The sequence below is a fragment of the Lepisosteus platostomus genome, chromosome 1 (genome assembly GCF_059453375.1).
Source record: "Lepisosteus platostomus isolate fLepPlt1 chromosome 1, fLepPlt1.hap1, whole genome shotgun sequence".
Lineage (NCBI taxonomy): Eukaryota > Metazoa > Chordata > Actinopteri > Semionotiformes > Lepisosteidae > Lepisosteus > Lepisosteus platostomus.
Window position 1 is genome coordinate 79,601,396 of NC_142611.1, and position 72,089 is coordinate 79,673,484.

Sequence of the window (72,089 nt, forward strand, 5' to 3'; positions counted from 1 at the left end):
CCCAGCCCTGTTTGGATGGAGACAAAACCAGAACACCACTGTCACGGACACTGAAGTTCAGACACGGATTTCCAAGCAGTGCCGGCGCCAAGAAAAAAACAGCAGTGAAGGCGATTGGAGAATCTCTTCTCAAGAACACTGCAAGTGCATCAAGGACACTGAGTCAACAACAGTCTGCTGTCTCTCTAAAACTGAGGTGTTTAATATTGCCCAAGGAATAAACAGGCTGGCTCATGAACGCAAGAAGGAACTTGGCATAAACAGCACACAATTCATAAAACAAAAACTCTGAAAAAGACCCTGGATACAAAACAAGGATTGATTTCCAAGGATCCTGCCTCTACAACGTCATGTAAGGATGGACAACCAGAAATGAAAATCCATCAACACATAACATGGCTGAGGATATGGCATGGTGAGAATATCTTCAACCTTCTCGGCCACTGGGATCCCTTGTGTGGCAAATGACATCTGTAGAGACATGGTGGAACACATCTGAATGAACTGAGTACCAGTCAGTATGGGCAAGGATTTATACAACATCAGAACACATGAGCAGTAAAAAATGAGAAGAACCCATTTGACCCATGGAAAGATGGAAGTGGTGGAGATACTGTATAGGAGTGCATATTAAAAATAGCATGTAGGCATGGGAATATAATCTGGATGAATTCGGCAGCTCAAACTAATTTTGAATAATCTGATGCAGGACTAATGCAGGACTGCACTACTCTGTCAAACTGCTAGATGACACAGTGAATCCTTAAAGCGCTGATTTAAATTAGAAAAAAATGTGCAATGTGGCTTTAAAAAAGTTGTGTATTTAAAAACAAATGAACACACAAAAAAACAAAAAAGAGTCAGATTAAAATAAATTATTGAGTAGTCACTAGATTGACCTTCTCACACGCTGTGATTCCATTGTAGATGCTACAAGTCTGCACTATATTTAGATCAATATCTGAATAGTTAATAATACAATTTGTCATTATATTGTCGAAGCATGCATCCTTCGAAATATTTCACTATCATTTTAATAATAATGCTCGGTTTGAGAGAGATTGATTGAGTTTCTAGGGACAATCCAAGGGAGAGTTTAAAAAAAACAGGCACATTTTTCTGGACATGGTCAAAATAGACAGGGTTGATGCACAGCGAGAGAGTCGACAAAATACAGTAGAAATCCCAAAGCCGAAGTGGAACAACAAATCAGAATCGAGAACCGGGAAATCTTTGGAAGTAAACATGGACATCGAGTCTAGAGAGCAAATCCCAATGACCAAACGAAGATGCAGTGTGAACACAGGTCTCAAATGCCTAAAGGAATCACGGTATGTGTTGGCTTAAATGCATGTAGGTGGTATCAATAATTGCCCATTTCTCATCATTTCTCATAATTTCTCACAGCTTCAGATGAATTACCAGACGGAGTGGAGACTCAGCCTGTTGCCGCGGAGATATGGGGACTCAAGCCGGCATTAGCATGGATATTGCAATGATAACACAGTTTCATATATATAGGAAAAGCACTTTGTGCAGCTTAATGGATTGGAGTGGAGTCCCCATTATTTGTAAAGTGCTTTGAGTGGAGTGTCCAGAAAAACTCTGCCACAGTTATTCTCATGTCAGCTTCTGAAAATAAACCATAAAACATGAATCTAGATGACCCAGTTTTCCACCGTCCACCCAAACAACACTTCCCATAAATCCATGGTTCTGCTTCTTTGGGTTCTGCAGGTACCGCCCGGCCCTGGTGGTTTATAGGTACAGTTCTTATATAACTTAGGTTTGTTCAATCATATGTTGTTCATTGAACCTTGCAAGTGTTCATGGGTAATGTAGTTAAAATGAGCATGTTAAAACTTTCCAAAAATAACGACAGCAGGTGACTGAGTTTAAGAATGTGATCATATAAAATAATTATGAAGAAGGTGGAATATTGTTTTGTACCTTACTTTTTATTTTCAGCTACAAATACCAGCTATACAAATATGTTATACTCAAATCCATAAATTAATATTGTTAATAATGCTTGTAAATGTTATTGTATTTCAGCTGTTTATATTTTCAGCAACCAAAATTCCTCTTTTGTTACATGATTCCATATTAAGTGGATTTAAAGAAGCAGGTTTCTAGCACACAAATGTTACAGTACTGTATTTCAAAGTAGAACAATGTTCTTCACAGTGGTCTAATGCAAGAGCTTTTATTCTAATGGTCCAGACTCCCTTCATGGCAGAGACATGTACGTTTGTTCTCTTACTTCTGTCTTTTTGGTGATTTAGTTTCAATATTTTTTATTTATTTTATCAGAAGGAGCACAGTCCATGTGTTGAATTATTATATGTTTTATCTTTAATTGAAACTGTACCTGTTCATAAAGTTCTTCATCCCTTCTTATGTTTTCCTTAATTTCCAAATGCTATTATCTCTAAAGGGATAATAACTTTATGAACAGGTACAGTTTCAGTTAAAGTACTGGGAATAAAAGGATATCAGAAAGGCCTAGCAAAAGATGGAATAATATCACTATAGAGATTAAAATAAATTACTCTTTTAAGTACTACAAAAACAATTGAACAGTAAAAGATTAAGTCAAGTGAGAAAACAATTTAGAAAGTGAAAGGGAAATTCAATGAGTATTTCACTTTAGGTATCCATTAGGATCAAGGAATTTAATATAGATAGATAACTCTTTATTGATCCCGAAGGGAAATTGATGAAAATTTATGTTTCAGCTTATAATTTTGTTTTGGAAAAAACACGAAAATATCATTCTTCATTTATTCTTTACAAGATCTGTATTTTCAAATGCGTCTTTATATTATTTTTCTCTCTTTACCCTTAACCGTCATTTCTTCACAAAAGGGCAGAAATTGGTCAAATGTAGATTTTTCTTCACAATTGTAAAGTACATTATTCCAGATGAGCAGGACTGTTGTTGTAAAGTAATGATTTATCTAAACTAAAACAATTTTGTCAATGAACTATTCACACACCTTCAAAACATTTTTCCAATCACAAAAGCCTGTGGGCTCAGACCACATCTTCTGTAGCTTAAAGATTCTGAATGTGAGTCATGAAAAAGGCGATCGGGGTCAAAAGGAGATTTACAGTAGCTTTAAGTGAAATAAAATGAACTCTCCACTCTCCACTAAAACCCTCGAACAACCATGGGATGAGGACCAGACAGTTCACCTAGACTCACGCTGACAGAGCCATCCAGTTTTAGTTCATACTGCAACCCCCTGGCATCCCCAGTGCATGAATGAGTGATTCAGGACTCCGTGAAACTTCTGCAAGGTCACAGATACTGTACTTTGCAAGTTGCAAAGGCCTGTGCAGAGCAGTAATTAAAAGTTATCAACTCAAAATTTAAGAAAAATAGACAGGTTACAAACAAAAAGAGGCCTTTTGGCCAGTCTAGCAGTCTTGGTAGTTATTACAGTAGCTAACATCCTGATGGAAGCCAGGTATTCTGCTTCAAAAACATGGCTGCTAACTTGTTCTAAAGTCCCACAATTCTTTAGGTAAACAAGTGCTGTTCTTGGTTTTACAAATGAACAGTGAAATAATTTATGTTCTTATATTCTAATATTGCAATGAAATAAAACTGGTTTCATGCTACGTCTTTTTATGCTTCTTTGAACAGCAGCCTGAGTAAAGTTGTATATGCATTGATCTTCAATTTATCTTGAGAAAGGCTCAGCAATGGAGCACATCGTTTTTCATATTTTTTAGAAACCAGAATGTTTTGCTTCGTTTGTGCTCTCAACTAGCAATGGACTGAATCAGCCTTTGTTTTAAATTGCTTTTTTGTCATTAATGTTCTAGAGTGCTCAACCATGAAAAAATAAAAACAGCCTAATTAAGTAAACCCACCTTCCCTGTACTGTCAGTCGAAGCATAACTGCTGTGGGCTCAGTGTGCTTGAGGCCAACAGTAAGACTAACTTGTAAACTAATAAATACTAGATATTGTGGGAGATACTGATCTTAAAGTACTAATAAAAATGACTAGATTATTTACATCTTCTAGACTACATGGAATGTTGTCTAAAAATGGAAAGTAGAATGTAAGGGTGTATAGTGGAGAGTAAAATATAATTAGGAGATATACTTCTGCAATGAAAACCAGCAGGTGTGGATCTACTCCTGACTTCGAGGTCATGTTCTGGTGTAGATGAAGGTCACTGGGGTGACTTTCTCAGTGACTCTGAAGATTTTGTGTTCTTGGATCATGTACCTCTCTCATTGTTTTCTGTTTGAGACCAAAAACGTTCAATTCTTTCACGCTGTCAGTTTAAGACATTGTTTTAAGCACCTAAATATATCAGGTTGATTGATATTCTATGCAATGATTGAAGAGGAGCAATATCTTTTATTATAACTAATAATATACAGTATACTGTATATATTTTGGTAACAAAGAATGATCCAGTAAATGCCCTGCTGAATAAATGTACAGTATCTCCAGGTTCAGTAAGCTAATTTTCTCTCAGTTGACTTACCACATAAAATAAAGTAATAGAAAAATTGCATTGCTTGATGCTATATAATTGCAATCATACAGTAGTAAGCATTATGTCTCATACAGCACTGTATATACACTTTCGCATTACACTGAACAGAAAAACTGCATATTTATGCATGAATAAGAAACATTAATAAGAAACCTGTCATATTATTTCCAAAATATACAGTATCTGGTTCACAAGCCTTCCATCCTTTAAAAAATGAAAATTAAACCAATCCCCAATGTTTCAACGCAAAAATCAATTATGATGAATTACATTTCAATATGAAATAGTTAATTTACATTTAAATTTGATACAATGACCTAACCCTGAATTAAATTAAAAATTGCAGTCAACCAACATTTTCATTTTTAAACTACTTAACCATCTACGATGATAAATTGTGTTTATTAAAAAATGGAAAGGAAATATTCTCAGGGTAAGTATAGCTAAATAACTATTTATTTATTTCAATAATAAATTACATGTGCAATTAACTACATTATTTTAAGCTCGCAGAGAAACATAATTTATACATTCTCATACTAAAATATAAAATATCTCTTTTTCACAACATGGAAAAAAATATTTTCTAACCCACTTCTATCAGCATTATTTGGTCTCAAAGAGTAACCAAGTTTTAAGTATTAACTGTACTTTGAGAAGCTACTTTTAAAAGCGCTATATAAAGTTGTTGTTATTATTATTATTATTATTATTATTATTATTATTATTATTATTATTATATTAACTGGGATAAAGTTTGAGATATTATTTCTTCATCCTCTAAAATGCAGAAATAGTTTTTTTAATATAAATCTCTCTTCATACATTTATGTATATTTTTACTTTCTGCCCTTAGACTTTCTGTCTTATTCTTCTATAATTGTAGTACTGAATTTAATTAGTCAACTTCTCAACTCATATACAGTAGCATTATAGAATTCACTAAGCAATAAAATTGACAACTCTTCCTCAAGCAATCCCAGTGGGCAGTGATTCGTCAAATATACGTATATATCACGGCGAAAATACGGCTATACGTATATATACGTCGCCGCAACGTACAGTATAATCAAAGTCAAATTGCAACCGTAAAATCGACGACATTAATAAACTCATGTATAACGTCGAAAACACATCTAACACAGTGCCTGAGGCTTCTTACCGTATATACCGTGTGTGCTGCAACTAGGGGTATACGGCAATCTGCATAGTGTACGAAGTAAATTATTTTCGCAGTAATTACTTTATTTACATATAATAAATACAGTAAATATATTAATAAATATAGAAAATAAATGAATTACTACAAAAATAATTTACTTCGTACACTATGCAGATTGCCGTATACTCCTAGTATATTCGTTTATATATTACGAATCGCCGAATATTCGACGAATCACTGCTCACTGGGACAGCTTTGCATACAGGGGTTTAGCGGAGGTTTTTCTTGCCACCTGCCTGAAAAAAAAACAGTAAAATGTTTGAGTGCCAATAGAGTTTCTATTTTTAGTTTGTTGAGAAAAGTTGATACCATTTCCTGGACACCCCGTCCCCCATCAGTGCGCGGTGCCCGGGGATGCCCAAATGAAATCTCGCAGCTATGCCATTGATTAGTGCTTCATGATAGAAGATAACGACTAGCGATCTGGTATTTGCGATGAAGTTCAGTATCACATTTTTCGTCACTCTTGCGGTTTGTATTGCCTGGAGCGAAAAGTACCACAAGCGTTAATTTTTGCAGCTACATTGACAGAGGTTCTGAATCGTTAAGAAAAAATAGTTGTAAAACCAACAGAAAGCACAGACTGCTATAACTGGTCCTAGTTATATAACGATTTTAAGTATAAGGATAAACTACTGCAAGGAATCGGTCCACCTGAGCAAACAGGATCGTAATGTCGACACTCACTAACGACACTGATATGTGCTGTTCCTGGACGGATAGCCCTTCTGCACTCAAACAGTCCGAGTGACTGTTAGTGTCAATTAGTGTTGTCTGACCATTGACAACCTACAACTATTTTTTTTAGGGTGCAAGTTAAGTTAAGTAAATAGTTTTGCTCAAAACTGAAGGGGCGACACTCCTCCCTCCCCCCGTGACGCCAGGCCTGTCCCCATCCTATTCCATAATGTCATTATACTGTATATAATACCATACAACAGTGACCGATCCTTACTAACTGCATGAGTTAAAATTGCACATCAGCACATAGAAGGGGGCACATAGCCGCGATGTATTATCTATGTAAAATTTCAACCATAATATCGACAACATTAATAAACGCATATGTTGAGAAAATATCTAACCCAGCATATTTTCCGGTTATATACCACAATGCATTGCTAGTATTTGTTGGTCACCATTTTGGACACGTTTTTAAATCGTAGAAGATTGAAGTATTTATCCTTAAATATCTCAGCAATCCTCTTTTGATGAGTAAGTATAAATAATAATAATACTATCTGAATACATACAGATCTTACTTAACATTATTTTGATTAAAATAGTACGTGAATAAGCAAAAAATGGCACATAAAAATAGTGTGAATGGGGAAGATGACACAAAATCGTTTTGCCGTTTCTCTAATTATTCTTAATCTATGTTGTACTTTCAAACTTTGGGTACTCTTTAATTAGGACAGACTTTATTGCTCAACTGCTATGATGCAAGCCAAATTTTATACGTTTATTTCAGCTTTGAGCTTTGTAAACCTTAATAGTCTATTTTTGAGATTATACTATTAATCATCATTTATTTGGGTAGTAATATTATAGAATTTTCTCCTAGCTGCGGTGCTGAAGTCCCACCCTACATCGACAGAAAAAGAAATAAAGGAGCACGCAATGCATTACTTGAAGAATGCATATGCAAGGCAGGGGGCCAGGAGATCTGGACACTGAAAATAATAGCTTTCTGGTTCTAACTGTTAGGACAATTAGACAGGGTTTGCAAATGGTGGACAAAAATCATCTTAACTTCCATTGTAATATTTTTTTTCATGGAAATATAGAAGTTGTACATTTTAAAATTTATATTTGAATCAAAATGTGTTTTTGAGTTAGTGTGTTAATGTAATTAGTTTGTATTTGTCATTACTATACTGTATATTGCCATGTTACCAGAATTTGTAGCTTTAGTTTAAGACTAGTTGTGTTTTTTATGATTATTGCCCATACTGTATGTTGATTGTTGATTGATTGTATACAATGTATAATTTGAAATACATTTTTTTCAGGTGTGAATGTGTATTTTCAGAATATATTTCTAAACCAAATCATTGGCTTGATTTACTAGTTTCTACACCTGTAAAACCTATCTTTGATGTATAATAGACCTCTAACCATATATTGTATGTATAATAAACCTCTAAAGTTATCCGTATATTAGACCTCTAACCATATACGTATAATAGTCCTCTAAAGTTATCCGGAACTCCAACCATACAGTATATGTATAATAGTCCTCTAAATTTATCCGTATAATAGAACTCCAACCATTTATGTATAATGAACATCTAATCATAGACGTATAACTGACGTATAACAATAGACATATATTAGAATTTCATTCTAGACGAATTGCGGACCACATTTATACGTCTAAGGTATGCGTTTAATAGACGTATATTATACGTCTTTTGCCCACTGGGATAGTTCCTTAACTCCATTAGTGCTATAACTCCAGTGACACACTTTCACATCCTTCAGTAAACTTTCTCACCAATTCTTTTCCTTAACAAAAATAGGTCTCATCTTAAAACTCCTTCCAAAAGTGCTGCCTCCTGACCTTGACAATACAGTACCTGCAGGAAAACCATCTGCTGCCAGAGATTTGTACAGGTGTCTTCAACTAATGTGATTCTTCAAGCTATCTTCCACAGTCATTCGGATTCTGAAGTTTTATTGCTCTTAAAATATTGCTGCAGTCAAGAGATGTTTAAAATCAAAGACATTTCATTTGTAGCACACCTTACTCCTTGTTCATAAAAATAACTGGCACTCTTCCCTTTGGACCAGACTTGCCAAACAAATATCCCAAAAAACGTGCTGAACAAAGATGGAGATCAGCTGAACTCATGCTTAGTACAGTGCTGAGGGCTCAGCGATGCTGTTGTAATTAGCACAAACTGAAGGAGCTCTGAATGGGAGCATTTTAGTCAATCTGATCAGTAAGTTAATATGTAGGCCATAAGTGTTAGTATATAACTGCATGTTCCTGGCAATTGAATCTTATTTTTAATTTAAGATCGGCATTTATGTTAAAATATATCAGATAAGGGTATGTAATTGCAATTAGTAATGAAACAGACGAGAACAACAGCTATGGGTTTTAGTTTGAACATGTATTGTATTATGGACGTTTTCATTTCCATTGATAAATTATATAGATTCATACAAAGATCTTTCAGATGAATAAACAAACACATTGCTATTTCGGTTTTATGTACTGTATAAGATACATCTGTTTCTGCAATAGTATAAATGCAAGTGTAATACAATTTCGGGGACTACATTTGTTGGACTTCATCTACAGTAAAAGCTTTTTTTTTTCATTTATGTTTGTGGATTTTCTCCATTTGAGTAAACGAGAGACAAGTAAGTTATAGGACTGTTGACAGACGACTGACAAAGGCATGTACTGCATATTCCTTACAGCGGAGTTACCAAAACATCCAGCTAATAGAGTTAAAAGTAATATTTCCTAAACAGAATGAACATGAATAAAAGGTACTAATTGTACTAAAACAAATTAGATTTGCAGCTCTAAAAATTCTTAATTCAGGCAACTTCTGTAACAGGTAACAGATCTTTTCAGTTCATTGCTGTTCCTTTGACCTACACAGCCTTGCTCTCGACTGGATGAGCCTCCTGTTCTGACTCCAAAACTTTACAGCCCTTTCTGCACCATAATTACAGCCACAGATAAGACAAGGGACACTGTTATGAAGAACTGTCTTAAATAATCACTTTTAAAAAGATGGCAATAAGAGTACCCTTACATTTGCCAAAACAACTAATTTTCCACACCCCTAAATCCCCACTATCCCTGATTGTCCCCTGAAAAACACAAAAAATACTACAAAACGATTCAATTAACACAGAAATGTGACAGAACACAATTAAAACTAATTTTAAATCTATATTTCCTTAATTTCAGTTGTCTTCACTCCGTCGAATATCTGAAAATTAAAGCTGCATGTATTAGCTGTAATACAGCTACTAATAAAAATAGACATTACACTTGCTGTATTTACATTAATTATTAATACATTACACTTTTATTTATAAGCACATGTACAGGTATGAATAAAATTCATTATGAATAATTGTGGAAAGCAGTTTTAGTTAAGTATTACAATAATTTTCAAGCACCCGATGCATACATTAGTCTGCTCTCCTCCCCATTGAGATCTGATGTGTGGGGAGCGTTCTGGCGCACTATGGCTGCCGTCGCATCATCCAGGTGGTGGTGGAAAGCGCTTTGAGTGAAGTGTCCAGAAAAACGCTATATAAGCAATGTAAGCAATTATTATTATTATTATTATTTATTACTAAGTGACAGTATTACTGCCATGTTCTAATGAGTTCCAGTGTTCTGCTTAGCTCTCCACTAAGTTCATCAACCTACTGTATGTGAATTGGTTTAAGTTAGTCCCCTACTTCAGTAACATCTATAGAGCAGAAGCCATTACTTTGGGTTTGTTGCAATTGAGAATTCGAGAACATGTTTATCATGGAGGTGTTACTGTAAGCTGATGTACAAGTCTAGCACAGAGCTGGTTGAATTCCAGTTCGTACTGTATGCTGCTTTCAATTTGGTGCAATTGACCCGAACAGATTCTCATACTAGTAAGCAGGTGGCAACTGCTCTTCAGAGGTGGATGAAGTGTGTCCCCTCCTCTATTTAATAATAATAATAATAATAATAATAATAATAATAATAATAATAATAATAATAATAATAATAATAATAATAATTTTAAGTAATTGATTAGGATTTATTTTTCATTCAGCAGAATGGAAGGATTGTGTTCTGACCTCTCTAGTCTAGTGATCGAAAGACCTCATACTGTATATTAGTTACCCTGTATCATGTCTGTGATGAGTTTATAATAAGCATTTGTTTAGTAAGTGTATTTTTCTTTAAGGAGGGACCAGCTAGAAACAGAAAGGAACAAAAAAAAATAAGAATAGCAATAATAATAGAAAATAAAACAAATCCTGTTTTCTGCTTGTATAATTGGTAAAAATGGTCGACACATTCAGCTGTTACCTGAACATTGCTGGTTAAAGACACTACCTCTCCTCTCAGATGACTGCTTTAAGGAATGATTTCTACATTTTAACATGTAATGAAACATACTGTGTATGTCAGGCTAATCAATAGTTCATTGATAAGTCCAGTGTTGATGGAAAAAAGACATGGTGGGTGAAGAGAGGATAAACTGTTTTTGTGTTATCAATCATGTGTGAGACACTGCAGTGATCTGAGACCAGGATTTCCTCTTTAAGATGCATGTGTCTTAACCACTTAACCCAGTGATTTTCAGTGCTCGTCTGTAGGGACCACTGTATCTGCTGTTTTTCATTTAAATTCGGCCCTTATAGCTAATTGATGCTGATAAGTGATCTGCTTTTTCATGTAGACTTTTTATTCTCTACTCAACCCTTTGTTTCAAAATTGCCCTAACTAAAGTAACTAAAGTAATTTCTTTTTCATACAAAATTCTCTCCTCAACATATTTTTTTTTCCATTAAGCTTTTGATAGGTGACAAATTTATGATGTACAGAAACAGGTGGGAATGAGGCTGTATGAAACTCTCTCACAAAATTGTTTTCCTTCCGCTTTCTTTCAGTTGGTCACGTATCAGCTAACACACCTAACTGAAAGCCTTTCTGAAACTCACGAATTAAGAAAGGGTTGAAAGCATGGAAAGCATTTTCAAACACCTCAAGTTGAAAATGTGAATCATCAAGTTTGCTGATGACACGACAGTGGTGGGCTCATTAGCCAGTGGACACGACTCATTAGTAACAACGATGAGGCACCATACAGAGAGGAGGTGGAGCAACTAAACAACAATCTGTCTCTGAATGTCGATTAGACAAAAGAGATGATAATTGACTTCAGGAGGGCCCGCGCTGATCACTCCCCACTGCACATCAACGACTCCCTTGTGGAGAAAGCTAGAAGTACTAGGTTTTTCAGTGTGCATATCACAGACAACCTCACTTGGACCATCAACACCACCTCCCCAGCTAAAAAAGCACAACAACATCTCTACTTCCTGCGGCGACTGAGAAGGGCAAACCCCCCCCATACTATCCAGATTCTATAGAGGCTCCATCGAGAGCATCTTGACAAACTCTGTCATTGTTTGGTTTGGGAATTGTAAGGTCTTAGACCGCAAGTCCCTGTAACGAATTGTCAATACAGCAGAAAACATCATTGGAGCCTCCCTTCTGTCCATTCAGGACATACACCACACACGCTGCACACCTCCAGTATTGTGGACGATCCCTCCCTCCTTTCCTGCAACCTCTTCAACCTCCTCAACACCCTGGTGCCTACTGCACCTACTTGAAATCTGGAAACTTAGTTCTTTTTTGCCTAATGTCAGGCAAACTGTCTGATGTATTCTTTGCACAATCCTGTAAACTAAATGGCACTATGCACATTGCACTTTATGTACCCTGTATCCTGTCAGAAATGTCTACAGTATGTCTACACTGTCTATACCGTTGTCTTGTCAGTGTCTTGTCTGTATTCGCACCGTAGACCTGGAGAACGATTTCTCGCTCCTCTGTATACGTATACGTGGCTGGATTGACAAATAAACTTGAACGTGTTTTTTGTGGTTTCTTTCAGTGTTCAATTATATATACAGTAGACCTGTGTTAAAATTAAAAAAAAAATCCAAAAGAGAGAATCAGTTTATTTCCACTAAAAAACAGAAGATACAACTGCCATATGTATGTTGGTGATTCTGCAGTTTGAATACATACAAATGTCAATAAATTAACCTCCTTTGGTTTGTATGAAAACTAGACCCAAAGATAAAAATGTAATGAGATCTGAGATGAGATACCCCTATGTCACTGCATTCCACAGACACATATTTGTTATCCATGCCCTTGTATTTGTTAGGAAAAGCCTCCTCATGAGCTCTACGGTTAAAGTTCAGGAGAAGAAAATTGAAATTGAAAACACGTACAGTAGGTTTTAGGTTAATACGACTCTATGGAGTTGCTCTTTACAGTGACATTTTTTGCTCTTTGGAATTAATAAAAAATATATCTGAATACAAAACAAACATTTGCTGGAATTGACATGCAGTGGGTTTCAAATTGCTTAGTAGGAAGCAGGAAGGGCTTGAATTTTGTTTAGCAAAATAACAGATGCTGCAATGTATTTTTAAGGATGTCCCCATCTCATTGTGCCCCTTTTCCCTGTTGGTGCAGAATCAGCTGTTCTGGAAGTGTCTGTGTAGATCAACTTGACCCAATGATATGTATTAATTTAATCTCCAGTGGTAAGGGCAGGCATTTACTGGGCATTAAAATAGTACATTTGTAGAAACAAGTTATTGCATAATAACATCAGAAAGGTTAAAAATGAGACGAGGCCATCTAGCCTATCCAGTCTGCTTGGTAGTTAGTAGGTAAATGATCTGTGCATCTCATCCAGACATTTCTTGAAAGTAGCCAAGCTATCAGTTTCAATGACATGGTGGAAAGCTTAGGTAACCTTCACAACCTTCAGTAAAGTCATTCCCCCTGTTCTGGATTTCCAAAGCAGTTCCACAGAGTTTCCACAACAAGTGCATTAGAATCTGCGTGTTACAAATACCTTTTTAATAAAATGCATACAGTTGTGTACACAATTTGCATTTCTTGTGCATTTAACCTTCACCTGATTTTAGCTAGAGGAAAGAGTGCCACCTTTTGAGATATTATTGAATATTTCTTTAGTCTGTAGGATTTTCTCCTTATTCAGCCATTGAAAGTCTTGTCTGGTGAAGTTCTGTGCAGCCTTTGACTTTTGACTGACTTCAGAGTCCAGAGCGGCTTGACTGCAGGCAATAAAGCTGCTGTTTAGAGGAAACATATCCCAGAGCACTGAAATAAGATTGTCATCCTTTCTCTTTGTTTCCTTATCATGGTTTCTTCAGGCCATTTTACCATGCATTTACAACAGGTCTTGTGTCATCTAACCTCTTAGCTGTGGGTGTTTATTTAATGAAAAAATGTCCTGTGTTAAATCCACGTCTACGAATATATATAATAAACATAATAGTGTAATTGAATATATTAAAATGTAAGGTACATTTAAAAGAAAATATTTCAAAAGTATGTTTTATAGACAAATTGTTGCCTAAAAACCATTAATTAATAACCTAATAATTCACCTTTAATATGCAAATGAAGCAGACCTTCCAGTATGAAAATAATATACCTCTTAAAAGGAACACAGACCTTTCCACAAAGTTTGCCTTATTTAACTTGTATTGCTTGTATTGCCATTTGTTCTTTGGTACAATTCTGTAGGCTTGTTTAATTAAGGCATATTTTAATTTTGCAGATACAGGTAACGGTTGTTAAATAAATATTTTTCTTAATCTAGACAGATCTAAATTACATCCCAAAAATAATCAAAATGATTTATTAATTAATTAAATCGATACTGATAAACAATAAGGAAAACAAATGTTTATTTTCTGAAGTTAGTGCATTTTCATGTCACGTGCATGGATGGATTAGAATCTCTGACCCTTTTGTGCTACAAAGTGAAGGGTCATAAATATTGTTCTTTTGCAGTGAAATGAGAAAATATTTGTCTGCACAACATCGCTACTAATTCCTTTTCAGAAAACATTGTTATGAACGTTGTGCTTTGTTTGCACTTTTAGGCACATTGATGCATTTACATGGACATAATTTATGAACAAATTCTGTGCATTTAAAGGTTGTTTTATGTTTTGTTCTCGTAAGTTGAAAAATAATAACAAAAAGCATCAATATTCATTTTACTAATTCACTTTGTGTAATTCACGCATGACTGAAATAAGAAAACCAACACCACTACATACAGTATGTACAGTATACTGAATATGAGCCTCTCTGGGCATCGGATTTTGACATGTTCCCCAAATCAAAAGGTATGAGTGAGAAACAATCCTGACCTTTGATCAAAGCTCTTGCAATTGAATGAGATTCAATAATGCTTGGTGACAATTTTTGATACGACCGACTCAGTATCGGGGTACAATTACTACGTGGTTTACCGTGCCATCCAGGCCCCAGAAAACAAAACAAAATTCAGATAGGACAAAAAAACCACCCATCAAAAACCTGACTTTGAAACCAAAACAACGCTGATCTTAAAAATTGACTAAATACTGTGTGAATGCTAACCCTAATCCTACCTGGGGTGTCAACTGTGCATTTCCGCGATCTAGATCTGGGCCTCTCTGGGCATCGGATTTTGACATGTTTCTAAAGCCAAAAGGTGTGAGAGAGAAACAATCACGACCGTAGATCAAAGCTCTCGCAATTCAATGAGATTCAATAATGCTTGGTGACAACATTTAATCCGACCGACTCAGTTTTGGGATACAACTACAACACGATAGACTGTGCTATCCAGACCCCAGAGAGTTTCTGAAAAAGAAATTTTCAGATAGGACTAAAAAACCACCCGCCCTAAACCTGACTTGGTTCCCCAGAAACAACGTTGAGCTTCTAAATTGTCTAAGTAGTGTGTGTATGCTAACCCTAACCCTAACTGAGGTGTCAACTGAGCATTTCTGCTATCCGTGATCTACTTTATATCTGGGCCTCTCTGGGCATCGGATTTTGACATGTTCCCCAAACCAAAAAGTATCAGTGGAAAGAAATCAGGACCGCTGGTAAAAGCTCTTGCATTTGAATGAGATTCAGAAATTCCTGGTGACAACTTTTGATCTGACCAATTCAGTTTTGTGATACAATTACAGCACGATACACCCCGCCATCCAGACCTCAGAGAGTTTCTGAAAACAAACAATTAATATAGGACTAAAAAACCACCCGTCCTAAACTTGGGCTGCAAAATCCAGCGCTGAGCTTATAAATTGTCTACAGTTGGTATCCTAACAACTTCCCTAAGTGGCATTGCTGTACTAGAATCCTATACCATACAGTACATCTGAAAGCCCCCTTGCAGCAGTGCTTCTCAATGGACATTAATAATAATTATAATAATTGCTTACACTTATAGAGCACTTTTCTGGACACTCCACTCAAAGCGCTTTACAGGTAATGGGGATCCCCTCCACCACCACCAATGTGCAGCCCCACCTGGATGATGCAACGACAGCCATAGCATGCCAGAGCGCTCACCACACATCAGCTATCAGAGCAGATTCTTAGATCGGAATTTTTAAGAGGCCATGATTGGTAAGGACCAATGGGAAATTTGGCCAGGACGCCAGGGTTGCACCCCTACTCTTTTCGAGAAACGCCCTGGGATTTTTAATGACCACAGAGAGTCAGGACCTTGGTTTTACGTCTCATCCCAAGGACGGCGCCTTTTTACAGTATAGTGTCCCCGTCACTCTGCTGGGGCATTAGGACCCACATGGACCACAGGGTGAGCGCCCCCTGCTGGCTCCACTAACACCTCTTCCAGCAGCAACCTTAGTTTTTCCCAGGAGGTCTCCCATTCAGGTACTGACCAGGCTCACACCTGCTGAGCTTCAGTGGGTTGTCAGTTGTGAGTTGCAGAGTGTAATGGCTGCTGATTTACTTTACTATAGTAAACCACAATTATCCATAATATTTTAAATTATACCTTACTCTTGTTTTGTACAATTTTCACATAACATTCTTGGATTTTAATTATACATTTTGCCTCTATTATAGCCTTACATTTTGGGTGCCTTTTTATTTCTTCTATTTTTTATTCTTTTATTTCTGCTGGAGACAAGAAACGTCCTGACTAGAGAGCACTTCATCCTTCCCACCTACAGAACACAACTACATCTGCACCTGACTTTCAGGGACTGCAGCAATCGTGACTTCTATTGGTTGATAGTTTTGATTAATTTCTATAAGCAAGTTTTTTCATTTTTTAATTTGTTATAGAAAGTGCATAAAGACTAATCCAAACTTGTGCAGCAGAAAGCCTTTAGCCCCCGGCTAAGCAACTCAGCAATTCTTCCTGTAACTGCTGAGCATGCAGGTGTGTATCAAGGACAAGTTTGACTTAAATTAGGTAATAGAGAGAAAGTCTCTAATTGCTAAAGTTATGTACAGTATTAGAATTTCTCTTGCTTGGCTTGTAGAGCTGGAGTGCACCTCTAAGCACGTTGATGAACTTTCCCTGCACTTAGAGAAGAAATACAAACATGATATAAAGGGGATTAGTTGAGTTTACTTTAATACAGCAAACACTAATACCACTAATTGTATTGAATTTAATACAGATCACTTGTGTTAATAATAGGTATATACTGTACAGTATGTCTGGTATCCATTTGCAAATTCTTTCATTTCCCGGCGTCCTGGCTGAATTTCCCCCTGGTCTTTACCAATCATGGCCTCCTAATAAACCCCATCTATGAATTGGCTACATTACTCTGCTCTCCTCCCGACTGATAGCTGATGTGTGGTGAGCGTTCTGGTGCACTATGGCTGCCATCACATCATCCAGGTGGGGCTGCACACTGGTGGTGGTGGAGGGTAGTCCCCATTAAAATTAACCAGTTACATTCCAAGGCCTAAGAGAATGTCCCATACTGACAGGCTGAAGGAACTGAAATTCTTTAGTGTTCTGCAGAGAAGATTACAAAGGGACCTGATGCAATTATTCGGTATCCTCAAAAGCATTGTGAATGTCAACCCCGTGGATTTTTTCAGAATAAATAGTGAAACACAGACCAGAAAACATACAGTAAGTGGAAGCTACTGTACATGGAAGTGCATTTAAAACTGAGAACAGGAGCTTTTCTTTACTTAAGGGGTTGTTAGTGTGTGGAACAAGCTACTGTACCCAGTCATGTTGTTAAAGACAAAACAACATGGCTTCTTTCAAGAAACTGCTGGATGAGATCCCAGGATCAATTAACAACTAATTATCACACAGGATAAATGGCCTCCTTTGCTTTGTAACTGTTCTGATGTTATTAATTTATGTAAGGCCAGGCTGGAAACTGGTACTTCTGCACTGTGTTAATATGTGTAAAGAAACATATATACAACTGTAAATCTGAAATTAGAGCTTTAAAATCCATTTTATTATTTAAATTAGTATGTTAACAGCCTTTGACTGCATACAAATCATTCTAAGAATAATTTCTCTTCACAAGGAGCTATACAAAATAATATGGCACATGTTCATCCTGGAGATTAGCAAGAATTGTTGTGTGTTTATAAATAAACAAGGACAACTGCATGCTTCTGGTACCCTTGTCACACAGTACATAGTAAAACATGACTGTGAAATGAGACACATTTAGTAGGCATAATCAATTGCTTACAGTAGCAGTTTCTGAGTATGCATGCTTCAACTTATGAGTCCATGCATGCATAATCAATGACAGAAAATATGGGATAACTCAAACTCATTCAGAAGCAATGGCAGTTTTATGAAAGGTGGCAGATATGGTACAGTTATTTGGGTCCCCTATTCTTATTAATAAAATGAATATAATCAAATTTAGACTGCTTCAGACAAATGCACAAATGTACATGCATTGGGTTTCGAATCCAAAGCATATTCCATTCCACTGCGTACTGCACAACAGCACTACTCAAAAGCTTCTCTGTCACGACCCTCTTCCAACCCCTAGAGGGCGCTCCACCTTCCTGTCCAGTTCCTATCTCCCCTGTGCCTTTTCATGTGTTTCCGGTGCATCTGGTGGTGGTGTGCTGTTTATTTCCGGTCTCTCCTGTCTTCTCAGCTCAGCACTGGGATCAGATGTCACGAGGCCCACCTCACCAGGTTGCACCATGTCCGTGGCCTGACGGCTCTGGTCTCTTTCCCTGACTCCGCCTGATACCTTGAACCCCGGGGGTTGACTCCATTCCTACCACTTCGCATTGGGTCTTCTCGTTCCGCCGGACTCTCCACGGTTAGCGTCTGGCTTCCATGACATCTCTACTTCTTTGACATTTCTTCATTGTTTACACTATGCCATGGACCATATAACCAAATAGCATCTTCAAAACTTCTACAGCAGATCACGTACATACAATAATGCTTTAATTTAACATGTCTCATTACATATTACTGCATGTTCGGGTTCTATACCAATGGCAGACGAAATGGCTTTCGAGACCATTCAGGACCATTGGTTTTTGTGATGGATTTTGTGAGGCCTGCTGCGGTCATGGTGCTCTTTGTTCCCCTCCACCTCAACAATATGCTTTAATATGCACCTTTAAATTTAGATTGAGCTAAGCATTTCCCTAAAAAAGCAAACAGGGCCCAAGCCATGGTTTTCCGACTCGATGTTGACTTGGGCCACAACCTCATCAAATGAGGTTTTTGAGCTCACCAGCATCCCTGCAAGTATACTTGGACTTTTAGAGGGAGTAGTGGAGAGTAGCCAGAATGCTTCACTGTGACATTATGATGTATATAAAATATCTATGCTGCCTTACAGTATATAACTAGTGGATATGTTTTTATGTTGAAGCTCAAAGAAGAAACAGGGTCTCACTCTGCTGCACTGCTGCCATACTGCTCATGAGCTCATGAGTTTGATTGGGAAGAGTTAGATATTCAATGTCTTGCAAGGAAGTGAATGAGAAGCACATATGATGCAGGAGATGGAATGCAAATCAGCGGACAGATGGCAGTAAATCCACCAAACCGTAGCTCCCTTGAGATCGGGTTTTTCTGGTGCACAGTGGAAGATCTTTTGTAGCTGTGGTAACCAAGAAAGAGTAGCCTGCTGTGAACTGGCCTGATGGGGGAGCACATTATAAACTGATAGTGAGTTATCACTTGCTGAGGATACTAGAACTTGATGGCTGAGGGCAGTTCACAACAAGTGAACTACGGTATGTTACCTCTACGGTATACCTCTATGGTATGTTTACAGATGGGAAAGAGTTGAGGGGCCTACACTGCAACAGTTTGACACCAAAAAAGGGGGGTAAAAGAAGGAAATCACCATAGCAGCCAAGGTTGCAACCAGGGTGCCACCATTTTGTAATTACGATGTTTCAGGTCAGCTTGTCCTTAATGAAGATTTTTTTCTGGGAAGTCTTATCACAAAAATGGAGTCAGGTAGGGACAAATTAGGTATCTCGTGTATTAAAACGAGATGTACTAAATTAGTTTGCAGTCATAACGCTTAAAATTACACCATTGTTGAAAGCGTGACTTAAACGTTTAGCGCACCTTGAGAAAATCATCCAACTCTAATATTCGCTGCTAAATCCTCCAGCTCATTGTGAGCAGAATGAATACGTATGGGAAAAAGGAAACACATCTCATGTATTAACACACAGGGGGTATTGTTGAACAATAGTTTTTTTCTCTTTGCACATATCTTTTACTGAGTGTGGGAATTAATGAATAGCTGGCTTGCGCAGTTTGTGGTCGTTGTATTTAATCACAATGCATATGCATACAGTAGTTCACAGTGAAATGGTTACACATCTTGAATGAAGTGTGCAAAGTTTGAAGACATCCACCGTGCAAAGCAGGGGCTTCTGTTCTTTGTTTCTGCTTTAATGCATACAAAACCAAATAGTATGGAAATAACAAATCAAGACTTACTGTTCTGTTCTTCGGTATCTTCCTTCTAGCTCTCCTTACATATTTTAGGAGAATATTGAATGACCTTCAACACTTTTATAGAGGAATTCTCCACAACAAAACAACATCTGCAGCTCTTTTGCCGATGCTACTGAGGTAAGAGCTGATCTGGTACAACAGCAGGGGGTGAATTACCTTCTCAGCAGTTGGCACGCTTTTGAAATTAGTACGGCTATTATTCAGTGACAAACCACCGTATTATAACCCTCACGGGATGGACAATTTGTAACTGGTGTTGTTAGGCTCAGCTTTCACTAAGTTACAAGCGTGACCTCTTTTTATACACATCAACTCTCTACTTCTTCCAACTCCCTCGCACTTGTGCACCACAAATGGATTACTGACAAAAATATTTGTGTGATTTCATAACCTGGACAAAACACTGTATGCCTGCCTTTGCTCTTATTCAAAACATCTTCTTTCCTCACTTACTTCGTACTTTTTTTGATCCTTTATCTTACCATGATTCTACACCAGTTCCAGTGCTTTCCTTGGAAAGAAAGAAATAAGGAAATAATGAACAGACATATTAGAATACTCAATTAAATAAACAATTAAAATGCATCAACTCATAATCCAAAAGTCATACATTGCCAAGCATTGTGAATTATTGAAACTGTAAATGTAAAAAAAAAGTCTGAACAATGGAGTCTGAATATCCTCCTCATTTCCAACATGTTTGGCATGACAGGACATTATTCTCTATTGATCTGTTTTAGTCTATCCTGTAATTATTTTAAAAAGATGAGGACATCTTCCAATGTGCTGTAAAACTAACAGATTTGGAAGATAAATTTGCACTGAAGTTTCTTGACAGTAAAAGTAACTGAGTGAATGTTACTGTACAAAAGTCACTATTTTGAAAGTTGGGCGTTTTTGAAGCCAAGGGCATTTTGCCTCAAAACTGAAAGATTTTCGCAGTCAGTTATTTTAAGAAATGCATAATATCTTAGACCTTGCACCTTGAAAACACAAAGATCCTGCAGAATTTCTTTGCAATTATTAAAGTGATTTCAACACTGACAAGACCTCAGTTAAATAACACGCTTCCAACATCAAAATTTAGGGCATCAAATTAGGACAATCACAATTTAGGGCAGAGAGATCATGTGTTAGCAGAATTCTTCAATATATTGCACAAGAATATCCACTATATACTGTATACACTCAGAACAGTATGTCTATGAGAACACCAGTCATAATTATGTTGAATATAGCCTATACAGCAACCAGATAAACAGAAAGTGGAAAAAGGTTAAAGTTAACAGGCATGAATTATAAAAATTATGTCTATTATTAAACACTGTCATCCCCTGTTTAATTAAGAGTTCACTTTCTCGTCTGTGCCACTGCTACTCAATGGACACAGATGGAACTAACAGCTCTTTGCTCTGTTCTCCTTTCTTTTCTTTTAATCCCAGAGAGTTGAAGGTTTGTGATTCTAAGCATTCAACATGTCATATATGAAACGAACAGGGGATTATTAAATAAGGAATGGTGGAGTTGAAATTTTCATTTGGGATTAAAACTTGAGGATGTGTAGTGTTTACACAAGCTCATATTCTGCTTATATTGCATTCAAACAAACTTGAAGGAATAATCATATAACCACATGCATTATGTTGCATGAATGTTAACAATTCTTCATGTAGCACACAGTAAAATGCATTTTCCTTCATATCAGTAGTGTATCAAGATATGCTAAGTGCGAAGCACTAAAGACTATTGGACTGGAAATAATATTGGTCGAGAGATTGCTTTTCTTCACCTTTTATTGCACACATTCTCCTCACTTGGTAAACTGCACTCTGCAGTGTCCCGCGCTTATAAAGACATATGAGACCTATCTTTACAATGAAAGGGTCAGAGCATAGTATTTCAAGCTTGAAATAAAACGGTCCTCTTCATCAGGCATGTAGGAAATCCATACATTGGACCATCTGCAGTTGATTTGAAGCAGATCTGATCTCAGACGATTTCGAAGGACCGTGCAGATTCATTTTCTCAGCGTGCACTCTATTAAATACAGTTTTTTGGAAATCACTATTTATCATGAGACAAAACTACCTCAAGGCACAACTGCTTCCAAGACCTTTGACATAGTTCCCATTACAGGTTTCGAATGCTTCTTCACCACTTAAACTCCACTGGGCTTTCCATTGAAAGCCCCAAGGTAGAGCACTGATAAAGTCATGGTGATAGAGCTGGTTATTTTGTGTCAGGGGGCTCAAGAGTGAACAGTTAGTATGTTAGTATATATAATATATTGGTGATCTGGAGGAACTGTATAAAAAGCGAAAGAGATCTCTATGGCCACGAGTTCATCCTCAAGGAGGACGGTTTCATGAAACCCATCTTGCTTATGAACCTAAGACGTAACTCCAAATACGTGTTGTAGTTGGGATGTTGTAAAAAAATATAACGTGAATATTATATTACTGGGCCACCCACGTCAAAGATGTTTATTGCCCCCCAAAAATACTATCTTTTACTAATTATCTGCTACTCATCGATGGATTGCCTCTGGGTTAGCTGAAGAAGAGCAAATGAGGTGATTTTTGTATCCATGATAACTTTTCCTTTTGTTTCTCAGCTGTCATTCCTGATAGTTGTCTCAGTGATTTACTGTAATTACCTCAATGGTACCTGCGCCATGGAGTGGAAGACGCTTAAGATTAATGAGCCCGCGATAAAAATGTAACAAAACCTGTATTCCGTAATTAATCGCTCCCGAAATGAGGTTCCTCTTCATGTCAGAGCCTTCGCTCCCAGGGGATTTCATTACCAAAGGAAATAGATGAGCCTACTGCTGTGACGTGGTGAATTTTAAGTGGTGTAGCTGGGAGGTGGTAATTAACCGAATCGCTAGGAAAGTCTCACAGATGGCAAAGGAGCATGTTTGAGATACACTGTCTATACACAAAAAAAAGAAATCTTGTTAAGATTTTGCTGTCCCCTGCCAGGAACCCAACCCCTGTTAGCATGACCCTGGCCTAGAGACGCACAGAGCACAGATGGGAGATAAACTCCTCCACTGTACCACAAGCAAATTGCAAAAGGAAGATCTCACCCATCATTGTCTCAGTAAATAAAAAATAGCTCCCATGATAATTTTCCTTATGATTACTGACATTCAGCTGCATGTATATGTTTCAAACCATTTTTTTATCTTTGAGAAAGAATCAATATTTAATCTGTTTCCTGTGAAAGGTGAGGCAGGCAGAAGGGAGCAAATTCTCTACAGTATCTCATGAAAATTAGACAGTAGACAAAACAGCAGTAATCTCCAAAGGATTTTGATTAAACTATATTTTCTGTCTGCATTGCTTTGACTTTGTCTTAATTGACAGAAGCACGTTTTTTCTGTGTAAAAAATACAGAGCACACATTTCCCAGCTCTGGCCTTGGGAAAAAAATAACAAACTTTTAAAGTTTTATCTTAACATTTGTCAACTGCAAATGTGAAACTGAAAATGTATTCAATGAAAATAATTATGTATGTGCTCAATAGTTTTCTGTCAGATATTTTCATTCTTGAATTGTAGATTTGAATCCACACATTGTGTTTTTAGACAGCAGTTTTCAAATAAGCAATTTGGAATCCTTTTTAACCAAGACTGCATCGCTTTTTGACAGCACCCCTTCCAAGCCTAGCATTAAGACTGGAGACATAAGCAGAATGGTCATCAGTTACTTTTCAAGATAAACATGTAAATAGAGGTTTAATAAAGAAGTTAGGGACACAAAACTGCTTAAAAAATAAAAATAAATAATCAAATAAAAAATAAAACCTCACAGTGTCTCAGTTTTTTGAGCTGACCATCATCGATCTACAGTACTTGCTCTGCCTGTGAATAACATGCTGTGGATTCCTAGGTGACTAAGACAATCAAATACCTTCCTAAAGCAGAACACAGTGTAAGTTTCCTTCTCTTTTTCATGCCTCACAGCTCAAGAAGTCATATGGACTTATTCTCACTATACTAGTGGTGGTACAGTCACCATGAACTGTGGGGATTTATAGTTTTATTTCCCATCTCTGCTTTCAGTTCTGCACTGCTTTAAAGTCACATGTACTGTAAGAACATTCATAGAAATAATAATTAACTGCTCGGGTGGGTTAGCTGCATCAGCATGCACAGGCTGCAGAGGAACAAGTAATACTGTGGGTTTATTCCCTGCTGAAAAGAGAAGAAAGAAAACACAACGTTTCGGCTGTGGAGCCTTCTTCTGGTGTGATATAGTGTGGGAAAACACAAGCCAGGAGAGAGGAGGAGGCGGGAGCAGGGGAGAGCCAGAGTGGCCAATCAAGTAGTGCGAGGTCGAGAGAGGTGAGGAGAAACGAAACCTACAAATGAACAGAGGGAATTAGAAGAAAACAAGTCTGTCGTTGAGAGAAGGGGGAAGGTGTGAACCAAGTTTCAGGATCATTTTAGTTTCTGCTATAGGAGTTAGGAAACCCTACATTGAGAACGCAGACGGAGAGATCAATTTGATCATGGCCGTCAGAGGTGAAATGAGAAACTATGGGCTTGGAGAAATCTTTCATCTTCACAGCCCTGACATGTTCTCTGAAGCGGTCTCCGAGTCTCCTTCCTGTTTCCCCAGTGTAGATGGCTGGGCATTTACTGCAAGAGATACAGGAAATAAGATTGTTGGAGGTACAAAATGTCATCTGAGTGATCAGGAATTGTCCTGAGCAATAATTAATTCATTAATATGGCACTTTTCTAGCCACTCCACTGAAAGAGCTTCACAGGTAATGGTTACTCCCCTCCACCACCACCAGTGGATTTTTTGGAAGAGAATCAGCACCTTACATCTCATCCGAGAGACTGCACCTTTTTACGGTATAGCGTCCCCGTCACTATACTGGGACATTAGGACCCACCCAGACCACAGGATGAGCACCCCCTGCTGGCCCCAGTAACACCACTTCCAGTCCTTTAGTTTTTCCCCGGAGGTCTCCCATCCAGGTACTGGCAAGGCTCACACCTGCTGAGCTTCAGTGGGCTGCCAGTTGTGAGTTGAAGGGTGATATGGCTGCTGGCCATGTATGGTACATGCATGGTATGGTATGGTATATTAAGTACTTGCAAGTGAGAAAATCATTAGCCCATCTACCTCAGTTGCTAGCCAGTAGCTAATTGATCTGAGGATCTCATCCAACTATTATTTGAAAGAAGCCATTGTATTGACTTCATCAAAGACTGGCAACTCATTCCACACTCCCACAACCTTAAGGGTAAAATATAGAAGACCTATGTGAGCAAACTGTAGATACAGGTTTCTGCACAAGCATAAAAACAGAACAACTTGTTGTGTTTTAACGCGTAATCAGGCGTTCATTAGTTAATTGCGTGATATTGCCAAATGCTGACAGTGATTGTCTGTGCGTTTGTATAGTAGTAAATGAGATGTGATGTTAGCCCCTTCAAGAGAAGAAGAAGCACAGCTGTAGTGAACAAACCCAACAAGCTATTGAACACCTTTTGCTGCACTCTTTGGTGCACTTATACACAGCAGTTTAACAACTGACCCATTAAGAGGGTCACATTGAAATACGTCCTGAAGAAAAATCATGAGGTTGTACAGTACAGGGTTAAATTGTCACGGAAGTAATTTGAAGGTGTTTGAAAGGTATTGAAGAAATGACTTCAACGTTTTGAGCCTCAGGGGTGTGAGTTTGGTGCAAGGCTGCAGACAGCCAGAACATGAACGCCTCCCTGCATGTGTACAGTCTAACCTCCCGACTTAGTGGCATTAATTCTATATCTGGGATTCTCATTTTCACTGCCCTGACAGGAGGACAAAAACAAGACCCTTGTGAGAGACAGCTGGCCAATTTGCACTAAAAGCAGGCCTGTGTAATTTGATATGGGTTACTGCTCACCCAGTTTTGAAAAAGACAAACATTAAAGTTAAGGTTTATTTCATATTCCCTTAAATCTCATATACATCACAATCATGATTTCCCTTAGAGTTAAAGATAGTATGTCCTTCAATCTAAAATTTCCATCATAATATAAAGTCTCTGTTTACAGTTATAGTTGTTGAAATGAATAATGAATAAATAATACAATTATTATAGCTAACAAATGATTGTTATAAAACAACTGTTGCCTTTTCCAATACTAAATTTCACATTGAAGTCGAATGTGCTTCTGACAGTATATACATAAAAGTGAATTTTTCCAGGAGAAAATATTATTGTCCGCAAAATCAGATCTTGAATGGCAGAGCTTTAAATAAACACACTGGTGAATCTGTGTGAAGGATGAATTGCACTTTGACCAGTAGGTGGCTATCTTCTCTCTGGACAAGAGGCTCCAAAACCAATGCCCCAGTATGGTGACTCGGCACACAGTTGTTACATCCTGTAGATGACACAATAAACTGAGATCCAGGCTCCTTAGTCATTAAAGACCCCATGTCAATTTTTAAGTAGTAGAGGTGTTATCCCTGGTGTCAAGTTAATTCCATTCTGGGCTCATACAATATACCTTCTCTATAGTTAAGCATTAATTCAATTGGTGAGGTAATTTGTCACTCCTACACTCAATCTGCTGTGTAGTGGGACTTTGATGCAGACTGGCTGTCACAGGTCTACTAAATGGGGCTGTATTTCAGTGGTGAACAGTTTCACTTCCTATGTGTAAAGTGCTTAGCAATTAATTAGGATGAAAAGTATTATAACAATACATATTCTTATTGCATTGTTACAGCTAGATGGAGGTGATCAACTATCTATGTATTGACAACATTTACAGTTCTCGGGAGCTTCAAAACAAGAAAGGTTCAGTGGTGTTTACTAAGTTACAGTATATTGGTTGAGAGACACATTGGTCAAAGGAATCATCTGGTGTACCTTGGTTAATTACAGTATGTTCTTGATAAATCATTAAGAGCTCATCAACAGTCCAGGAACACAGGACAAAAAGGCAGGGGTGAAAGAGGAGAAGACAGAGGATAGAGAAAAACCTAAGGAGAGAGAAAATACAGTGCAAGGTGGGAGGTCCTTGTTACGATCAGCCTTTAAAACCAGATTTGTGCAATAAAAGTGAAAGATATGGTTATGTCCGCTTGATTAATGGTTTGCTGCTATCAGCATGATTAAAGGTGGCCTGTCCATAGAACATGGATGAGAAGTTTTGCCTCAACACTAAAACTAGTTCTGAGAAACCAGAAATAATGTATATTGAGCTCGAACAGTTTTTACCTTCTTGTCAACCAATCCAGAAGAGATGATTTTCCAGCAGTAGGACAATGCAAGACCACACAGTGCTGGGGTTACAATGGCATGACTTCAAGAAAACAATGATGAGATATTAACCATTGCCATCTTTCTCTTGACCTGACCTCAATGGAACATGAGGAAGGGCAACTCACCAACAATAGGAGACAACCAGGAGTGTCCAGCTCTTGCCAGCTCTGTGGAGCAGCACAGGAAGTGTGGTGGAACATCTATCCAACATTCTATCAGGTCTATGCTGCTAATATTGTGAAGAAAGATCATAACAGACACAAGCTTTGGTTTTCTGTATTGACCAAGTGTCACTGATAATGTATCATTCTTTGATCTGTGTTTTGTTCACATTGCTTAACATGGGTTTATACTATTTGACTAAAACCATTATAGCTGAATAGTGCGTTTCTGTTTTGCATCAGTGTAATGTTTGTACATCTCAGGCACATTCTTCCTCTGCACTGTAAATTGAATGGAAAAGCTTCAATGTTATATTTACAAAGCATTTAAAGGAGAGCAAAATACAGTCTGCCTTTTCTCAAAACAGCAATTATATATGCATCACTGCTTTGATTTCTCAAACATACTTTAGACCTGCAGATTTCCATACTGATGTACTGAACATTAAGGCTGACATACAATCTCAGGGCAGAGGATGTAAGGTCTGCAAAGTGATTCATCCCTGACAGCCTATCAGGCCTGACAAAGATGGTTGATCTTAGAAATGAAATTCTCTGAGATTGACAGTCACAAATATGCGAGCATGTGTCCAAACACATGAGGACAATCCCATTGATAATAATATCACTTTATTAACCCTTTACAATCTCTTGCATTAGGAATTATCTTTTCACATACCCCAGCTTGCTCTCCATGAGACACACAGACAGGGAGAGAAGCTGGGGTCAGAGTGCAGGGTCAGCCATTGTACAGCACCCCTGGAGCAGTTGAGGTTAAGGGCTTTACTCAGGGGTCCAACAGAGTAGGATTCCTCTGCCGACTGCGGGATTTGCACCAGCAATTTTCTAGCCACAGGCACAGATCCTTAGCCACAGAGCCACCGCTCCGCCCCAGGAGGATAGATAATGATCAGGAGGATAGATAATCTTTATTTTATATAGAACTTTTCCTAACACATCATCTCAATTTTTCATCTTTAAAAACACATTTTACTGTATGACAGAATTTAAGAGGGCTGACTGACTTGGAAGATCTAAAATAGGCTAGGAGATCATTCCACAATCCTGGAGCAGCAGAACAGAAAGCACTGGTCTCTTAGGGATCAGGACCACATATTGTGAACTGAAGAGAGGTCGGAGTCCGAGGAGCACAAATGATGTACAAGTGTATAGGGAGTTGAGAGTTCACTGATATAGCCAGGAGTCAAACTGTTCAAGCCCTTAAATGTGAGCAGCAGCAACATTCATATTTTAAATCCTATTCTGAAATAAACAGGGAGCCAGTGCAAGGAAGCTTAAACAAGAGAGTTATTTTTTCTTAACTAAACGGTGCTCAGAGTCATATAAATGGATCCGAAAAATTGACCAACACCTAATGATTCACCTTGCTTTTTTTCCCCAACACTATCAAACTAAATATTTTCAAAATAATTTTTTAGCTTATACAAAAGCCCCCACTGATCTACGAATTTGTTTACAAAATAATAGAAAACTGCCTTTCAAAACATGTTGCCAAAAAAGTGAATTTCAAGTAAGCAGTCAATTATAATCAATTTGTTATCCAGCAGAACAGGGAGGCAGCATACAGTAGCATAATGAGGTCCCTACTATGGACACTGTACTCACTACCTGTGACTGAGGTACAGTACTTTGTCTCAATTGCAGTCCACTCAACTAATGTACAGTAAGTGGGGACCAGAATTTCTGGGGTGTAATTTCTGGACTGGGTTAGTAGCCCCTCTGGTGGAGTCAGCCATGTACTCTCTAGTCCACCTAATGCTACAAATCATGAGCTCTGGAATGGACATTAACTGTTTGACAGGGGTACAGTATACTGTACCTAAAGGAGAAACCCAGAGCATAGTGGACATTGTGACAATGTTTTTACACCATGAATACAAGTAAACCTGGACTGTAGACTTGTACTGTGCTGTCAGAACACCTTGTTACTAAACCAAGGTATTTTTTGGATGCTCATGGAGCATTGCTGATACATTTTTCTCTTTCCCTGGAAGCATGAATGATTTTAACGACAGTCGTCATGACGTCAGGGGTGTAATGCGAAAGTGAAATTCAAAATGTTAAGTGCAGAAACATGTGGAAATGTTAGTGAACAAGAAAACATTTTGCATGGAAAACCAAAAAACACATAAACACCACCATCCATTACATTTCATGCCAAATACAAAATGAACATTTTTATCATCATGGCGGTGAGCCAAGCTTGCATGCTTGCTTTTATACCCCTGCACGTACTGTACAGTATGAGCCCTTACTTTCGGCTCTTTGCCAGTATTGAAGAACAGAGGCAACACCAGACATTAAAACAAATGATATCCCTATTGCCAGTGAGGCACTGATTCATGGCCTGTGTGTCTAATTGCAGTAAAAAGAACACATGTTTCAGTGGTATGATAATTAAAGGGGCAACTTTTGCCAAAGGATAACTTTAAACAGACTATAGACAGATGTTAGAGCTCAGGACATTAATTAATCTTAGCAGCTCAGAACAAACTCATTACCCTTCTTTTAATTTGTTTTCAGATTTCCTTTGTCCAGTCTCATCAGGTTTCGAAATATAGCTCTGCTGGAGAGTGATACGTTTCTCCTGACTTTCTACTCTAACTCAGGAGAGTGAAATGTAATGGAGCTGAAAAGAATATGATTGCAACAGTGGAACATTCTAACAGGTTAGGGAAATACTAATTTAATTTGACAAAATGAAAAAAACTGATGCTTACTAATGTTCAAAATCTTTTAGAGGATAAAGTTAAATTTGTGTTAATGGAATTGCATTGTTGCAGTATCCTTTTTGTGCAAACACAGCTCTTCAATACAGTAGGTTAAACAGGGAGTCCTGTGATAAATACTCAAACATATATTTGTCTTGAGGTTTTGGAGGATTAACATAGGAAAGGAAGGGAAAATGAGAATTGCTCATTGTGAAATGTATCCCATTAAGAATAATATATATGTTTTTAAACTGTTTTTGTAGAGATGTTTTGCAGAACCACCTGATGTAATGTACTGTCATTTGGATCCATAAGATACCAGCAAATAATCAACACAGCTGGAGATGGATCTTTTTGTTTAATCTTTTCACTATTTTATATTTTTGTTTTTGCAGTGTAATTCCTCTTTGTATTGCTACTTCAGTTCAATATCACGGAGCAGCATCATAAACAATGTGTATCACTCTGCACTGGCAGAAGGTAATGTTTAATATAAATTACAAATGTCAAATGGTTATTTCTTTGAATGGATATATAAGATGACATCCTGAAAGGCAAGAGAAAAATCATGGGGTGGGTTTCTCTAGAGTCACCGAATCCCCTTCTCTCATCCCCTACAGGAAACAATGGTATGCGTTCTCACTGACCCAGCCTCAAAGCCTAGGGGTTTTGCCTTAAGCCTGAAAAGACTCAAGTTGAATATGCTGTACAGAAGCTGTCCTTTACAGATTGCCTGGCAATGAAAAAACTAGAAATCAAAAGTTAAGACCATGTTAAGAGACCGGGATTCCCAAATCTTAGTTGGAAATAAATTATTATTTTTGTTAATCTACTGAAACCTTCAAAGTCAATTCAATTTGTTAGTGCAGTAGCTGTTAGATCCCAAGTTCATATTCAGTATCAACCACAGAGATGGAAGGCTACATAAAGGACATTTTCTTTATTGAGCATCAATGAAAGGATTGCCCCATGTCCATATATTTGGTGGTTAGAAAATGGTTTGATAAAGTGGTTAGAAAAAGTGGTTAGAAAATGGATTGATGAAAGGATTGTTTTACTGTGTAAATTATACTACTGATCTTATTTACTCTTTTTTTCACTGAGACATATGCTCATCATGATTTTTATCATATACTGATGTAATAAATATCCTGAAATGAGTAGACTCTTTCTTCCATTGTTGTTAATTGCTGTTGATTAGAAGAGCAACACCCATTGAGTGCCTGTGCATATATTCTAATTACATATACTTACCACTACCTGAATGGCAAATAATAAGTAGAATCTTCAGATGCCTTTCATTACACTAAAGAAAAACTGTGAATAAACTGTTTCATATCACAGCATGAGCTCATCTATACCCTTTCCCATTGTTTCATAGCTTAATGATTATCTGTCACCAAATCTAAAATGAACACGACTTTCATGTCCCTTGGGGCTGAAGGCAGATAGCTTTGGACTCATCAGTGCTGAATCATCTTTGCAATTCTTCAAGCAAGTGCTTGGACTCACCATCCATAACATTAGTTCCCTCTGTTTCTGAATTATCTGCTTACATGAAATAATAGCCTCCACAAACAAAATCACAAATGATCTTCCTTGGTGCACAGCATGGATAATAATGTTCTCCCTATGTAATCAAGAAACAATATCCTAATAGCAATTACATTTTCACTTATGCAAAAACAACAATTAAATCAACCACTGGTGTTTTTGTAAAAGTCTCTTGAGTTGTACTGAACACTTTTCGTAAGTTGTAAAGAGTGAAATTTGAGCCAACAATTTCAAAATGTGCAAAGAGCATTTGAACTGTGACCCTTTAATGGTATGTTACTAGACTACCTCTAACCCTTGTTATTTTTAATGATAAAATGATATAATAATAATAACATCATTTTATTAACCCTTTACAATTTCTTGCATTAGGAATGATCTTTTCACATACTGTACCCTAGCTTGCTCTCCATGAGACACACAGACAGGGAGAGAAGCTGGGGGTCAGAGCGCAGGGTCTGCCATTGTACGGCGCCCCTGGAGCAGTTGGGGTTAAGGGCCTTGCTCAGGGGCCCAACGGATTAGGATTCCTCTGCCAGCTGCAGGATTTGAACTGGCAACCTTCTAGCCACAGGGACAGATCCTTGGCCACCACTCCACCCCAGTATAGTTTTACCCTTTTTATCAACTACATACAGAATCAATTTCACAGAAGTTTCCCTGTGCTCAGTTTCTGAATGATTACATTAAAAAGCATACTGTATGTACAGTAGATATAACTACCCTAACCAAAGCAGAGGGAAATCACGCTGTGGACTTTAGAATACAATAGATGAACAAGGATATGATTAAGATTTTTAATCTTCTTCAGAGTTAGTGTGAAATAATTGTGGAAGTGCACTCTCACATACTGTACTGTACATTTAGCCATCTGTAGACTTCATATCAACTTCACTAGGGACAACAACATCCAAGGACTGAATGCTCTGTAAATGCTTGGAATAGATAGTGAGAAAAGTTTGGCTTTGGTTGAAATTTGTTTGGTTAAAGGAGAGTCTCCAGGCCACAGGACAAGGAGGCTTGAACCCCATTCAGACTGAGTGAACTAAGGGGCAGCTGCAACGTGGAGACGGGGTGGAGGAGGGATGCTGGAGATACATTCAAAAGGGAGGCATTTGAGTTGAGTACAGTATATGTTGCTAGTTTGGTGCTGGTGACTTGGTGCAGCTGTGTGAGATTGTCTTGTTGTTGCTATCCCTCCCAAACTGCAGTTCATAACTGAAGTTCCACATGTTGTATAGTTATTCAAGGCAATATCGAATTAAGAGACCTCCTAGAAAAAACAGACAGCTGGTGGCACTCAAGAATGTCCAAAAGAATGCCTCCGTATGTTGACTAGATACACTGCTGTAATAGCAGCCATCCTATGGGAAAGAAATTAAACTAACATGCTAACGTCTGAGTCATTACAGATCCCATGGCTCCGGTCATAAGAATAGGGGTGTTAACCCCAGTGTCTTGGCTAAACTCCACACTGGGCTTGCTCAGTCAGCCCACTTTTAAGCTCCCCCTTACTTCAATCTCCTACGCAGTGGGGCTATTGGTGCAGAATGACTGCTGCACCTCACCCAGGTGTGGGCTGCACTTCATTAATGGATAATGGATTGATTGGTCCCACATGTAGAACACTTTTCAATTCCGTTGGGAGTGCCATATACAGTACATGCAAGGAATTAATAATCAGCAGTAGTAGTCTTGAATTCTGAAAGCCTTTAACCATGCAATGGGATCGAAATTAACAGCGCTGTCAAGAAAATAAGATGTAGGAGTAATCAAAATTAACTGACAGTCAAATGCTTTTGTCAGAAGAATGTTCATTATTCTGCTGTGTATTTTTAATTGCTATGATTAATGAGCTGTTTGCTAAAGGTGTTGAGCTGACACATTGGGAGATGAATAGCCACCATTCATGGGTAAGTGTGGCCAAGTTCTCTGCCAAACCCCTCTTCACCCATCATCAAGAAATGTTTCAATATTTAGGAATCTAAGTAAACTAAGCCCAACATGACTGTCACAACTCTTTGACTTTCTGATCAGTGAAGAATATTGTACAAGTATGTCTGTGACAGATAGTGATGATATAGTATACCTTGTATCTGTACAGTACCTCTTGCATCAACTAATGCTCAATTATAAGCACTATAAAAAATAACTCAAAATGACCAAATCTGCAACTCTCTTTTGAATACATTTAATTATAATGGAGAAAATCACATTGATGTATTGTTGACTGATCCTGTGTGTTTTTCTATGTAATTTGTTAAAATAAAAACACAGTTTTATTTTCCTAGCCCTTAGGGTGTCTGGGAAGTCATCCTAATCGTAATCTAACTTTGAATGTGTATATTCTTGCTGGGTAATATGAATGAGCTAGAGAGAATTCATGTAAGGCTTACTGTTGCTAAAGCAAAAAGGAAGAAGATAGAAAACTCAGGAGGAAAGCTCAAGCCTTTGAATTGATACTTTAGTCAGCAAGACAGCTAACAGAATAATGTAAATCTCTGGTGATTTTCTTAAAAACCCATCTGAAGTAAAATCCTTTTTGTTCTAAATGGATTGTGAAACATGACTATATCCGTAACAGCATAAAATTGCTAGTTATCTTGGTAAAAGTATTCAACTCAATAATGTAGGAATCGTGGATCAAACACATACTGTAAATGTCCATACTTATTTTTTTCAAACCTTTCCGAAATTTAATTATCCAATATTCAGAAACAAACATTGATTGCATGTTGAAGTTTGGAGCATAAGTAGGAAATTAAACATTTACTCTCTATCCGCAAAAACACAAGTCTGCAAAGCTTTTAAAAAATACTAAGTAATCTGATTTCTTCTTTATGTTCACTTAAAACTACAGTATGTGTCTTTTTTGCTCTGCCATTTCAACAAAGAATAACATGGAACAGAATGGGTTTACAGGGCAAGTTAAGAAACCAGCTTTTGGCCAACTTCCACAAAAATATATGTCTTATTTTCAAAGTATAGCAATACAGGATTAATTTATAGTGTGAAAATGTTAGTCAATAACTATCAATGACAGTTCAGATGAGATGCTCATGTACTGAAGCATGTACAAGTATTTTCTCTGCTATTAATTGAGAATGCTTGTGGTTTTATTGTATTTAGCTATTAATTTATGTTTATACAGTAGATACAGTATCTATGTGCTCTAGCTCTGATTTACAAGTGCTTCTTATGATCTGCATTGGAGATCTCTAGACCTGTACAATACCATTGCACAATATTCATAGAGTGCTTCCACAATGTTTGTGTGCTTCCCTAACACTACTTTGTTTCACAGGGAGTAGAATATTAATGTCTTTTCAGGGGATGTACATTTGTAGCAGATATAACAAATCTCACATGATGCATCTGCTAAAGATATTTTTATCATAATTAAACTAGAAGAAAATAACTTTTCTTACATAGAATAATTTTAAAACTCTATATTATTTTACATATTTTCATCTTTTTGTAGGAATTCACAAAGAGAGGAAAGACACAAAAGCTGGTGAACACTAGAACTGATAGCCTCTGGGATCTCTTAAAAAATGCTATAAACATTCTTAGAAGTGCAGATTATCTAATTATTAATTACTAATTATTAATTATTAATAAACCTCTTCTCCAAAAGAATTCCAAGAAAATGCTTTTATATTTACTTTGGGAAAATGCTCTTCTTATTTTTGTAGCTGTTTTACAAAAATGAATCAAGCTGTACAGTACATTCGTTCCCAAAGTATTCCTATTCCACACTGCTGCTCTCTGCTCTAATACTTCTGCCTGTGTTGCTGATTGCCAGGTCACGGACTGTAAAAAAGCCATATTGCTTTAACCTTGAATCACAGGTGTTAAACATCTACAAATCAGCCTTAATTAGATGAGAGGATATATTGAATCTAGCAATAAAAGAGAAGTACTGTAGGGCATTGCACTAGATATTCAAAATACTACAATATAATGTTTAATAGTAATGGCTACACTTTCTGAGGTAATACTTTGGAATTAAAAAGTCACAGGGAACAGGCAACAATACTGTGGCATCATATAAACTTCACAAATTGTGTCTGGACAAAATATTGTGTTTATCTCATTGCAAATAAACATAATGGCTTTGTGACATTTGGAAAGTACTGTATAGTAATTTACAGCAGTTCACTCTATTTTCTTTGATTCATTTTCATAATGCTTTTTCAGGTGTAGTACTAATGTTTAATATATTAGAGGAAACATACAGTACAGACAATAAGCAACAAGATAAGCAATCTCAGCTTTTTTTTGTTCTCTTTCTTATATTACTTATATTATATTAAAACCTTCACAGCATTTCTCCCCAACACACTGAGAAATACCTTATATTTTTCTTTACAGAGAGTTACTTTTATGCATTTAAGGATGTTTTTATTTTGTTATTTTTCCAGACTAGGCAAGAATTCTTCCTGAAAATGACCATAACCAATGCTTGAGATGCATCTTATAATCTAATTTTAGAGTCAGAGAGACATTTTGTAACTTAAGCAAATATCACTGATTTCCCTTCTGCAATGTCACCCTGAACGTGTCAGATCTCAGAAGATAAGTGGAAAATCAGTTTTTTTTTTTTTTGTGGAGCAGTAGGTGGTGCTCTGTAGACCAGACTTTCCAAGCCATAATATTTCAAAGAGTAGGGTGTGAACCCAGGTGTCCTGTCTAAGTTTCACTCTAGGATTGCTCAATCTGAACACCCTGAAGTTCCTCCTTCTGGGCTGGTGGGAGCACTTTAGCAGTGGATGAAATAGTTCTTATATGTAAAGTGACTGGAATTCCTTGGCATGAAAAACATTATGTAAATGTACGTAATTATCATTCATATATCATTATATCGTTAGCAGGAACGTCAGAGACAGCAGGAAGACTTGGCAAATAATTTTGAATTGGGAAGGTTTGGACTATCAATATCAGAACATCGGTCACCTTTATACTGAATATCAAGACACATAGTGAAGATTTGATTATCACCGATTTTCGTTTCCTGTGCATTCTGTCCACTTAAAATTAATGCAATATCATTGCTCCCGCTAAGCATTATCATGTCAACCACTTGGTCCCAATAACTTAAAATATATTGTTGAAATGTATGATAGAATGGGCCACTTTCATTTTGAACTTTACAAAACTAAGGTAAGCTTCTTAAATCACTACCAAAATCTGTCCAGGTTTAACTGCTTTGTAAATGACTCACATTAATCATCTTGAGAAAGGATAAAGAACAGTTGGGGGATGCTTCAGAACATTTAAGGAATGTGCATTTGCCTTTTTTCTAAGCTCTGCGAAAACAGTTGTTAGACTGATAACCTGCTAGAGAGTTACTTCAAAAGGATATGAAGTTCAGAAATTAAAAAAGAGCTTACAAAATTTAATGTCTTCAAAATGTGGTTTGAGGGATCTAGGGTTTTAAAATAGTAGCAGTATTATTGCAAAACCAATTTCTCCAACATTTAATAAATCTTTACTGACAGAAAAAACTGTGTTGAGAACCCCAGTACATATATATATACAGTACAATCCTCCAAGGATAATGAAACTCTTGGGGTTTCAGACAAACAACAGAAAAAGTGATACATTTTGGAAACTTCATATCTTTGCACATTAGTCAGATTGTCATACCAAGTCACTGTTCCAGACCACCTTGTCCTGCTATGTAGAGAGACTGAAAATGCTAACTTAATTTGCTCAGTTAAGTCTTTAGAACCATATGATCTTTAAGACCACAGTGCTTTGTTAGGCTCATAACCTAAACATGTAAGGCAGAGTTTATGTTTAATAGATCACTGTAGCAGTGATGTTAGTAACATTCACCAGTAATAAGCTGCAGTGATCTCATTTACATACACACTTCACTTTGGCTTTTAAACAAATTAAAGGTCTCTTGTCAAGCTCATTTTTCATTGTGATAGGAATAACCATTTCCCCTGTCTGTGTTTAAATATGAAAATGTATCAACATGTGTACACTAGGATTGCTGGGCACAACTGCCAAAGGAAAAATAGGGATGTGCATGATGGATGCTTATGACCTGAATTTGGATAATGGCGGTATTTATATCACTGTCATTTGAATTTGTTTAATTTGTCTCCAGTTGCATATTCTATTCTACTGCCATTGACAAAAAAAAAACGATTTCTTTGTAAAATAAAGCTTCAGAAGTAAAAACAAAGGTCACATTTTTAAGATAATTAAGACATTTTCATCAAAACTAAAAGAGATGAGTAATTATATTAATACAGTGTACGCACAGCATGTACATACGTATATGTATAATTTCCAATAACAAGGCCCAAATACAAAATTTCTTTTTTTTGCCATTTTGTTTAAGCTAATATTTAATTGGGATTTTCTACTATAAAATTTAGCTTTATAACTTTATGAAAATGCAAAGAGGAACAAATTATATTAATGACACAAAACCTGACAGTGAGCCAATGAGATATGATTGATAAATGTGATGGGTCATCCACTACAGCACTTTATACTGGCAACTCTTTTATATTTTAATGAGTGAGTTTGACTTGTGGTGATCAAGATTTTTTATCAACGTTTATTAAAGATGATTAAATTATATGTTGGGCTACTTCCAAACTATTCTGTATTATTAACAATTAAAGTTGTAATAAAAGTAGAATAGGACAGTGGAGTCTCTGAGTAGGTTATTAATGCACATAACTTACAGTACAATATATTGAAACTTCTGATTATGTTTAAGATGCACAAGACTTTTGCACAACAATGTATATATTCAGCATTCTTAAAGAAAGATAGTAGAGTGTGTTCCGATGCACATCTGTATAAGTTTAGTCTGCACGCACATTTAGGAATACATCTGAAATTCCCAAAGAAAATTGTTGTGCAAATATTTAGAGGTATCCTGTAAAACCTGTAGGGAAATCTTCAACTTTAAGCCAGTAACAAACATTTCCATATGCATGCATTTTCCTTACTGTAAATCCAAACCAGATTAGAAAGGATCAAATATATAGACGCGTGATTCAGTCACATAAATGCTGTATTAATTAGCATCCTCTTTTTATTTTTGTAACATTGCTATTCCATATGCCCTTCACGATATAAGCTTCAACTGTATTAATCTATGAAACCCATTAAAGGCTCTTTTTTTGACCAATCCCCTTCAGTCTTAAGTTATAAATCCTGTACATCATGGCTGTTCTTAGCCAGAGGCATCTTCAGTAATCAACAGAAACCTGTAATGAAGTACTGGGTTTATAATTTACAGATTGGCATATGAAGTGGAATTGTGTTTTAATCCATGTCAATATCAATAAATTAAATGTCATCCAGGTGAGGTACTAATGAAGTCTGAACTTGAAGAATAGCACAATTTCAAAATGTCTTTTGTTATTATGATTAAATACAAGGTCTCCATGCAATTTTAACTCCTACAACAGAAGTCTTTATTCACCATTTTGCCTAGTGTGTATGTCCTGCACAAGTGAGTGTGAGAGACAGATGAATGAAGCCCACCTATTTCCAACTGTATTAATGCGTCAGTGAATGTTTCCAAGACAGGAAAGAAGGAGGTCAAAGTTCATTGAGAGCAATCACAGACTGGCCCACTGTGCTGTTTGCTCTGGCACTGTGGTATGACCAACCTCTTATCACCCCTTCCAACACCAGATATCAGAGTACCACTTTGTTTCTTTTTTTAGTTCTATGTCAAAGTTTATTATGATTTAAGATTTTCTATTTCTTTTTTGAAGGGGTAGAAAGAGATTATGTACATTTGTACAACATGGTCTCTGAGACATGCATTTTTATGAGCTACCACTATGGCATCTCAAAAAATGGAAATATACTTGTATGTTGTCATTATGTGCATGTAAGCATACTTTTTAAACTTGCTTTATAAAGCAAAGATTAGGAGAGAAAGTGAAGAGAAGAGAAAGACAATAGCAAATATGAATGAATGAATAAGCCAGTGTTTCCAAAGCCCTGGAGAAGCATTGCATTTTGTGGTTGTTGCTCTAGCCAGGTTCTTAATTACAGGCTAATTGAGTTCAGCTTTCTATCTGGGGTTTATTTGTAAATTTGCTTCCAGCTCTTAAAAGGTCAAGTGGGATTCGTAATCAACCCTGAAAGAATTTCTGAGTTTCAGAGTCACCCTCATTCAGGTCAATTAGACCACTGCAGAAGGAAAAAAAAAACATGCATTTTTCTGGGAGTATCTAATAAAGCAATATTCCCACCTGTGTCAGACCTGAGGAACGCAACTCAAGGAAAGGGTGTGTAAAGTTCTTGATCAAGATATTCTTGGAAATGGTACAGTACCTTTGAAGTAGAGTGTTGCGGCCCTCAGGACTGAGGAGAAACCGAGAAACAAATTGAAAAAGATCTGAAAAAGCCAGTACTGTGGATCAATTAAGCCATCAATTAGCATTGGAGAGGGAGAGCTTAACTGGAACACAGTGTTCCTCCTGTTTCACCAGACAGGTGGAAGACTTTTAACAAAACCAACCCAATCACACCTGGCCCTTTATGTTTGTAAAGACTGATAAAGGTTTCATGAGCAAAAATAAGGTCAAGTAATAGTTTGTATCATGACTTCTCAAAACACTTTACATGTTCTCTAAAATGCAATATGAGCTACCTGGAAATGTTGGCATTGAGTCACTTGCATTGGATTTTCCAAGTTGGGTGTTTTTTTGGGGGGGCTTTGTTTTTTTCTGTTGCCAGATATCATCAGAAACAACAAAATAAAAAAATTCATTGGACTTCAGTGATTCGTAACATGTTTATTATCAGCATCATGGGGGGGGTAGCTGGAAACCATTCAAGGGACAGAAGCTTTTATACAGTATCTAAGGGAACAAAAATGACATGTGGATAAAAATTTATTCTGCTATTCTTTGAACAAATTCCTGTTTCTGCCCCAACAGCCCCAAAAGTGTTCAATGTTCTTCATACACATGAGCCAAGTGCTGTATTCCCCACACTTGGAAGCAGACTACAGATGCAGTTGTAATGCAACCAAGGTATTTGGTAGTCCTGTTATATCACAGGTTCCCAGCAGATATACAATGATGTACAGTATGTCAATACAATAGAAATTTAGATCAGACAATCTACGTTCCCAAGTGTACAAGTTGTTATTCAGTAGGTGAGTATCACTGAACATTAGCTAAGCTGACATGGGGAGACTTATTTGTGCTCTCCTCAAGTAATGTCTAGGGCATGTTTGGCACATCTTCTGCAACTGATCCGCCAGAATTGCTTTCAAAATCTTTCCATAATCTAACATTACAGATAAAAAAATCAGGATCAGAAAAAACAGCAAGCCTTACATAACCCATGCTTCTAGAATAGTAAAGTCGGACAGCACAGATAAATATTTAATGCAAATCTTTTAATTATTAATAAAACTCTTGTTTCATTATGGGTTTGACCTTAAACAATCTTCTCAGGAAGACTGAGAGCTAAAATTCAATTTGTCTTTTTCTGACAGATAGTAAAACTTACAAGACAGAGCCAAAACTGGGAAATTTAGCTAAGCATAAGCTTATATCTTTGTGGATCTAATTTTCGGTGTAATATACAAAATTTAACATTATGTGATTGACTTACTGGTCTGTTGGTATAGTAAGCTAAGTTCATTCAGAACACTGATGTTGTTGGGAAGAAATCCCCAAAGCACCTACATATATGGTTTGAGAAAACCGACCTCCTTTGGAGTCCAGAAAAAAATTCTAGCAATATTTTATAGCTATTTAGTCAAAAGTATTTTAACTTTTTCTTTTATCTGTTGGTTCACTTCACTCAGTCAAAAAGAAATTAAAACTGCATTCACAATGTTATACCTCAGCTCTAAAATCATTGGTGAGCTTTAAAGGCCCCTGGCACAGACTTATGTCCATCAGATCCTGAGGAAGGCCTATGCCATCACTGAAGACCCATCTCATATCGTTCGTTTTTTGAACTTCTGCCTTGAGAAAGATTATTTCCCTGTCCACAGTGCAAGACAAATAAAAGGAAACTGTGCTTTGTGCCAGAGGCCATCAGGCTTACAAACAATGAGTGTAAAGATGTTTTATCACAATGAACTCTATTGAATAGAGCCTCCTCTACAAATGTGCATGTACAGTACTTTAATACCTTCTTAAATATTGCATATTTCATAATCATGTTATGGTCTGTTTGCTGTTTTTTTTAACAGTATATATATTTTTTCTTAGTAATTTAGAAAATGTTATACAGTATGTTGCACCACGTGCTGCTTAAATTTCCCCTGGAGGGATGAATAAAGTATTTAAATTGAATTGAGTTGAATTGAATTATAAGGGCCAATGAACTAAATAATAAAGATGAAAGTTCTGTACATAGCATTAAATAATTACAAGTTAGTGTAAAATAAAGGGAGATATTTTGGCTACAAAATTGCCTTTGTTTATTCAAGCATAGCAGATGAACCTCAGACAAAACATTTATTTGATTAACAGAGGTCAAAGTTTCATTAAAGAACCTGTGAAGAAACAAAAACTCAGACATGGAGAAATGGACAAAGTTTAAGTCTATTGAATTGGGTGGGATGCAGAAAACAGAGCTGGCTGACAAAGAACTCACTTTTCCTAATGCATTTCAACATCTTCTTCATCTATTTCAATGCTAGGTTTTTACATATTTTATTTTTTATATACAGTACACTGTTCAATCTGAGGTGTATTTATTACAAGTACAAAACATTGAACATTCTTCTTTTTTGCTTCAATTTTTATTAATAGACAAGCTGTTTGTTCTCCATTTTATTGCTGCTTGAGAGAAAAAATGTTATCATTATAATGTTGTCTACTGTATATCAAGGATTTATAGTATGATCTGTACTATAAGGCTTAAATATAACGGAATTAAACAATTAGTGAATAGTACTAGTAGTCTGACAGAACAAACTGGAAAAATCGCACTCCTATACAGAAGAAAATACAGCAATACAATACATTTATATAATTAGTCAATAGAGTAGAATAGCAAGAAGGACTGTATCTGAAAAAAAAAGAATAAAACATATTCAAGCAATACCTTTCACGTAAATACTTGGGGAAGTCATGATTAAAACTGCTTGAAACCCATGGAATGTACTTGAGCTGAACTCTACCAGGAGGAGAAAGTAGGATTTAAAAAAAATCTGTTTTAATTGCTATAATTTCTGTAGTTGTAGTTCGGTTAAATTCATATAATGAATTTGAGAACATGAGACAATGAATATAAAGGGTAGCATATGAAGAGATAAGAGAGACACCTGGGAAGTGAGATAATAATATAATTTCTTGTTTTTGTATTTTTGCAAACTATGCAGTCCAGTGTCTTGAAGTTAGCTTTTTACCCAAATACATAAAGATGCTGCCTGTCCTTGGTCAGTAAGATAAAGGGCATTTATTTGGTAAGCTGGCTGTATGCCCAGAACGTGAAAAGAACTAACTGTTGTCTAGTCTGCAACTTAGATATAATTAATTGGCATATGTTGTTCTCTTATCATTTGTTTAGAATGTGTCATAGTAACTGGTTTTGTTTTAAGGTATAAAGGACCATCTTCAGCTACTTATTTTTAAGCCTGGTGGTTACAAGCCAGACTTCCATATGCATATGTAATAAAGAGACTTCTGCTTCATGGACCCTTCCTACTAATAAGGAATGAGCTAGGGAGCAAGCTGCAATAGTGAAGAAAGAGGAAAGAGTGTTCCTAGAAAATATGTGTACGGCGTGTGTGTAGCCAGGGAGTATTTACATGTAGGAGGAATGAAGTGAGAAGTGAGACATTAGATATTTTCCCAAGCTTCTATGAAATAAACACCATTTTTCACAATCAAAAAAGTTAATTATTTGTTAACATTATCAAACAGACTTTAGTACTACAAGAAATGAGAACACTGGACATGCAATGGTTGTGTTGGGAAAAAAAACAGCTTCCTTTATAAATGCATGCAGGTGCCAAATTTTATGTGCTAGAATTGTATTAACATTATTCTGAAGTGACCAATATAAACAGTGAAAATACATCAGATACTCTCCTGTTATTTAATTAAAAAGGTGCTTTGTGTTAAATCTTTAACCAATTAGCACTCTTCAGTAAATCCTTTCTTTAGATACAACTTGCACTGACCTTTAACACTTTGAAAATCTTTTTTCCATTATAATTCACTGTATAATGCCATACCAAAAAGATTAATCTTTTAATGTGCAGCACATCTCCACAATTACCAAAAAGAATATTAAACAATCAGAGACCAATGCAAATTTCCACATAACGCTAATGAAATTGTAAGAGAAAAGTCATTGTTGCAGGAGATTGAATAAGACTGGGAGCACAGAGAACACAACATTAATGTTTAGCCAATAAATGATTTTAGGCATCATCACATTTCAGTTATTCATTCAATGCATCCAATTACCATCCTTCTGTTTAGAATACTTTTATTAATAACAGTTAAATGCTATTATATTTTAAATCCTCATGGTACATAAGCTCAGGAATAGCTTGCATGCTCAACCTTGACAGAAATATTTTGCTTGTCTTATATATACAGAAAATGCATCTAAGTTACAGTACTGCACTTGAATGCAAAAGCTGCACTGCTACTGAAATAAAGGTACATGCAATTGACTATGCACAGCCTTTTTGATAAATGAAAGGTAAAGCACATAACACAATGCCCTTCAAAATTTCTGGACTTGCTTTGATTAACTTTTGTGCAAGGTTTTAATTAGTGATTCAAATTCAGGACACCAGTGCACACATGTGAATATGTGTAAGCAATAATGAATGGCAGGTGTAAACTAATGCAACATTAATTTTTAAACAGGAGCTCAGGAGAAAATCACATTCCAATCTCGCACTTCCACATCCATATAAGCTCCCTCATGTTTAACTCTTAGGAGCCAGGACTGGAGTCCTGCCTCTTCAACCTCGACCCTCCAACAAAAACAGGGGTCTCTGCTTTGTCTTGCATCGGTGCTTGTCTTTAAATTCTTCTGATGTTGTCAAGCCTTCCATAAACTCTTTTTATGTTTTTAAAATACAGTTTTTAAACTGTGGAGTTTCCTCCTCCTTTTCCCTTCTTTTCTCTCTTTTCCTAATCCTCCTTGCTTTGCTCTCCCTTCTTCCCCCTGTTATTCTATACATTTCTGGTTGTGTGTCTGTACCTACAGCCAAAGTCAGTATATAACATGTTTTTATGTTTCTCCTTTCTTCCCCATCCTTTATTTTTACTGTCCCTGCAGGAGTCTCCATTAGCTGAATCCCATCCCATCCCCAGTGTCAGTGTAACAGTTGTGGGGTTAGGCTCCCATGGAAGGTATAGTTAAGACCGTATGCAAGGCAGCAAAACTTCAGGGAAGACTCACAAGGTTTACTGATGCTCACCATGGTAAAAGGAACTCCGTGAATCGGTGAAGGGAAGTAATCCAAAAGCAACCAAGTCCAGGCGGGTCCAAAAGGGGAGTCGGGAATCAGTCCGTTGGATACCAGGGAATCCATCCGGAAACAGAGAGGAACGAAGACACACCGGAAACAGGAACAAGGGAGAACGGGGCTTGGCTCCATGCCCTGGGCTCAGATGGTCAGGGTGACTTTAACAGGCCTATGCCCTCCGACTTCCCCTGAAGCCTGGTAGTTGGCAGTCCATCAGGCAACCATCTTCCAAAGCAGAGCCCCGAAGGCAGGGAGGAGTAAACTTAAATAGGGGATCTAAACTAGACACACCAGGAAGTAACATGGGTAATAATTAAAAGGGCTAACATGAGAGGACAGGAATGCCCCCTCCCATTAGCCCTCCCCTCCCTCTTGGTTGGTGTCCAACCGGTGCAGTTTCAGCTTGTCAACTCTTCTTCCCACTAAAGTTTCCAGCTACATATGTAGCTGATGTTTATTCTTCCTTTATGGTTTCCACTTGGAATCTCATCTATTCAGTCTAGCAAACATTAGCAAGCTGTAACTTTCTTCCTACTTCTAGTCAGTCTTTCTAGTGCCGCAAGCTGCTAGTGCTGCCATCTGTCTACTGATTCATGTTATGTCAAACGTATCATATGCACTTCTCGTTCACCATCAATGTTCTCCTGAAATACTGTTCATCTGGCTCCGTCAAACTTGCTCAAGTCTGCATCATACAGTACATACTTCTTATGCATTACATGTTACAGGCACTGTTCTGTGCTCTTGACTTGCTCTTACCTTGGTGTTCAAAACTGTGTTGGTGTGTTAAGGATTATTTTCATGGGGATGTGACAGCAGTGACCTCTGACAAGCACTCTTAGAAAAGTGAGTTAAAGACAAAGTATTAAATACACTATCCCTTCATATTTGTCATCTTGTTTCATCATTAGAACTTGACCGGACTACTGAAATTGTAAGTAAGTAATAGTAAGTAAGCTGAAAATAAATAGTTTATTAACTGCTTGCATTTCTTTAACAAAACCTGAGGTGACTACATCATTTACAAACAGACGATGAGTTTTAGTGTGTAAGGAAAAATAAACAACTAAAAAGATGTAACCCCGCTTAAGTCCAACACATTTTCAGTGATATCACACTATGATCTTTCAGCTATATATTAATAAGGTCTTTGGGACCTATAATGTGGATGATGTGTGGTGTCAGAAGAGCACAAATCCATTCGACAGTGACCCACAGCTGGCCAGCAGGCCAGCCGAAGCAAACACAGGTCAAAGGAGTGCATATTGCAAATGATGGAATGAGAGTTTAGCATTAGATGTCAGTCAGCCTCTGGTCCACCCACCTGTGTCAGCACCGGTGTCCATAGATACCAGTTAACAAGAGACTTGGATCACCTAGAGGTAACAGAGATTAAAGAGGTGGGGCTGCACACTGGTGGAGGGGAGTCCCCATGACCTGTAAAGCGCTTTAAGTGGAGTGTCCAGAAAGTGTCAGCAAAAATGATTAATTACTATTATTAATTACCATCTCACCACTCCAGGTGATTCAGGAATGTTTAAAGGCAGCTCAAATTCTGCTCTGTGCTCTGCTTTAGAGCTCAGCTCTGACTGAAGCTCCATTCCCTGGCTTTGTTCCCATGTTCTTGCGTGAGCTTTGCCCTGATCACATCTCTGTGATCTGCCCTTTGTGCCTTCACTGTGTCTCTGCAGCATTGACCCATGCTTGCTTTTGACCTTGGATTTGGACTGTTTTTGTCTACTTCACTTTTAAAACGGTTTCCTCAGCCTTGAGCACTCTTCTGTGTGCACAGCCAGGGTGAACATGACAATGGCATTACAAATAATTATGGAGAAAGAGACTCATTTTCAGGATCCAATTCTAATGCCAAGTAGAAAATAATAAATAAATGACCTGAAAATCACCCGTTTCAGCAGCTTCTTTAGCTGTTTAGAAAGAAATGTAACCACAGTGGAACAACTATGCCTTTTTGCAGTCATGTATTTATACACTGCAGTTCAAGTCTAAAAACAAGACATATCTAACATAACCTTCATCATCATCCCACATTCTAACTCGGGTCTCAGGTTCACCAACATTTTAGAAAGCTCAAGGAGATGCTTCCCAGAAGTTCGGTACTATCTGCTTGTACTTTGTTGTCATGGCCGGTTCTTATGAGCTTTGCAGGTCATAAGCTCCCCACACCATAGCTAATCCATTCTTATCTTTACATTTGAGTGTTGACGGCATTGTAATATTTACTACATTTGTCTGAAGATACTCACATTAAAATATTAACATGCTGCCTTAAGAGATGATTCGAGTACAACTCGGCTCTGATTACATTTTAGTGTTTGTCCACTTTATTAACCTTTTTTAGTTTAGGAATTATTCACTCAATGTTCTTATCTAACAGTATAATACAGAGTGCTATTCCCTTTCTTTAAGAAATCTCCAAAATCTCCAGCCTATCATAAATCAAATAATGTATCTGCATTTTCCTCCTCTTGTGCAATGCTTTTCATTCATTACTCACACAAGGATACTGTATTTCCAGCTGCACTCCTTGAACCCAATATCTAGGTATGGAGTTTAAGAAAGCCTTTTTCTGAGAAGCCTGATTAAGGAAAGACTGTAATTTGTTAAAAATATACTTTGATGGTCTTTCCTTCAAAAGCGTAAATTTAGAAACCTACAATGTCATTTTTATTTCTAACACATTTACTTAGTCGGTTTTTCACCAAACATCTAAAGATAAGTAATGTGACATTTCTAAAGTACTGCTGCTATGGTAACTGGGGCTTTTATAAAGCTTATTGAAGCAAAGAAAAGATTTCAATGTGTGGGGCAACTGGCTGCATGCCAGGCTCCTAATTTTGAATATAGTTCTCTAGAGAAGTTTAAAATGGTTAAAGAAAAATCCCAGTCTAAATGAGGTGTTCTTCAGTGCTTTCATTTAAAGTGACACATAAAGAACCACACAGACTCTCACTGCTTTTAGACATTTCTTATTCTTATTTACTTGAAGTCTTTGGCTGTGGTCCTATACCTTGACATCTCATAAGACATGAATGAATGCGTTTAAAACCAACCAAACTTTGAATTTTGGAATATCCTTTGATAAGCCAGAAGGTTTGTCATTCTTTCGTTCTTTCTTTCTTTCTTTCTTTTACTAAAGGAACAAACCCTTTTTGTTATTTGGGGCCTGGTGCTGTCTGAAGCCTACCCTGTTTCAGCCCTTAAGGTCAGTCTTTGATGTTCCTTTACCACTGAGCCTCCTGTAGAAACTTACTGTGAGATCTTTGTTTTAATTGCTCCCAGAGAAAGCGAGTGGAAAAGCTACTGGTTTTCTGATGTGTTCTTATGCACAAGGGAAACACTTATTTATTTATTTTTTTCCAAAAAAAAAACAGCGTAAGATTAATCAATCCCCATTGACTACAATAGACAGTGGTAGGATATTGTAATTGTATTCATAATGCTTTCTTATAACATATGTACAATTTGCACCTGTACACCTTTTTATAGACAAGAACACTGACTGCTTTTCTTTAACATGTCTTCAAATGAGCAGGTTCAGCAATATGCAATGGATTAGTGGATAACGAAGGGGTTGGTTTAGCTTTCAGGTTTGCACAACACTAAATGAATCAGTATTATAGCAAAAAAAAAAAATTTAATGTGTCTCATTCACTGCATCATAGAAACATTTGGTTTGGCAGTAACTGTTAAAAAACTTTTAATTATCATTGCTGCTCAACTCTTGTTTGGTGCAAGGAAAGCTATTTCTTCAAAGTTATCCGAGGACCGAAGGCCAACTATAGGTATGGGCATCAACCGAAGAAGAAAACCAATTAACAAGTTGAATGAAACAATTAAAATAGGAGGTGAAAAACCGGCAGAGGATCCATGATAAAAAAGGGTCCTGCAATAAAAAGGTAACAAGATCTCCCATTTATTCACACCTACAGTAACTACAGACATTGCTCTTCCACAGAGTTGCCATATCTGTTTGGAACAGTTCATTGTTTTAACGTCAGTGCAGTAAATGAAATGCGTTACAAATCTGCATCCACATCCGGGAGGGGGCTGCTAGTCAGATGCATATTTAAAGGACGAAATAGACAGACATTTCTAGGTGATAAGTCATAGAATTGAGGTGGGGGCACCAGAACTGCCCACTTCCCAGTGCTAAAAGAGCACAGAGAGATGCAACTACAGTAGGCAGTATGCAGACAAGTATCGTGAGTTGAGTTACATAAGCAGCTAACTAGGTTGTTTATTTAACAATTAATCTCCTGCAACGTGTCCAGCATGTGACAATAAAACTCATGCATTCACAGCCTCACGCCAGACGACGCAATCAACAAGAACACATGCTGTCGTTCCAGAAGACAGCTTTCTTGTTGATATAGTTATTTTGAAGTTCTTTACTGGACCAGAAGACATGCTTTTCCATGTCATGGATGCTGTTTTTTGGCTCCAGTATTGCATGATGCATTATCTCCCACAGCGACACATTGCAGGAACTACACTTCTTCTAAACAGCAACATGTCAAATGCAGCAGAGAGAGATCTGTTCAATGAAAGGATATTTAACACCAATGAGTTCCTTCATTGCCCAGCTATTGCACATTCTGCAGGATTACCTGCCCGTGGACAATATTGTGCATGGTACCCAGGGGAATGTGGAGTTTGTTGATAATGATAGCAAGTGCCATGTCTTTCTCTGTCCTAATCATGCCTTCAATGCAACACAACCTTCTACTTCATGGAAGAGGTGCTGGTATGCCCAGGTTACCTACTCATTTCTGTGTCCTGCCTCACCTACATCCACATTACACTACACTGCACCTACAATATAGTACTGCTGGACACACCTGAAATAATATGGAGGCAGTGTACTGTAATATCTATTGCACATAGAAAGCAACTTACGCAGTGCACCTTAGTACTCTAGCATTTGCTCAAGGCCAATCATGCTTAAACTGTAACGGGCATTACTTCAGACAGGTGGCAGACCCCATGAGTACATCGCAACACAGTAAATGGTATTACTGTATGTGTCCTGTTCAGGTCTGCTAGGATTGCTTTACTTATTGAATTGCTTCATGTCAATGCTTTACAAAAAGGCTGTAGTTTCTAACAGACTGCATTGGAAAGTGTTTACCTAAGCACTACGTTAATGAAGTTCTTACATCACTGACTAGATGTGCGTATCAGTCAGTAGGAATCAATTTCTTGCTTATTTTCATACTCCAGAACTCATAACTTTAAGACAAGGGTTCAGAGGACATTTACACCTCCTGGCTTTTGTTAGAATTGAGCTCTCAATTACATATTTGAACCTTAACTGAACTAATAATAGGATTAATATAATATTTTTGTTTTCAGTTTCTATGTTATCTGTTCCCTTTTACTGTAACTATAGTAAATTGTTTTATTAGTAACTAAAGATCTTCAGGTCCTGAATACAAAAAGAACTTTGCAAATGTTACAATCAAGCAACTAATTAAAGATTCAATTAATTAAGAGTCTGGCTACAAATGAAGCCCAGCAGGAATAGGGATTCCATGGTTGGGAAAGCCGGCTTTAGGAGAATTTACTCTGGGAAGGATAGCTCTCTAGAGGGAAATAATACAGAGCAATTGACTCATTTTAAAAACATGGGTTAACTGGGTCATGATGGGTAGGAATGGTAAGATACAGAAGTTAATGGCTACTTAATGTAAGTCAAATAATATTAATTACAAGTTCAGGTATACATTATTATTATTTGATGTAGTTCCAGTACTTGGAAAATATGGTTTTCAATTCAAGTAATTTAATATTTTAGGACCAATCGTGACGGGTGAGGTTAGAGTGTTGTCCTTGAACTATGAGTACCTGTTACCATTCTGACTTCCCACGAATCTCAGAAATATATCTGATTATATGTTTCACATGCAATAAAACGGTCACTTGTTCAGTCTTGGTTCAGGTAATTAGGCACACACTGAGTCAGTTTAATAATTTACAGGTGGGTAATCAGCTTTCAAATCATTGCAGCCCTCAGCGAGTTAAAGCTCCTCATAGCATCCTTCTCTCTCTGAGACTTGCTGTGGCTTTGATTAGTCTGCTCCCCAGGAGGGTTCGTGGATAAAGAGCAAGATGGCAAAGCTCTTAATAAATCCTGTTTTACGGCAACCAAGGTGGCAGAGGCACCTGATACCTGGGTAGTTTCCCATTTACACAGGCAGACACTGCACTCGCTCAGTCACAAAAGCAATTCCTGGTGTAATACAAAAATGCATGGAAGCAGATGCTGCAGCTTTAGTGGAGGGCATACAGCAATTTTAAATTCCTAACTAAATTCCAGAGATGAAAATATTTAAGAAGTCATGAATCTAGATGCCAATATGTAATCTCGTTTTCACAAATACGTGTAATGGTTATTATTTTGTAAGTTATAACGCAATACAAAAATGATTTATACAGTAGCTCCAAGGCAAAAGCAAAACCTAATGACATCGAACTTCCATTCCCACTGCACATAAAGAAAAAACAACGCAGAAACATGCCTTAATGAAGAGATTGACAAAGTCGATATCCCTTTCATGGCAGGCAACCTCCCATGGAGGCATGTTGCTGTAAAACACTGTCACCTTCAAGGGGAAAGAAAGGAAGGGGGCCTGGGAGCTGCCTGCTTCTGGGGGGGGCAGCACACAAGTCCATCAATTGTAATTAATGGGCCTGTGTAGAACATTGTGGACTGTGGAGTGATTGACTGTTATACTGTAGATCAAATGCTTTTCAGGGGTTTTTACTCGCAGGAGACGAGCTCCCCTTGTGGGACGCACATGGGGTTAAGTAGACAGTGAAGGTTTAGCCTGGGAGGAGATGGCCAGTGACTGGACTGGTACACTAGTGGGGTATTGTAAATCAGATAGGAGGAAACAACTGGCTGTCTTAAAATGTGTCCTCGGGTCCTTTATAGTGGTTAAAACCAGTTAAATATAAACCACTCTGGGTATGTTTTCATGGTCTTTTGTTGAGGCATTTGGATTAAATTCTCCTGAGGAAAATGTACACTGGAATCTGCAATTCTGACTTAAAGTAAAGAAAGCAGAATAATGTCCTAAAGCAGAGGCATCCAATCCTGATCCTGAAGGATTGGACTGTCTCCAGGATCTGCCACCCTGTAATGCTTTAAATGAGCTCATTACTGTTAATTCATGTGATGGTGCTTCAAAGAGACCTACAGTAGGAAAGCTGATGAGACAGATTTCAGAGAAGTGAAAGGTATGTAATGTTAAGATGTAAGAAAAAGGATGAATCTCAGAAACAAGTCAGATTTTAAAATATCCGATCAAGGTGGTCAGATATTAATTAGATACTTCAGAAGCAATTTTTGGGGCCTAGGATCTCCAGTAAGGCATGCTCTGATGTTGTCCAAGAACTGGTTTACTGAGATTTTTGGAACAGAAGATATTAGCAATTGGATGGGGAATGCATTTAAAACCGAGACCATCGGTTGTTTTTTGTGGAAGTCTAGATAAAGCTACCCAGTCATGTTATCATAGCAGATACAATTGTTTTTTATAAGAAACAGCTACTGTACTGTAGATGATATCCTCAGATCAATTAACTGCTACTTTAGCGACCACACAGGCTTGATTTGGGATGAATGGCCTCCTCATGTTCATGAACTTTGTTTTAATAGGGACCTGCTCATGTCAGTTCTTTGATTTTATGTTATTTTGTACAATCAAGCATGTATTTTGGCACATTTAATAACAATAACAATAACAATATGTCTCTCCTTTGTACTCATTGTGTATGCACCATACCCAACTGACTTTGAAAAGTACTTTAAGATGGTCATTGCCAAGAAAAAGTGCTACATAAATTAAAACCTCATGCAGCTGAAATTGATTAAATGTGTTGAAATAATAAAATCTTGTTTGCCCAGTAAAACCTGGGCAATGTTTTATTCATTTTAAATTATGCTTCCAAATTTGAGTAAAAAGTGGCTTCACAACAATTTGTTTCTCTTTATACAAAAATCCTAATGAATGTATAATGTTTTATTTAAAATTTGTTAATGAGGCATAGCATTCTGTAAGGCCAGAGATGTTTGGTATTATCCATAGATGATCAAAACTGGCATCGATATAATGTAACAAAGGACAGCTTTGAGCTAAAACTCTCCAGGGCTTTGTTTTGTTTTTATCACTTCAGTGTTACAGTGTATTGTCTCTGTTTAGACTTCATCATTATCTCTGAGGTCATTCATATGCAATTGCTAATAACTCCCAATTTGAACTATCTATATTGTAGTAAGACAGCCTTTGAAATTTACATTATGCACTGCACCCACTTGGGGATACTAACCCACTTGAGACTGATGAAATTGACTTCTTGACTCGTATCAAAACTTCAATTAAAGCCAAATCGGTTTTCCTATTTAGACTGGTACTTACTGTACATAATTCATTTCTTGTTTCCCTGTGCTTCAGCCTTTCAGCACGTAATATAGTAATTTAAAATTCTTTATACAGGCACTCTCCTTTCATCATGGAGCTATTATAATTAAGGGAAAATTAAATATTTATTTAAAAGGCTAAATCTTTTTGCATTACATAGAATTAGATAGAAATCAAACTCATCTGTGTTGACACAAATCATCTTGCAGAGATCTGGAAATAAAACACAATAATCAGAAAAGTCTAGGTTTTTAGGTCAGGAATCAAACACCCCTGTGCTGGTAATTGTGGAGAGAGATGAGTTTTAAAAGTAAAAGGAGAAAAATGGGAGTGCTTCTAAAAGTCTGGAACACTTGATGTTTTGTTCAAATCTGTATTAGGATTTTCACCCATAACAGGTGTGTTTTTTATCAACGGACATTTTGGAGTGTCGAAGGAATACACAGCTCAGAACAGTGCAGTGGAATACGTCCCAGATTATGTTCTTTCTTAAAGCTTTCAAGCAATGCAACACTGTCAAAAAATGATCTGTTGGTCCCAGGCGTGTCTCGTCTAATAAAGATATCCTCAGGTAAGAGAGCATACTACAGCAACCCAATATTTTAAGTTGTGTCACTTAAAATGGGGAGTTTGGCTGCACATTTCATCTTGTTTTACTTTATTTTCCATTAATACGAGATGGTTTGATACAAGGCCGAGTAGCAAAAGAACCAGACTAATACATTTTGACTGATACATTTTGATCAATTCTTAAAATACCACAGTTGTCTTAAATCTCTTTTTGTCAGCATTTTTGAGTCAGCAAAAACCAATGGATACATAACACAATTGATTATCTGTGAATGCAGTCTATTTTTACAAACATATTGTATTTCAGAGTTTTTATTAATCTTAATAGCAAAATGTTCTGCTCTAGATGATTAAGCACACCAGTATAATACCATTAAATTGAATACCATTCAATATAAAATACCATTATTTTTATTAAAACTATTGTGACAACATACAGTATCTGAAGTACTGTACCTTTCAACAATTAATAATAACTGAAAAGGGGATGAAAACTCTAAATCAAGTTGAGATGTGCAGCATAAAGAGTTGTGTCAGGATAAAAGATGCATCACACTGTCAGTAATGCCCAAATTTAGCTGGACCCTGTGCATGGCCGGAGAGGTGGTAATCTGGAGAAATCCCAAAGGAGGCGAAGGTATCCAAATCGTTTGACGTGAGAGGAGTCTTAGACGTAAAGCAAAGGTCATTATCAAGGCAGAGAGAGAACTAGAAATCAGCATCAAAGGGTTGAGTAGCTCTAGCTGAGAAAAAGTCTCAATGGTGAGCGAGGACGGATTGAGGAAAGATGGCTTAAATAGGAAGGAGCGTGGTATCAATCAGTGCAAGAGTATGTGCGGTGCGGAGTGCCCGTGGGTGTGTGTCGAGACCTGCGTGCTTTGCGTGCGATTTGTGACACACACAGAAATGACAGCACCAAACAGCTCTTTTAATGTCACCATCAATTTAAAATTCCATTACATTGTGAGTGCATACTGTACATTGAACACTTAAGCCACCATTTTCACAGCACATGCAAATAAATATTAATATTTGGATTCCACATCTTCTTTAAATTGCTTTTGAGGGCTATCTTACGGCTCAGCAATACACCGATTGAAATCTTTGAGCTAACAGTTTTTTCATTTCTTGATGTGTCAACCTCCCATAAGGACAATCTGAGACCTTGCCGTGGTGGGGATGTTATGATATGAGTACGGTATGAGAGAACATCAGAGCCAAACTGCCAATGGCCTTCAACCACAGAAAGCTATGACCAGCCAACCATCGCCAGCTGACTGGATCTGGACAGGAAGGGAGGGAAGGAAGGTCTCACAGCAGTCAGTGCAGAGGCTGATCGGGTCTGTGAGTCAGTGTCACTGTAATGTTTTCGTTTCAATCCCTAAGTGCATTATGTCAAAATACACTTTTCACTCTTATCTCACCACCTTGTTTTTGAAATCAATCAATTACTCATTTTTAATCAAGTTAAGTGTTTTACTTATCTTTGCCCAGTTTACGGGAATTTTAAATTCTTCCTATCTCTGCTTATGTTAATGTGTTTGGTTTTGAGTGCAACAAGTTGTTTTTATTATAATTTTATTACCAGCAAGTATTAAAACAAATAGTCTGAAATGTTAGTGATTAAACTTGGCTTTTATAACTTCATATTTACAAAGAGGAGAATAATTATTTTGGCGTGCAGCTGATGCAAACGGAAGAACTATTCTCTGGAGTACCATCAACACTAGTCCTGTCAATTTCAAAACCACTCAAGAAATGTATTTTAAATATTCATTAAAAGTGCCTAATGCCCCTGGATCAAAATTGTTTTTAGTAATTTAGCATGATACTTTAGTACTTTGGTGTGATAGCACAACATGAGCCTTAGAATATTCATATATTTTCATATATATATATATTCATGTTTTCATTAAATGTGCAGTAACTGCTGGTTTGAATGACACTTTTTTACTCTTCTGTAAATGGATCAAAGTCATATTATTTGGCTTCTTTCAAGTATAAGTTACTTGGATCAGTTAACTACTACAGGTACTGTAAGTACCAAATGGGCCAGATGGGTTGAACAACCTTCTTTCAGTTGAAGCATCTCTTCTGTTCTTAATAATGTGTTAAATCTTTCACCAACATGAAATAACATGCATTGGCTGAAAATGTAATGGAGATGTTCTTACAGGTGTTTTGATAAGTGCTTTGCAATTACCATCATTTATATGCAACAATACATGTGAACATCTACACAAATACGTCCATATTACTGGCATCATTTACAGTATGCACTTCCTGCTGTACTAGGCCTGATGAAAGAAATGATTATTTTGCCTCATAGTCACGCAAAAGAACAATTTAGGCTGAAATAATGATATATCTTTTTATGCTCTGCAATATTTGTTTTCATTTTTCCCTGACCCCCCCACATACACACACATTTAACATCATTGAGTATTTTATAATTATGCCATAGGGTGGCTGATTGTGAAGACAGCTTGGACACTAACATTTGTAGCTTGTTAGTAGGCATTTGGAGAATGTACAATGTGGCTATCCCCTTCCAGCGTGGAGCTAATTGGATAATCAATCTCTCCTAAATTGCTGTGCCCGGGGGCTCACTGGGTGCTTTATCAATGACAGAGGAAGCTGCTCTCCCCCATCCACCATTTCCTTCCAGCAATCAGGGGGTTTGGTGTCAGGGTCAGAGGGGTCGTAGTGGAAATTTATCTCCTGCATATCTCAGATGCTAAGAAAACCAGCTGCGGAGACAGTTACAAATTGGGCACCGACACCCAAACTATTTATATCTTTATGGAGGCAGAATAAGGAACTGGGGTCTGGTTCAAGAATCATTACCTTTACCCCTTTCTCCCTTTTAAAAGTTATCTTGTCAAGTATTGTATTGTGGTCATTTAGCAAAGTATTGTCTTCACAGAGGCTTTTACAGAAGAGCTTTCTTGGTCGAAACAGCAGACAACCCGTCCCTTTTCTGTGGGGGCACAGGCTTTCTGATAGAGAGATTTCTTTTGACGTTTCCTTTTACTCAAGCTTGAATTTGTTAGTTTTAAACCTTTCGGGTCAAAAGGCAAGTTACCATTAAGCAATAACTTTCTTTCACAATATTTAATCTGAAGATATTTCAATGTGGAAGGTCAGTGGACAAAAGTAGCGCTGTAGGTACATTCCTGCACTTCCCAGAAGACTAGTGCCCACATTCCCACACTTTAAATCCCATGTTGCCTTGGAGTGTCTCCCAAGTGACTCAATTGGTAAAGGTCTTCATCATTGTGCAGGTTAAGATCTGTGATCACAGGTTTGAGTCTGGGTCAGTTCACTGGCATATTTAGAAAATAGAAAAGAATTTGTCTAGGCAGTCGTGTCTGTACTGTATGTTGATAAGCACCTTTTCATATTCAGAATGTAAATTAATCAAAATGGGTTGGCTACAGTAGTTTAATAATTCTATCACTGTAGTTTGTTCAACATTTTGCTTAATGCTGGCACACTGTCAAGATGGCATGGACACATTTATCATTTACTGTAGATTTCAGGAGGCAACTCGGTCCTTGAAAAATCAAACTACAGTACATCTAAAAAGCTGCAGCTAGTTAATTACACTGCATATGAATCCTTTATATCCATAAAAACGCTTGTTCAGGAAATTCTCCTTCATGACAAAACAGGATTTAAATTCAGAATATTTCTCCTGTGAAAACTGTCTGTCTCTAATTGCTGTGTTCAATTCCAACAACACAACTAATTAAATAAAGCACCTACAGTAGGAGATCTGAAGCTGTACCATCGAGTAATATAATATATTCTGGAACATTTTATGGGGCAGCTCACAATAGGGGACACAAGGTCTAGACACAACTCCAGACAGAGACTGCACACGGAATTTAAGGTGAAACAGTATTTTATTTGCTGAAACTTAAAATATGTGGTTTGGACCTCGCACAGTAAATATCACAGCCAATCTTCAGCTCTGAAGCTGGCTAGTATTAACAGCCAAGGGTTGGATCTTTTAGCCCAGCAATATTATTGAAAAACAAAATATGCACTATACTGTATACAGTGCCTATAAAAAGTCTACACCCCCCTTGGACTTAACTTTTACTGTGTTACAGCTTGAAACCATGATGTATTTAACTGAGAATTTCTGCCACTCATCAACACAAAGTACTCCAAAATGTCAAAGAAAAATAAAAAAAATCCAGACATTTTACTAAAGTAATTTAAAATAAAGAACAGAAATAATTGAATGCATAAGTATTCACCCCTTTGCTTTGACACACCTAAATTACCTCTGAAGTAACCAACTCTTTTCTTCAAGTCATATAATTACTTGACTGGAGTCCACCTGTGTGCAGTTGAGGTGGTTCACATGATTTCAGAATAAATACACCTGTGTCAGGGAGTGCATTTCCAAGGAAACACTACCCCATGGAGACAAGGAACATTCCAAGCAGATCCGAGACAAGGTTCTTGAAAAATATCAGTCAGGGCAAGGATATAAAAAATTGCCGAGGCATTAAATATACCTCGAAGCACTGTGAAATCCATCATTAGAAAGATGAGAAAATATGGAACAACTGTGAATCTGCCCAGAACTGGACTGCCTCCAAAACTGAGTGTCCGGGCAAGAAGAGCCGTAGTAAGGGCCACCAAGAGGCCTACGGCAACTCTGAAGGGCTTACCGTCCTCCATGACAGAGATGGGAGAAACTGTGCATGAGACAACAATAGCACCCACACTTCATAAATCTGGCTTGTATGGATGGGTGGCAAGAAGAAAGCCTTTGTTAAAAACAATTAATATCACATCTCGGCTGGAGTTTGCCCAAAGGCATGTGAGAGACTCAACAATTTGGAGGAAGATTCTATGGTCTGATGAGACCAAAATTGAACTTAATATTTGGCGCAAACCTAACATAGCACATCACACTGAGAGCACCATCCCCACTGTGAAGCATGGTGGTGGCAGCATCATGCTTTGGGGATGCTTCTCTACTGCAGAGATTGAACAACTCATAAGGATAGAAGGAAAAATGGATGGAGCCAAGTACAGAAAAATCCTGGAAGAAAACGTGCTGCAATCCACAAGAGCACTGGGACTGGGAAGACGATTCAACTTCCAACAGGACAATGACCCGAAACATACAGCAAAAGCCACACTGGAGTGGCTTAAAACCAAAAAGGTTAATGTCCTGGAGTGGCCCAGTCAAAGCCCAGACCTCAATCCAATTGAGCATCTGTAGAATGACTTAAAAAATGCTGTTCACAAACAGTCCCCATCCAACCTGATGGAGCTTGAGCAAGAAGAATGGGCAAAAATTCCAGTGTCAAGATGTGCAACACTGATAGAGACTTGTCCAAAGAGACTCACAGCTGTAATTGCTGCCAAAAGTTGTCTTACCAAGTATTAACTCTAAGGGGGGTGAATAATTATGCATTCAATTATTTTCTGTTTTTTTTAATTAATTTAGTAAATGTCTGATTTTCTTTTTCAGTTTAAACTTTGTGTTGATGAGTGGTAAAAAGTCTCAGTTAAATACATCATGGTTCCATGCTGTAACGCAATAAAATATAAAAAAGTTCAGGGGGGTGTAGACTTTCTATAGGCACCATATATTGTCTGCATTCAAAGTATGCAATATGACAACGAAACAGCTGGTAAAACAAGCAGTGCATTCTGTAGCAGTAAAATAGCTCTTCAGCCTTGAAACTGGGCAGAATAAGCAGCCTGTGCTGTAGTTTGTAACAGTTGTAACAAAGCTGCACATCAGCCCTGAAGCTGGGAAAAAGAAAGGCAAGCAGCCTGCGCTGTGGCAAGAGGCTGTTATATGAGCACCAGAGCTATTCTTCAGCCCTAAAGCTCTGATTGTTATGTGAAAAATATAAGCAAAAAAAAACACTTTAACCTGAAGGCTAATTTAGCATAATTTCACCTGTACCAGGGTATAGGCTGAGCCACTGATCTATCAGTTTTTATCCTCAAATTTCTTCTCCTTGTCATCACTACCTCCTTCCTATTTTGTCACCCTATTTATTCAAACTGGAGTAGGATGTACAGCTGATGTCTGCTCCAGTGATTGTTGGTGTCCAGTCCCCTGAGAGCTGAGTATCACCCCCTTAGGGAGGGTGGAATCTTCAAGAAAGACAGGAGTCCATGGGGAAAGTACCGCCTCTTGAGGACTCCATTCCTTGCAGCATCACAGTGTGTAAGAATCAAAAATAACATTGTAATGTGTAGTTTAATATAAAATAATTAACCTTTCTTAAACCTATGAACAATAATTTCAGTCTCTATGTCATAGGGTACTGTATGTACTGTATTTTATTCTTGCTCATACTTCTGCCATTTGTTTTCATTGATTATCACGTGTGTTTGTTAAAATTAATAATTCATGCAGATGCAGGTCATCGAAAGTACAACTGTTTACACTACACATTGAAACAAAAAGGATAGAATTTGAATATTAATACATCTCTGAGCTGCAACCAAACTGGAAATAAAGTTTGTCTTATAATAATTTATATATTGTCAAACAATGGACATTTTAAGTTCTAGAAATACCTTAGAAACCTTTTCTCATCCTTTCTTGTTGACAACTGTTTGATTATCATAAGCAACACCTCTGGCTCCTGAAGTTAAAATAAATTGGGCTTCCAAAAACAGACATCCTTTAATATCATATAGTTATTCTACGTTTTGCCATACAGTAATTGTAAAAGGATGCACTGTTTATATAGTTTTCTACTCACTGTCTCTTTTTTTACTTTTTTTGCTCTTTTTCATTTTTTTGTATCTGGGTCAACCATGCACAGCAATCAACTTCATACCACGAAGCCATCTTTCAAGCTGAACAGCAAATTCATTAACATCCACAGGCACACCTGCAAATGTCAAGCTGCTCTCTCCAGCTCATTAATAATAAAATGGAACATCATTTGAATCCCCAAGCTCATGTGGCATTTCAGCAATCAAAGGATGAACTGTTCTAATTTGCAGAGCTGCCCTTCAGGGTCCAATATGCATACAATGAATATTTAAAAATGCTGCAGTATAATTGCAATTGGTGATAAGAGGATAATAGGATAACTGGGATAGATACCTTTGCACGCTTAACAAGTGTAAATGATGTTTCACTTGAGAAAGCAAAAAGTGCATTGAATTTCTATGTTCATCAATATTTGCATCTTCACATTAACAAATCTTTATTGATCTAGAATGTATCTCCTCTGTGATCAAGTTGACTACTAAATTGTCCATTTGATTTCTCATTTGTCAGCACTTTGAGTATGTAGACACTCGGCAAAACGTAAAATGAAGCCTGAACTTTACACCTGCGTTATAATTACACATTGCTTGAGTGCTCCAAGTACCACTTCTACTGTTGCACCAGACTGTTCTGATAATAAAAACTGTAAACATAGTGTATTACCTGAATTTGCTTGTCACAGTTTTTCTAGATCATTCAGTGTTGTACTCAATGCACCTGTGGAAGGGGAACTAAAATATGCTCATAGAAGAGTTTCATGTAGGGCTTTTAATGACATTTCATGAGCGTTTATCATTAATTCGGTACATGTGGATTAATTACAGCTTCCCAAGAAAAACAATAAAACATGCATATACTGTCTGTATGTGTGTAGTTAAACAAGAATTCTTTGGAGGCTGCCACAGAACACATCTTGCATCCTTTGTTAATCTACAAAAAGGGGATATTTAGGACTGAGAAGTTATTTCAGCTTCATTATAGATCATTCATACTTTGTATCTACACACAAAAAGTAACGCAAAGCATTTAAATATGTATATAACTAATACATATTCAAAATGCATTTACCTGTAAGCAGACTGATTGGATTCCAAAGTCCTCCCCCTCATTTGCACCATGGAATGCTGGCAGTAATGTAGTTTCAGCACTTACAGGGTTTTGTACAGGAGGACTGTTTCTGACCTAGACTTTCCCAGAATTCCTGTATCCTACATACTCCACAGTATGTAGTGGGTTCTGGCAACTAAGTCCTCGGTGACAGAACAGGTGGAAGAACATGTGCCATCTGGAAAAGCAGATGCAGGATTCATAAGATTTCCAATGGTCTTGATGTCCATGTATCTGGGAGAAGGTTGCATTCTGTGAAGATATGTGTGGAACTTGGATTTTGATGGTTTCTCCACAATAATGATATGTGCACAGGTGTCTTACAGTCACACTACATTCTCCAAATTTTTTGGCAACCAGCTTGTGAAGATCAAACTAGGATAGTGATGTTTGAATACTCCTTGTTGTTTTCAAGCACAGATGCAGTTTTGCCAAGAGGGTTGCAACGAGTTTGGGTGGGGAAAAATTAGGACAGTGGAATAGGACAGTCTTCAAGAAAGTGAAAATTGGAAATTACAGGGGTATTTCTTTTGTCATCCATGGTGGTGCATGAATTTTCATGGACCATCTATTTTATTTTTTGCCAAAAAGTATCTCTCTGTATCTAAATTGGGTTCAGACTCTAAATTGGCACAATCAAACTTGCATTTACAAGCCAGCAATAATAAAGGAAATGTGGGGACCAACACAAACAACTTATGTAGCATACCTCCAAACCATGTTAACATTCTTTCTTCATAATAAACATATATTACATTTGAAGTCCATGACATGCCCTCTGCAGCCAGAGGGCACTCCTTCTCTGTCCTGTCTCTCATTTCTGGTTCTCTGCTGTCCTCCCGGTGTTTCTCTCTCTGGGGCTATATATGTCCAGATCTTTCAGTCTGCCTTGGCTCAGCATTGTCGTTCGGATGTCCTGAAATCTGCCTAGCACCAGGTCGCCCCACGTCCGCTACCTGAGGGCTTAGGTTTCTATACGGCATTTCCTGAACAGCTGACCCTGGGCTAACCCCTGTCCCGCCGCTACGCATAGGGTCTTCTTGCTCTCCTGCCTCTCCACGGTTTGTCCCTTCCGACATCCGTGTCAGTCCAGACAGGTGTCAAATAAGGTGTCATCAAACCAGCTTTTTTTTTGTATTTCTCAGTGCCATGCTCCATTTGATTATAGACAAGCTCCCTGTTGGAGTACAGCTTGTTTAGAAAATAGTAAATTATCAATCTCTACAGCCTCCAGTCCAAAACTTAAACCACTGAGATTTCAGTCTAAGAACTCTGGTATAGTGATGTTGCTGAGTCATATGAGAAGATAGAATTTAAACTTCATAATCTGAAGAATTAATTCCTTCAGCAGGAAGCTCCAGATGCACTTATCATCATCAATTCAGATTCATGATGAGTGTCTGGAGAATTATTTCACAGAAGACTCATATTTGCAAAGCAAAACTAGAATTACCATAAATCTCTATCTTTGACTCTCTAAGGAAGTGGGATTTTGAGAACTGTGACATTATAACTGAACCTAATTGATGGTCTACCATGCAGTTATTAGTATTACAGTATCCTGTAGAGCAGATATTGACAAGAGGAGGCATTTTAAAGGATTGGAACTGAATCACCAGCAATCATCAACATAAAATGCAATGTTTGTATCTTTGTATTTTATTAAAACATATTTTTTCATTAAGACATTAAGTCATTTTCATAAAAAAAGTTTTTGAATTAATCATTACCAGGTGATTAATTCAAAAATTTCATTTTTGGTTAATCACCTGGTAGTCAGACAATTGAAAACTGCTTTTAAAATTGTAACAAAACTTGTATATTATGAAATCATCCATCCATATTCAATCCTTGTCTTGGAGGCCCGAACAATTGCTGGTTTTTGCTCCAGAGAAGCTCTCAGTTAGACAACTGAAATTATTAATAGACTTAATAAACGGATTAATTTAAGATGTTTGAGTGTTTTTGGCTTTTAAACATGTTGGAGGTTATCTAATAGCTACTGCATTTAATAAGTAAAATAAAATCCCAATTTTCTGAATACAAAAAACAACCTTGCAAGTATTCCAATCAAGCAACTTGTAAGTTCAATTTAGGCTTCAGTTAGATAATTAAGCTCAGCCGAAATGAAAACCCGCAGGTGTGTGGGGCTCCAGGACCAGGACTGGGTACTCCTGCAACACAGGGCCGCAGTGGAGCCGTAGCCTTTCCATCAAGCAACGGGCACAGGCAGGGTTCAGCCTAGATAAGACACCTGTCCATCACAGGGCAGACACTCACATCAGGGCTGGTTTTCCCCAAAGGCAGTTACTGTGACTTACCAGTACTGTATGTGTTTGGATTCTGCAAGAAAAATCAGAGCATTTGGAGGCATTTTAATCTATTAAATCAGGAACATGAAAAGACATAGCTTGGGCCAACGGCTTTAGAGACTCCATAACCTTGATGTGCAAACAAGCCACTGTACATTGTAGTTCCTGATAACACAGAAGAGTGTGGTGGTGTTTTGCACGTGTTTAGCATGCATAGACTTTGCCAAGTTATCTGCTAGAAACTATCTATAAAGTGTGATTCTCTATTTAAATATCATGCAACTTAATTAACAATTCTGTAATGCCATGACAATATCAGTCATCCATCCATCCGTTTTCGAACTGCTTCGTCCAGTACAGGATCCCAGAGGAGCCAGAGCCTTTCCCAGCATTACAAGAAGCTCAAGGCGGGGTACAGCCAGGACAGGACTCCAGACTGTCACAGGGTACTCACAGACACAGACACACACTCTCACTCGGGCCAATTCTCCCAGAAGCCAATTAACCTATCAGTATGTCTTTGGATTGGAAAAAAAAAACGGAGGAAACCCACATAAACAGCGGAAGAACTTGCAAAGTCCACACAGATGATACCCCAGTAACTGGGCCCAGAGTTCAGCGCTGCAAGGCAACAATGCTAACCACTTCACCCCCATGCTGCTCTAAAATATCATCAATAACAAAAACAATAATACATTATTATTATTTATATTATAGGATACTTGTGCTTCCTATGGTTTGGGTGTCTCACATTGCCCAAACCTGCTTATTTAATTTGATGCACTTAATTTCAAGGTAATCAAAAAGTCTATACTTCTGAAACATGTAACTCCAGTAATGCCACAGCAATAATACAGCACAGCACGAGCCTGTCCCTGGGTGAATATCTCCAAGATTGAAAATGCTCTCAGACTGAACATTTCAGAGTGCAATGGGATCCCAGCAGGGGAGTTTTTTTCTGAGCTCTGCAGAAATGATTTGATCAATTATTTTGAATTATGGACTGGAAAATTATATTTCCCTCTTTAATATGTTCTTTCTGAAAAGCAATTTACATTTTCCAGACATTAAGGCAGTAAAATATGTCAGGTTGAACCCTCATTTGTATTCAGATTTCTGGGGGGGGTCCTGCATTAATGCTGTCTGTTGTTCCACAGCCTGTATATGCCCCCAAGGAAGTGTCCCATGATGGGGATTCTTAATTCATAAATTCCTAACAATTAGTAACTTCTCTGGAAACAAAGGACCATGTGATAAAGCTCTTTAGGGGTCAGAAAGAGGGCTCCTTAATCACATTTTGTACAAAGTAATGTAGAATAGCAGGGAGTATGAGCTTTCTTGAATTATACTTCCAAATAAAAAGCCCTTAGCATTTTACACACAAGACCGTACTGCATAGAACTACAACATTACCTCTCTGGTGAGACACGTTTTACCTGTACCTTGATTTTCAATTGCCTTGTGTGTGACTATTTTTTATATCTATTTTATATTTCTTGTTTTCATTCTAGAGTTTCAGAAATTTCAGAGATGAGACTCATTTTACCTTCTGCAAAAAAAGACACAGGAACGGCAGTTTTACATCCTGTCCTTTTTATTATTTTTTTTTAGCCTCAAACATTTCTTATAATTATCATATAAACAATGAGCAATAACGCTATAAAACTAAAAAAGACACAAAAATATATTCACAAAAGTATCCCACTTTGACCCCCACCAAAGACAGAGTTTATATACTGTATATCTACTGTACATAGTCAACAAAACAGCAAAATGTACAGTAGATATATATGCATATATATGCTGATTCATTATATCCTATGCTTTTTATTTTACTTTTGATGCCGACATCATGTTTGGCTGCCTGGGTCCTGGGTGACTGAGCGTGGCCTTTAAGGATGGATACTAAGAAGTAGATTTGCAATAATTAAAGTAGTTAATTCCGTGCTGAAAACTACTTTTCAGTGTGAAATTAACCTTTCCTTTTTCCCTTGCAGTCCTGCTGTGCCATTCCCCACTCAAGCCTATTCAGACAATGTCTGCTGTAACTTATAATGCTTCTGCTTTTCAACATTGAATTAGCCTTTAACTGTTTCTTTAAATATGTTTATACAGCAGTTTAACAGACAATATACAAACCTTGAACAGATAAATATTTATCAACGATGAACAACAACACAAACATTACACAGGAAGATCAAACCTTACACTTTATTCAATACTATCCTTCTAAAGACTCAGAAACCCAGAATGCTGAAATCCTATCCAATATTTAAACCTCAAATCCTATCCTATCCAATATTTAAACAGGCCAAAAGAGAACACATCCCTGTGTCCTAAATAGAATATAACAGAATAAAATCTCTCTTCCTACAACACAGATACCCAAAAGCAAATGGAAATCTAGTTCCTTATTTTAAAGACACTTGAACAAATTAGGAAAGAATGTTTTTAGTCTGAGGTTTTAATAATATAGGAAATCGGAAATTCCAAAAATAAATAGAACAACAAGCTCTCTATAAAAATGTCCAATTACTGAGCCAGAACAATGTTCTTCTGTGTGGCATAAGCATAAAGGAAGAGGAAGGTGATGGTGTTTATTCTTCTGTCTCTCATGATTTTTCTGTTTTCATATCATTTCACTCTTCTCTGTCTTTGCGTGCTATGCTCTATGATGTGTTGCATGTTTTTTCCAACCAGAGGAGCCAATTGAACAATCAACATAAGTGTTTTCTTAAATTTTACATATTGTATATACTGTACTGTAGGTTGTTTCTTTTACAATTGATTACACAAGACACTTGCTTCATTAAATATACAGCTACCTATAAATCTCAGATTCTGAAGATATATATGTTTTATACAAGTAAGAGGTTTATTCCACACTGAAAAGAGAAGAAAGAGAGCACAACGTTTCGGCCGTGGAGCCTTCTTTAGGTATGAGAAAGAAAGACAACCTGAAGAAGGCCCCACGGCCAAAACATTGTGTTTTCTTTCTTCTCTTTTCAGCAGGGAATAAACCTCTTACTTGTTCCTTTGCAGCCTACGCATGCTGAAGCAGCTACCCACCTGAACTATGTTTTATACATATGTACTGTAAACTGTATATTAAGCAGATAAATTCACCAAAAAACCCTTTCATCATCTTGTTTACCTGTCTCTAGGCCCTCCTGTGGATAAGCAAAGAAATTAAGCCCATTGTTTTTAGGTTTTCTGAACTTTGAACTTTCCAAATGTGAATGGTAAACATTGTAGATATGATGGCCTATGCCTGAATTGTAACAATAGCTTGGAAGAAAGTATTAGAAGTAATATAACCTATTTATATTTGTCATGACATTATACTGAAATCTGTGTATTTTTCATTGCTGTAACATTTTCCTCTGTTGGTAAATCTGTACTCAGTTCCTATATTTGTCTCTTCTTATTAATTCTTTAAGTGAAAAAATACAGACTTCGGTAAATTCCCTCTGATCCAATTCAATTATTTATCAAGGATAGCCCCACTAAAATGTCATGTCTCATTAACAGAGATTTCACTATTCCAACCAGCTTCACTGCAGGTCTCTGGAAGTTGCAAGAACAAGTTAAAACAATATAACCACCACCATAACAGGAAAGGAAAGTTGTGCCTTAACGTGTATTTGTAATAATTAAATGGTAAATATGACATGTTTAGGTCTCTCATTACAAGTATTTTAATATCATGCAAATAGATGGCTCTCAAAGAATTCTGAGACTGAGAGTGCTACTGTAAACACTCGATTTATTGAGCAAATATCACAGCTGTTACTGTTACATGTGTGTGCCCCTGTCTCCAAATTTGATGGGAAAACTTTAGTCCATGAAACTGTCGTAAATATAAACTATCAATGTATATAAATACTGTATCAATGTATAACATTGATACAGTATTTATAAACATTGATAGTTTATAAACAGTTGTCAAAAACAGTTACAAGAATGATATAATTCATTTTTCCATGACATCTGTAAAACATTGTGTATATATGTGCTTATTATGCACATTAGAATAGGTAAGCTATATGCCCAAGATACATTAGCTTAGAACTTTTTTGTTTTTTGAAATTTTAAGTACTTTGTTCAAGGCATAACAGGAAACATGGGTACCCACCAGTTATGAGTCTTAAAACATATTCACTACACCTCTATACATTAAAATAATCTACAGATATTGTTTTGATTATACTTATTATGTTTGGCACATTGTTTGTAGGTTACGTCTTTGATTGGGGCCCTGCCTAGAACCTATTGTGAGCTGCCCCTCGTGGCATCATACGATGATGCAACTTAATATTCACACCAACTACATAATCCAGGATATGCGTGGAACAAAATCCAGAACATCTGAGGTCCACCAGTAATTGAATTTGACACCCCTGCTCTTTAGGAAAGCAACGATGTCACAGTTTTATGCTGTGTTAGTAGCCCAGTAGGTGGAACTCTTCTCAATAAAACAAAACTGCCAAATCAATGTCCCAGTAGTGTGATGAAGAATACTGTGCTGTAGGGCATTATGTCTTTAGGATGAGATGTTGAGATTCTGAGATTCCTTGATTATTGGATTGTATGTCCCATGGCACTGTTTGGAATAGTAGTAATGTTAACACCAGTGCCCAGGCTAAAATTTACCTTTCATTTGATTAATGATGTAACTTTTCTCTTCTGCAGTGAGAACAGAACAGTAGAGCTATTGTTCCTAACGGCTACTGTGTATCACCCAGGTGGTGGCTACACTTCAGTGATGGATGAATTGGGTCTCTACATTTATGTAAAGTGTTTTATGAAGCTTTTGGGATGAGAAGCTCTGTAACTTGTGAGGAATTATTTATGGCATACTATAAGCCCCTGATTCTAGTTTGAAGATCATACGATCCATAATTTACCGAAACATAGCATATACTGAACACCTTTGTAAAGACTGAGCAATTTGTCTTTCATGAGAATAATGATTCAATATAATGTAACCAGTACATTATACAGTACAACAATGTTTTTAAGTTGTGCACTCAAATATTTTTATGTACAGATAATCAAACAGATTTAATGACTTTATTGTTGTGCAATACTTGAAAGTGCTCTCTCTGAGGCATTAGAATTCAATATATATATATAAACACATGACTTTCAACTACAAAGAAATTAATAGTAAAGCAATGTAGTCATGCTGCATATCAAAAGCTTTGATGTATTCTGTAAAAATAATATTGCATAGTTTTATACAGTATATAAAAAGAAAGAGATGGGGTTTTATACTGTAGATTTTATACTGTATGAGCTCCTATAACTTTTGAAAATAAATAGAAAGCTAAGGGTGGTGCAGTAGCACAGGGTTTAGCGTTGCTGCCTCACAGCACTAGGGCCCTGGGTTTAGTGCCTTTGGTGATTTTAAATTGGGCGGGCAATTCATAAAAAAGCGTTTGTGATTCTAAATTTTACAAATAGTCATGTGTTTGCTCTGTACTGGCTGAAATTACTTAGTCTTTCTAAATTACAGCGGTGGGGCAATTTGAAAAAACGTAATGAATTCAGAAGTACAGTATTTATGACAGGTGATGACAGTATTAATCCAGATGGATACAAGGATAGTGTGCAAACTTCACACAGACAGTCACCGAGCCCAGAGCTGAATGTGGGACTCTGGGGATAAGAGATGTCGGCGCTAACCTTCACACCAACATGCCACTACCATGCCACACAGATTGGATTTTGTTTTCAATAATTTTCAGTGGATTCTAATCTGACTCCTTCACTGCAGTGTCTGTAACAGCACTGTCCATGGCCTCTATTATTCAGTTCTTTGCAACATCCTATCCTATGGTCCACATGCAACGCTTACAAACTGAAAACAATTTGGGTACCCTTATTCAGTTCATTCTGCAGTAGCATGTTACACACGCAATGAAGAGACAAGGCCAGTGTCAGCACTCTGACACCTGGTGCTGAACCGAAAGGGCAATTCATTTTAATGTTTTTCAAAAGAAATGCACTCCGTAAAAGATGCTTATAGAAAAAAATATAGCATCAGGTTGAAAAGTAAGAGGTACCTTGTGTGTATGTCTTTGTTGCATAAACACCAAGCCAGGAGAGTATATTAGATTGACCAATTAAATCCTGAAAGATTACAAAACTGGCTGACAGATATTGGTTTTGTTATGTCAGCAAACAAAGGAAATGCTTTAGCTATAGACTAAAGTGTATGGCTTTCTTCAGTTTTCTTGCATTAGTTGACTCTTTCCTGTTATATGTCCATTTATTTACTTCTTATTGACTGTTTTTTCTTCCTTCCAAAGCCTTGTCTTCTGTGTAACAGCGGTGTAAGCTTTTTAGCCAGGCCATCATTTCAGTGAACGTCTGTTTTGCTTTTATGGCAACATAAAGGATTATACATATTATTTTAGATTTAAACATATATTGAATGTAAACATGGTCAAGCAGATGAATTGATTTACTGTATTCATTTGTTTAGAATCTGGAGAATAATATCACAGATACTAAACACAAATGTGCTGTACGTTCAAGGCATTAGAATACATTGAATGACACGTACTGTAGGTTACCACTGCTTCACAGCTCTTGGGTCATGCATCCAGTTCTAAAGTGTGACATAACAAAAATGTTTTGAAAATAAGGAGGCCATTTGGCATGCTTGGTAGTGAGCAGAGAGCTAAAGTATGCAAAGAGACAGGTTCTGTATGGAATTTGCATTTTCTCCTCATGGGTTTGTGTGGGTTTCCTTTAACGTACTAGTTCTATTAACCTTCCAAAGACATTCTGACTATTCTAATAAGTGAATTTGTGAGATACAGTTTTCCGTGTGAGAAAACTATGAGCTTTAATCCCTAATCAAAATGTACACAAAGGGCAGTTTGGTCATTTTTTTATTAACAGTTATGCAAAACATTACTGTATAATGTAAACATTTGAGAAAAAAACAATAATTAATTTAAGCCCTTATACATAGATTTTTTTTTCTTTCTCATGCCCTTAATTAATTATAGAAAATATGATTTGACGTATCTATGGGCTGTTTTTTTTATCTGTAGGTAAAATGCACACCTGAATTAGAACAGGAAAAATGTCTTGTGGACTTCAGCCCTGAAGCCTGCTACTAATTAATAGTCTCTAATCAACATTACCTAGCAGTATGAAATTATGCACAGTTCCTAAAGATTTTGAATTGTTATTATATTTTAGGTTCTTGAGGAAAAAATGAGTGTTTGCCTGCTTTGCTGAGATAAAAGGCATATTCAGAAATGTAAAAGAAACAATTAACCATATCCAAGCAAGCCTATTTTCTCATTTGGTACAATTTAAATTGACTTGTGTGTTTTTATTGATGACAAACGTCTGTCAGACCT